Source organism: Pseudopipra pipra, unplaced genomic scaffold, assembly GCF_036250125.1.
Source record: "Pseudopipra pipra isolate bDixPip1 unplaced genomic scaffold, bDixPip1.hap1 HAP1_SCAFFOLD_49, whole genome shotgun sequence".
NCBI classification, from domain to species: domain Eukaryota; kingdom Metazoa; phylum Chordata; class Aves; order Passeriformes; family Pipridae; genus Pseudopipra; species Pseudopipra pipra.
Window position 1 is genome coordinate 216,260 of NW_026990972.1, and position 69,068 is coordinate 285,327.

Here is a 69,068-nt window from a genome sequence, read left to right on the forward strand (position 1 = left end):
ACTGGCCATGCTGGTCAGGGTGGGGAGCAGACCCAACAGGATGGGGATCACTCCTCTCCACCCTCTGCCATAGTCCTGGAAGGCTCAGTAGCCAAGCACAAGACTGGGCAGGACCATGGGCAGTTTCCAGTGGCACAAAGGGCAGGGCAGGGCTCCACTCCATCCAGCCTGTGGGCTGGAGAATTCTTCAGGACACCCTCCTGGAAAGCCCTCCCTGAACTGGGGAGGCACAAGGGGACCTCACTGCAAGTGAGACGAATCACTTGCCAGAGTCCTTTCTCTGTTCCTTCTGCATCCCCTGGGATTGCAGAACTCTCCTTTACCAGTTCACAGGCAGATTTAGTACTTGATCCCTAGGTGACTCCACCCTGGGCAGGATTCTGCTCCAGGCGTCCATTCCCTGCTGACTGGATGGGGCGGGCTGTCCCTGCAGATCCTCAGATCCTCACCTGCCATCAGAGCCCTCAGAGCTGCAGAGCCCCAGGCAGGTGACTTGGAGATCATTTGCCACTGGCCACCAGCACAGAACATCTGAGCCAGCCCTCAGTCCCTCAAGCACCACAGTGAGTCACTTCTCTCACTGCAGGGACTGAATGGGGAAACAAGAAAAGCAATGAGACTTTGCAGAGTCTATTCCTTGGGCAAGAGGCGAGCGACCCCTGCCCACATAATCTTCTCATCCCTATGTATGACCTCGACCATTTTGTTTCAAGGGTAGATGTATCTATCTTGCAATATGTAGCAAAACCAAGGAAGAACTCAGCTCTGATAATAGGGGATATCAAGCTGACTTGCTAAAAAGCACAATGGACCTTACAATTAGCTTGTGCCATGAAGTTACATTGTACCATACTCCAGCTGGTTTCACATCCTAATATGACTCCTTTCTCACGCCTCTATGCTCCATTGATCATCTAATTCAAAAGTACCCCCCTTACAGTCCCATGTGGTTTCCCAGTGTCCCAGGTTTCATTTTATTCCATGAGGCCCTGCAATGTCACAATGGCCGCACAATTCCATCAGATTCCCCAGTGTCACAATGGCCCATTGATTCCATGAAGTTCCAAAATGTCCCAGGGTTTCTTTACTTCCGTGAGGTCCCCTGTGTCACACTGGCCACTTGATTCCATGAGATTCTGCAGTCTCCCAGGTTTCGTTCAGATCCATGAGGCCCTCCAGTGTCAGAATGGCCCTTTGATTCCATGAAGTTCCACACTCTCCCAGAATTCCTCTGCTTCCATGAAGTTCGCAGTGTCTCAATAGGCCCTTGACTCCAAGAGGTTCCTAACTGTCCCATGTTCCTTTGGTTCCATGAGACCCTGAAGTGTCACAACAGCTCATTGATTCCCTGAGTTTCTCTGGTGTCACAATGACCCCCTTGATTCCAACAAAGTCACTGTATCTAAATTGGTTCTTTGCAAACTGTCCTTGCTGTCACCTCCTGGCAGTGGCTTCATGGCCCCTGTCAGAGCCAGCCCTGTCCCTGCACTGACCCAGCTCTGCTGTCCCACAGATGCTGGATCAAGAAGGGAAGGCCCACGGTGCAGGGCAGTGCACTGGGACTCATCCTGGAAGGGACTTCAGGAGGTTTCTGGGCCAAACCAAAGAACAGCCAGTGGAGAAAGGGACACAGGGATGGGCAGTTTGTGTGCTCTGCCATGTCAGGGGCAGATGTAGAGCTACAGAGACAACCAGCCAATGTGGATTCTGTCCATATTTGCCCTTTGCACACAGTGAGTCACACACTGAAGTCACAAGTTCCCTCGATTCACAGAGGGATGAAAAGAGAGAAAATGAATGAATTTCTGTGCTGTGAAGAGCTAAATCTGCACTCATCCCAATATTCTGGGCTTACAGGACCTTTATCAAACACATTCTGCAGCATCTGTTCAATGGGGAAATATCTGTGTGGATGGCCAGGTCCAAGGAGTGGTGGGGAAGAGAGATCCATCGAGGGGTGATCCCAGGGCTCAGCACTGGGCTCAGGGCAGTTCAATCTCTTTCTCAATGATCTGCACAAGAGCATCGAGTGCAGCCTCAGGCAGTTCAAAGGGTGGGGGGGAGTGTTGATGTGCTGGAGGGCAGGAAGGCTCTGCAGAGGGATCTGGACAGGCTGGATCCATGGGCCCAGGCCACTTGGAGGAGGTTCAACAAGGCCAAGTGCCGGGTCCTGCACTGGGCTCACAACCACCCCAAAGCCCTGGCCATGCCCTGCAACTGGTCCCCACAGTCTGTCCTGTGTCCTTAATCCCTCCCTTTCCAATGACTTTGTGGGACAAGGGAGCTCTGTGCTCTGGGTACGGAGGGAGTTCCAAGTGCCACTGGAGTGGGAGCCACAACTCCTCAGGTTTGTGTTCTTTGGGAGGTCTGGAACTGGTGAGACTTAGAAACACAGAAAGTTTCTCTTCATTGCCCACAAACAAAAAGTAAACACGATACTATTTATAAACATAACAACTCTTCCCTCAGTTTTCCTCAGCCACAGTGACCTGGAGAATGCACGTCCTTGATGTCCTGGTCCCACAGCCCAGGTGCTCCTGGCCTCCCTTGCTGCCAGGGCACACGCCTGCCTCCTGCCCAGCTCCCTGCCCACCCACAGCTTCTGACAGGGCTGCTCCCAGCCAGGCAGCACCAGCCTGTGCCATGGCCAGGCTGAGTGCCCTGCAGGGGCACACACTGCCATTTATCCCTCTGGCATTTCAGGAGGTTCCTGCCAAGACGTGCTCTTCTCCTCCCTGAAGCCCTTCCCTGAGCACAGAGGCCTGAGAGACCTTTCGAGGAAAGACTCAGGGAGAGAAGCCATGGAGTCCCTCAGCACCACATCAGTGTCTGCTGGAATTAAAGCCCCCTCCCCACTGCACAGCAGCCCTGCCTTTCCCTCCTCCAGCCTTGGTGTCCAACACAGTCACTGAGGCTCTTTGGGCTCTGGACTTTTCCTGCATTCCCCAGCTGCAGGGGAGCTTTGCCTTTCCCACAGTCCCCCCTGCACAGCCCAGGCCATGCCCAGCAATCCCTTGTCTGTCCCTGGCCTATAGAAAAGTAAACAAGGAACAAATGTAAAAAGAAAAAATTCCAAATAATGTGAAACTAAATAACCATGGATCCATTTAAAACATGTTTAGTCAGTCTAAACAAACTACTCAACCTATTCTCATTATTTCTTATCAGAAATTAACCTTTTTTAAGTTATCCTTTCAACGCTTTACCAGAACCGACCCATAAGCAAATGGCCTTGAACCAAACCTAACAACTTGATGACCTCAGGGTTTGTGCTCCTTAACTTTTGCTTAAAGGTGTTTCTAATACAGGGTTTGTTCGTGAGAGCTTTTATTCAATCTAAAAACACTTCTGTAAATGGAACTCCATTCAATCCAGGGTTATGTGTCTTCTGTTTTTTATTTAAAGGTGTTTGTGTATCTGTAAGCAAAACTAAAACATATCAATCATCATATATTCACATACATACAAATTCTCACAGTGGCCACCACCATCCAAACATGTTTTCACACAAACATACTTCTGAGTTTCATGTCACTGTGTTTTATGAACTAAGAAATTATCATTCTTGTGTCTTGTTCTTAGATGAGTAAGATCTAATTATGCATTTCTGGTTTTATGAAAATATAACTTGTAAAACACAAACACACTTCTGCCTCATGTTTAACCCAAAATTCAAATACATATAAACAGATAAATATATACTACTTCTGTTTCTAAAGCAAAACACACTTCCCCACGCTAATGGGCTTTTGGGCTTCAAAGAGAACCTGTCAGTAATCACTGCAAAAAATTTCAAAAACTCTATTTCTCCATCATGTTTATGCATGTACCTTAAAACAATTTTTACTATTAAGTAAACAACTTCAAAAAAACAGTTAGTAAGACCATCTCCTGAACCTGTCTTTCCTCACTCCCCTCCTTTTTTTTTTCTTTTTTTTCTTTTAGTTGGAGGTGGGGGGTGAGGGGAAGAAGGGTTGTCGTGTTGTCTCTCCGCTGTCAGCGTTCATGCACTGAAATTGAACTGTTAGGTTAGTTACATGAATAAAAAGGCTTTACAAAAAATAAAGAATAGTTCTTAGTTTTGCTGCTCTGCTTTGGCTGCTGTTGACTTTGAGCTTGGTGTCCCGTGCAAGGACAAGTTCCATTCTGCTGTTCCCTAAGCATGAGCTATCTGCCTTTTTATATAATTTGCCTGTGACGTCTACCTGGGCAGGTGTGGCCAGCACCGCCCAGCTAGAGGTTTTCAGTCCTTCTCCCATTATGCAAGTGGTACTTCTTCTGCACCTGTGTGCTGTATCTTGGGAGTCTTTCCTAAATGAGTTTGGGGGCTTACTTCGTCATTTTCTTTTTCACTTTCTCTTTCAAATGCCTTTGGAGGGCTGTGTACTAATAGCGAGGTACTAATTAATTTAAGTTTATATAAGATGCTTGCTTCAGGGATGAAGTTCTTGTTCATCAGTGCTTGTCCTCTCACAATCTGACAGGAAAAGAATAAACCCTCACAAGTGGCTGGGCCAAACACAGACCAAAGCAGCATCATCTAATTAAGCACAAATACATTCCACTGCATGGTCTGTGGTTGGACCATGCCACTGTTGAACAACTCAAACAGGACATTGATGAAAAACAAGGAAAACGACATAAAATGTTCATAATAAATGAGCAACAGTAAAAGTCTAGACAATAATATCTTTGTAATCATAACCATCTTTAGTGAAGAGATTCAAAGGGGTTCCAGTTGTCATTCATTTAGACTACTAAACAATTTTTATAAAAGAACTTCAATTTTTAGAATTTTTGTAATTTGGCTGTATAAGAGGAATTCAGCTTTTATAGTATGAAGTGGTTGCCTGACAGTTACCAATAAAAGGCTGCAGAGAATCGTGTAGGACAAAGCAGGTAGTGCACTATAACCAGGCACCAGGCGCTGCTGAAACGGAGCAAGGGCTTAAAGAGTTAACTCTGAATACTGATCCGGGGACCCTCCTGCTCAGAAGAATGTAATGCTTAGCTAGAATGTAATGCTTAGCTAGAGACAGAAACCAGGGCTTAGGGATTAGATGGTACCAAAAGAATGCTCACACACCTACATAAATAAAGACAGAGTAAGAACACGAATAGATAAGAGGTGAAATAGGGGTTCGAGTCCAAAGTCTTGCAAAATTCACCATGGAGTCAGCGAAAATCAAGAAAGTTGAAGAGTTCAGCCGAGGAAGAAGAGTGAGGCTGAAGAAACAGGAACGACCACCAAACATCACTCCAAAAAGATGACTCCCCCCCAGACTCCGCCTGTTATGAATATTATAACTAGATGATGCAATTATATGAATATGTATGTGAAAATGTTGTAATCCCTTGTAGAAATTGTATATAATCATGTCTTTTCACTGAGAAGGCAGAGTAAGTTTGTCCAGGGTGACCTGGCTTGCTCTCCAACGTTGCCTAAATAAATACCCTGCTGTTTAAAGGCTAAATTCTGTCTCTAAACAGTTCCATTGCGCCTTTTTGGGCATCACTGTCACTGCTTGTGTTAAATGCTCAGAGCCTGTGTGTTATGAAGAACCCAAGAGCATTCACTGGACACATACAGAGCAGGAGCAAGCCAACTGGAAGACTTATTTCTTACGTTCGTGTGGCTTCCATTAACACGACAGTAAATGCTCCATATTTAAGTATAACATAAGAGCATGAAGGAAAGTATCCAGGACATGATCAAAATTCACTTAACTAGGGTATTCGTTAAAGCAAGGCACAAGCTAGACAAAGCATTTAAACAACTTGAATAAACCATCATGCTATAATGTTACCAGTCTAGCACAAAGATTGCAGGCATGATGTAAGCCAGGGCTCATGGGGGGATGGGGGAGAGGTCCAAAAAACATCAGCCCTTCATCTGCAGTCTTGCCAACTAGTTACTTCCTTGCTTTCTAACACAGGGTTCTTCTTCTGTGAGGCTCAGCACCTCACGCATTGTCACACAGAATCTTGTGTGAACTCCTAAACCAAAAGGTCTCTTTCATATGCTGCAGCAGTCAGAGAGGAGAGAGGGATATTCCAAACAAGTCTTGCCACCTGCTGTAAAACTACTGGGACAAAATATATACAAATATAAGCCCTGCAAAACAATCAGTGCAATAAAAAATACCCATTTTCATGAAAGGCAACAGAAATATAATAATTAATAATCATAGCATTGTCTGGTATTTTGACAGTATTATTCAAATTATACTAGCCGTCCACTCTTTTAAAGTCTTTCTAGTTTGGATACTATGAAGTAAGTTTGCTGAAGATATCTCTAAAGCCAGTAGGACATCTTCAAAAGTCACTTGATTTAGAATTTTGAGTTTGTTTTCAAATTTCAGCCACATTTATAATACAAAGTCAATTATATTATGACCTTCTTTACCAGAGTCAAATGTAAGTTTTGATTCCAATTCTGATTCTTGCTTACCAGCAATACAAACAATATATAGAGAAAGAATAAGTTAAAATAGGCTAACGCACGGCCATGGTTGCTGTCTTGATTAACGCAAAAATGAGAAAAGCAATTAGAACAGTTTTCCTAATTTACTGTCCTGCATCATCCTCCCAGCCCCGGCCAAGCTCACTGGGAGCCACAGTTTGGCTCCACTGCTCATGAGAACCACCAGTGACAGATTGAGAATGGATACATTTTGATTTGTGATACAACTAAACAAATAAGGATCACCTGAAGTGATATTAAAAAGGCATTGTTAGTCACAGTAATCACAATATTAGGTGCGGCCACAAAGGCATACAAGTGACAGATGTACATCCTGACTGAGTTATTATACCAGTTAGTAAGAGTTAGTAGACACAATGAATTATCTCTAGGATATTTTCTTCTACGTGACATTTGGGCAGGCCTTGTGCTGCTTAGTATTCACTGGTTTCCTTCCAGGATTTTTAATAGACAGCTTCTGCATTGGCAGAAATGGAATGCATCTCAGGTCTTTCAATGCAAAGCATACATCCCCCACACATGGGATCAAATTAAGGATTTTGTTTTGTTCTCTTTCTCCTTTTCTCTTTTTTCCTCTCTTTTTATTAATATTATTTTTAACTTTTTTTTTCTTTAAATCTCAACTGTAGCATGCATGTGAAGGCTTCTAATTGTACACATGCACTTAGGATTTGGTGTTTGTTGGCCTAAAGCACAAAATGCACTATATAAAGAATTTCCTTTTTTTAAAGTTATCAAAACTAAAGTTATAGATACTGAAATTATTAAATAGGTCTAACAGTTCCACTGCTGTGCGTCCACTCCGCAGAACATTCATTCATTCACCTCCCCACTTCTCTCTCTTCCCTTGCATCAAAGTTCTCCCAAAGTAGGGCTGCTGCTTTGACCTCAAGCAAATACAGCTGTGGCCTTGTAAGAGAACAAGTAAACATTATTAAGGAAAAAAGTGTGAAAAGGAGAGGTGGCTGCAGATGGAGGAATGTGTTTGGACACGAGAAACAGCCGAGAGCTGCCGCAGCTGCTACCAGCTCTCCCCCCCCACCCAGCCTCCAGGGAAGGGGGGGGAGAAACAGCCAAGTGGCACACGCTATCACTGAAGGGTCCAAGAAAAAAACCCAGCTTAACAGATAAGTTATTACGATACCATTAGCAACACTCTGAGTTCACAACGACACATTGGACAGACAACACAATTAACACGAGAGTTAACAGAAATACAGTAAGGTAGGTACACTCCCTCGCCTTCCCCCCTCTCAACAAGAAGTAACGCAGCCCCGCAGGAGTTGTAGCACTTCTCCGGGGCTGCTCTGTTCCTGGTTTTTTCTTGCATTGCTGCCGCCGGGTTGCCCTGTCATCAGCTCCCGGGCGCTCCTGCCTGTAGTGGTTTGAACCAGGTTTTCCCCCTGAAGCTAAGAAAGTGGTAACCCCCAGGGGGTGGTGACACTGGAGATTTGAACCAATCTGCGCTCCTGCGAAACATAAACATACCACAACCAGACCGGAAGAGATGAGCTGTAGTCTGGTTGGAGAAGAAGTGACCATGTTGTAAGACCACGAGGAGAGAGAGCAGGAGCCCCTCTGGGGGGGCTCCAGCCTCCCAGTCCCTTGGCTGGAACTGCAGAGACTTGGAACAGTGTTAGACTGGGCAAAGTGTCTGTAGTTAAGCTGGGAGATGTTTCTCCACCGTGGGCAGTGGCAGGAGTAGCAGCAGATAGCATTGACCGTAGAAAAAGCGGCAGCACAGAGCCAAAAGACAAGAGAGCAGCAAAACAAGCATGCAGCAAGAAAGAGAACTCCTGGAAGGAGAGCTGAGAAAGAGAGCTAGCAGCAGAGAGACAGAGTTTGGGGGTAAGAACTGCAAAACTCCCCTAAACTTTCTTTGAGATCCCTCCAAAATGAAGGGGGTGGACTCTTACTGATTAGAAGTCCTAAATGGAGTAAAGGAGCTAAGAAGCTCGGTTGTCCTGAGAGCTCAGCCAGGATGGTGTGTAGGAGGTTGACCTTGGGGCCCTCCCTTGCTGCAAGCTACAAAGAAGCTCGCAGCCATCTTGAGGCAGGGCACAGAAGCTCTGCAAGGGGCTTGAGTCCCCTGAAGATACCAGACTGTCACGAAGACCCCCTGTGCTTCGTGGTATGACCACAGCGGAACGACCTTTGTCTGGGGTGAACGCAGCCCACGGAAGACCCCTTTTCCTGCGTCAAGGGGTCGAGAGGGGCTTGGAGGCCTCCCTCGTGTGTGTTGGCAGAGATCCAGCTCCAAATGCTGCATGGAAGACACAGAGAACCTGCTGCCTTAGAAGATACTGCTGCTCAGAGACTGGAAGGGATCTGTCCTTCTTCCCTCCTGGACTTTTATTTGGAGGGGAGAAGAGATCTGATCCATTGTAAATACTTATGTCATGGTAGAGATAGTTGAGATCGTGTGTATAATGTATTATAATATTTATTTATTTGTACAATCATTGTAATATATATTCCCTTTCCCCCATTCTGAGTCTCGTGTTTTGTCTGGAAAAAAATCATCCCACATTAGGTTGAGATGTGGGAAGGGGCTTAGGACTAGGGAATTAGATTTCTGAGGCTCTCAAACCATGACACCGCCCTACCCACACGGCCAAAAAGTCTCGTATTAGCGGCGAGGGGGAGGGGGTCTTCTCCCTTCACTGCCTCCAGGGGTGAATTGCTAGATTTTTCTTCATTTTCTAGCTTGAAGAGTGGTGACTTTTTAGAAGCGTCATCTTTTAAGGTTTCAAAGACAGTTCGCCATGGTTTCAGGACACTGGCAGCATGCTTAAGAGAGTCAGTGGCTGCATCAAAAAGCACCTTCCCGGCAGCCTGCCAAATGTCTATAAAAAATGCAGTCTGAGCATCTACCCCATTTCATTTGCACCAACTACGCAAGATGCAGAGCGCTCCTTCTTCATACTTAACACCACGTTTCTCTAGTGTATTAGTTAATACAGTCACAATTGACTTCTCCTCTGTAGTATTTTACGCTCCCATTCTGTTTCCAACAGCTCACCTTCTCTCCAGGTGTCTGTAAATAATTAGGTCCGGACTTTGGCTCTCAGATCCACTGACTATCGCTACGTTGGGCTCCGTCGTCATCGCTCTATCTCCGCGGTCCTCTTTGCAATAAATCACGTTAGGGTTTCACCAATTGACAACAGCCAAGAATGCACTCAGACAGTAAGTTAGCAGGCAAGGTACAACCAATACTTTATTTACAGCAGGCTTAATTTCATAGTTTTTTCTTCTGTCCACGTGCAAATATACCATATCTCATTGGTTATGTGTTCTTGTCCACGCGTCCAAGCTCATCCCCTCGCGTGCTGGCAAATCTCTAAATAACAGCTGTTATTTACTGCAATTCTTTCTCCTTTTCTGCTTGTTCATCCTCAATGTTTACATTCTCTTACAACCTCACAGCTGTAACTGCTCAAATTCAAGGCTTAAGCTGTCTACAGTTCAGTTGTTTTCCCACACAGGATAAGACAGGACAGTGCTCTACACTAAAGCAATTGTTGAAGCCATTCTACTAAAGCTGACACAAAAGCAAGAATTCTTAATGAGAGATGGATGCAACTCCCCCAGGCCAATGTTCATGGGGAGATCTCTGCTCTCAACCTCCAGGACTGACCTTGGGGGGGTCCCCAGCCAAGGCAGGAATCTCCACACACCCCCCAGGAAGGGTTCTGTTGGCAGAAGCTGCCCCTGTGAAAGGGGACTATCCCTTTCTGGTCGAAAGGGATGGACTGACAGTCACTGGACTCCAGGGGTTGCCTCACCATCAGGGGGTTCATTCGGGGTGGAAGCAGCGGCTGAAGCTCTTCCTGCAGTCGGGGCACTCACAGGGCTTCCCTTACCGGTGGGTCCGTTGGTGTTTGTTGAAGTCAGACCTGTCGGTGAAGCTCTTCCCACATTCCTCACACTTGTAGGGCCTCTCACCGGTGTGGATGCGCCGGTGGGTGATGAGGTGAGAGCTGTGCTTGAAGCCCTTCCCACAGTCAGTGCAGCGGAAGGGCCTCTCATCCGTGTGTGTCCGCTCATGCATAAGGAGATCTGAGCTGGTTCTAAACCTCTTCCCACATTCCAAGCACGTGTAGGGCCGTTCCCCGGTGTGGATGCGCTGGTGGGGGAGGAGGTTGGAGCTCCGGCTGAAGCTCTTCCCACATTCCCCACACGTGTAGGGCCGTTCCCCGGTGTGGATGCGCTGGTGGGTGAGGAGGTCGGAGCTTCGGATGAAGGTCTTCCCACATTCCCTACACGAGTACGGTCGTTCTCCAGTGTGGATGTGCTGGTGTCGGATCAGGCTGGAGCTGTCAGTGAAGCTCTTCCCACATTCCCCACACATGTAGGGCCGTTCCCCAGTGTGGATGTGCTGGTGTCGGATCAGGGTGGAGCTGTCACTGAAGCTCTTCCCACATTCCCCACAAGGATAGGGCCGTTCCCCAGTGTGGAGGCACAGGTGGATGCGGAGCTTGGAGCTCTGGCTGAAGCTCTTCCCACATTCCCCACACGTGTAGGGCCGTTCCCCAGTGTGGATACGCTGGTGGGTGAGGAGGTTGGAGCTGTTCCTGAAGCTCTTCCCACATTCACTACATGTGTAGGGCCGTTCCCCAGTGTGGATATGCTGGTGGGTGAGGAGGTGGGAGCTCTGTCTGAAGCTCTTCCCACATTCCAAGCACCTGAAGGGCTTCTCCCTGCTGGGAGGCTGCTCAGGGACTACCAGGTCGGAGCTCCGGCTCAAGCTCTGGCCTCCTTCCCAGCACAGGCTGGGTCTTTCCTCCTCAGAGCACCCCAGGTTGGCTTTGGAGCCCCTCCTCCGGGGGGATCTCCAGCCCTTTTCCTCCCCGCTGCCTTCCTGCACCGTGGAGCTGTTCAAAATGGCCTCTCCCACCAGGTTCTGCTGGGGGGATTTGTCCTCTGTGCTCTCCATCCTCAGCTCGGGGCCTGTGGCAGGAAGGAAGAAGGACAGGGAGGGGATTTGCCTCCAGCCCAGAGGGAAGGCCAAGGACATCCCCCAACTCCACCCTGGCAGGACGGCGGCGGGGTTGTCCTGCAGCTGGGGGCGATGCTCGGCTGCCAGAGGCAGCACAAGACTGGGACAAAGGGGCACTGACTTCCTCCTCACCTGTCTGGGGGGCCCGTGGCATCTTCCTCTTCCTCGCAGCCTCCTCCTCCATCCGCCCAAACTTTGGGAAGGAGAAATCCTGCTGGGGCATAAAACAAGGGCTGAGCTCGTTGGCTTGGGGGTTCCTCCTGCCCAAGTCCACCTCTAGAACTCACTGGGCACTCTGTGTCCATAAAAACCTCTAAAACACCAAGATTCAGCCCAGAAAAATCCAAACCCCTGAGATTCAGGAAAAAAAATCCCTCAGAAACAGCAAGAAGACACCTGTCCTTCCAAACTGCAAAAATTTGAGATTCAGCTAAAAAATACTCCAAAATATGAAGATTAGCTCAAAAAATCTCTCCCAGAAGTTCCCCCTCTCTGGTCTCTCCCCTCTGGGGTCGGAGGGTCTCCCCTGTCTGGGATGCTGGGGGTCCCACTTAGGGATGCTGGGAGTGTTGGGGGTCCCAAGGGTCCCTTCTCCTCTGACTCGCCTTTGGGTGCCACGTTCCCAGACATTCCCCCTCTCCAGGTTCTCCACTCTGTTGTCCCAGGGATCCCAAGGATCCCCACTGTCCAGGCTTCCCTTTCTCCACGCCCTCCATTTTAGGTTCCTGGGGGTCCCGGGGCTCCTCCCTCTCCGTGCTCCCCCCTCCAGGCTGCCGGGGGTCCCCCAGCTCTGGCATCGCCCCGCTCCGCCCTCCACACTCGGCAGCTCCCGGGCTCCACACCCACCCCCAGCTCTCCCGAGGGGGCTCCAAACCCGCTGTGTCCCCCCCGCCAGCACCGGGCTGACAATGGAGCCGGTGGGGACTGACCCAGCAACACCAACCCCCACCACGGGGGGGGACCCGCATCCCCCCGCCCACTGCCGGGGTTCTGCCCCCAACCCACCCTGGCACCCCCAAAAAACACCTCCCGCCCACCCTCAAGAGCCCCCAAGGGCACAGCCCTGCACAAGGGCCGGCTGTGCCCAAGGCAACCAAACAGCCCCACAGGTGGGGGGACACCAGAGGCTGCCCCAGGGCAACAAAAGCAAGGAGTAGAGCAGGCCCCCTGACACATGGGCAGGCTCTGGGTTCAGCCTGATGGAAATTTGGCACCAACAACACGGCCCCGACCACTGGTTCGGCACAGGGGGCCCGAGCTCCCCCCTCTCCAGGTTCTCAGGCTCTTGCAGCTCCCCCCTCTCTCCAGCCTCCCCTGCTCTCCAGGGATCAAGGCACGGGGACACAGAGGGACCACCACGGTAACCCCACTCCCACTCTCCCCCCTCCCCTTAGCCCCCTTCTCCCATCCCTTTCCCATTGGCCCCCCAAACCCCGGCTCCCCCCAGCTCCCTTTGGGGGTGACTCACCACCCCTCACGTTCCATTTGGGGGTCCCACCCGCTCTTTTCGCTTCTCTTGCCACTTTCCCATTGTGGCCGCTCCGCTCACCCGACAGTGGCAGGAAGGGCAGGGACAGGGGCGGAGCAGCAACAGCAACAGCAGGAGAACAATCGCACCCCCATCCCACGGGTGCTCAGGAAGGGGGAACTCATCCCAGATATCCTGGGGGGAGCGCAGGGGGTCAGGACATACTCAGGCTGCCAGCACAGACTTCCCTGCAAAGTCTGCAGTGAGTCAAGTTCTGGAGAGGAGATTGTGCCCCATGGATGGGATTGCAGAGGCTCCCTCAGGTCCCCAGCAGGAATCAGCAACCAGGAATAGACACAAAAGGCCCCTATGAAGATTTCAGGGGCAGTGTCCTGTAGGGAGGGGACAGTGTCACCCCACCAGGGTGGGGCTGGCAAGTGGGAGGCTGCTCCAGGGGTCTGCAAGAGGCCTCGTGCTCTGCTTGGCCCCCCCAGTGGCTGGTACCAACATTCTTGGCTGCCCCCGGCCCTGGGCAGCTCTGCTGCCACAGGCTGTGCCCTCACTGTGTCCCTGCAATGGCCCTGCCTGTCCCTCACCCGTGGCCCTGCCTGTGGCCCTGTCCCTTGGCTCTCTCTCTGCCAGCTCAGTGTGGGGCACACGGGCTGGGGGTCCCTCCCGCGCCCCCCGGGCAGCCGGCGTTGGCTGGGGGGATATGAGGGCTGGGCCTGCTCAGCACAGCCCCGACCTCGTGCCCAGAGCCTCTTTCCTGCCCCAGCCAAGAGCTTCCCAGCCCCCCCAGTGCTCCCCTGCTGCTGCCTCTGCTCCTGGCCCTGCCTTTGCTGCTCCCTTGGCTGCAGCAGTGGCTGCAGGGGGGGAATGGCAGCAGTTTCAGTTCCACAGCAGTTCCTGGGGGGAGCTCAGCCCAGGGGGGACAGGCAGGGACCTGATGGGGATGGACAGGGGCCCAGCAGGGACAGGCAGGGCCTGCAGGGGAAGGCACAGGGACAACTGTCCCCCCACAGTGCCAGGGCTGTCTCTGCTCCTCCTTGCAGGCTCCGTGGCCAGGCACAGTTTGTGTTCCTGGGTGCCCACCATCTCAGCACTTGGAGCCACTCAAATCAGCGCCCGCAGCTCTGCAGCAAAGCCCCAGCTCACCTGGCACACAGGGGATGGAGACAGCACCTGCTCGGGGATGGGCACTCACAGCTTTGTCTCTTCCCCACCACGGGGCTCTCCTTCCTCAGCAGCACCTCTGCCTTGCACTTATTCTCAGGCTCACCTCAGGGACACCTCTGGGCTCACCTCCACCCCACTTCTCAGGTTCACCTCAGGGCCTGGGCTCAAGGACATGAACCTGCAGAGAGGGGAGATGATGTGCAAGCTGAGGGTTGCCTGTTTGGACTGGGCTGTGAGCTTCTTTCTCCTTCTAGAACCATCTCAGAACTTATCCTACTTTTCTAACGCCACACATTTGCAGACTAACTTTGTAGATATATATGGACAGACACCTCTGTCACCCCGTGCATAGAGCCTCAAGCATGTGCTGCCACAGGAATGGGAATCAGAGAATCAGCCAAGTTGGAAAAGACCTCCAAGATCATCAAGTCCAACCCTGAATCCAACCCTGCCATGCTTCCCAGACCATGGCACTGATGCCACATCCACTCTCACCTTCAACACCTCCAGGGACGGTGAGTCCACCCCCTCCCTGCCCAGCCCATTCCAATGGCTGATTACTCTCTCAGGAAAGAATTCCTTCCTAATATCCAACCTAAACCTCCCCTGGCACAGCTCAAGACCCAGCCCTCTTGTCCTGCTGCTGCTTCCTGGCAGAAGAGACCAATTCCACCTGGCTACACCCTCCTGGCAGGGACTTGCAGAGAGTCAGGAGGTCTCCCCTGAGCCTCCTCTTCTCCAGCCTCAACACTCCCAGCTCCCTCAGCCTCTCCTCACACCACTTGTGCTCCACTCCCTTCCCCAGCCTCGCTGCTCTTCTCTGCACCTGCTCCAGCCCCTCCAGGGCCTTCCTCAACTCAGGGGCCCAGAGCTGGACACTCCAGAGCACTCCAGAGCACTCCAGGGGTGGCCTCACCAGCGCTCAGTCCAGGCCAACAATCACTTCCCTGCTCCTGCTGCCACACTCTTCCTCAGCCAGGCCAGGATCCATTGGCCCTCTTGGCCACCTGGGCACACTCTGCCTCCTCTTCAGCTTCCTGTCCATCCACACTCCCAGCTCCCTTTCTGCCTGCCTGCTCTCCAGCCACTCTGGCCCCAGCCCGGGGGGCTGCTGGGGCTTGTTGTGGCCAAAGGGCAGGACCCGGCCCTTGGCCTGCTTGAACCTCATTCCCTTGGAATCAGCCCATGGATCCAGCTTGGCCAGGTCCCTCTGCAGAGCCCTCCTGCCTTCCAGCACATCAACACACCCCCAGCTTGGTGTCAGCTGCAAACTTGCTGATGAAATGCCTGGTTCTGCAGGAGCTGCAGATGCTCAAGGGGCAGCAGGACCAAGTCAGGGGGCTGGGGGGGCCTGGGGGGCTTTGGGGTCCAGGAGGGTCCTGGGGGAGCTGGGGAGGAGCTTTGGGGATTGGGGGTACAAACCAGGACAGACCAGACAGACAGTACAGACCAGTACCTCCTCACTGCTCCCCAGATCTCTCCTGGAGCTGGGCCACGTTGCCGTGGGACACCTGAGCCCCCCAGTGCCCTCCCAGTACAGCCCAGTGCCTCCAATACAGCCCACTGTGTTCCTGTCCCAGGGTGCCGGGTGATCCCTCTTTGGGAGGGGGTTGGAAGGGATTTGAGGGGGGGGCTGGGGGAGATTCGGGGGGGGTCTTGGGGGGATTGGATGGGGATTAGGAGGATTTTGGGTGCATTTAGGGGAGTTAAAAGGGGGTTTGGGGGATCAAAAGGCTCTGTGGGGGGAGGGGATTAAAGGGAAAATGGGGGTTAAGTGACATTTGGGCGGTGTTAAAGGGGCCCAAGGGGGAAGAGGATGAGCTCCACCATGAGCAGCTAAGTCCTAAGAACCCCCCTGGTGTTCCCAAGACCCTCTTGGTGTCCCCAGTTCCCCCCTTGACACCCTGAGACCCCCCTGGTGTCTCCCATGTCCCCAGAGCCTCCCCATGGCCCTAATTTCCCCCTTGATGCCCCCAACTCCACTGTCCCAAAACCCCTCCCCACTGTCCCCACTGTCCCCAAACCCCATCCCTGATGTCCCCAGCCCTCCATCTCACCCCAGGAGCCTCCCTGGACCCTCTGACACCAAAACGCCCCCTTTCCCCATGCTCACAGAAAGGCCAAGGGCATCTGGGGACATGCTGGGGACAGTTGGGGGGCTTTGCAGGGCACTGGGTGATTACTGGGGGATACTGGGACACACTGGGGGGAACCGGGGCACTGGTAGGGACTGGGGAGTTACTGGGGGATTACCAGGACACACGGGGGGACACTGGGAGGTTACTGGGCCATACTGCGGGTTACTGGGTGCTCACTGGAGGATCACCTGGACACACTGGGTAGTCACTGAGGGGGTTAGTGGGCCGTGCTGCGGGTCACTGGGAGGTCACTGGGCTATACTGGGGGCACTGGGATCCCCTGACCCGGATGTGGTACATCTCCCCCCCAGACTTTGGGGGGGCACCCCCAGGACCCCTTCCCTGGGGGCTGGGAGGTCCCCTGAACCCCACTGCTGGGCTTTAGGGAACCTCCGAGCCCCCCTCCCTGTGGGGTCTCTGTGTGCTGAGTGTTGGAGGTCTCTGGGGTCCGGGGGGTATAAGGATCCCCTTTCCCTGGGGTCGGTCCGCCGGGCAGGCAGGGGCTCTGTGGCAGGACGGGTAATGGCGGACCGCGCGGGGCCTCATGGGAGCTGCAGTTCCCTCATGAGTAGCGGTGGCACAATTCCCCCCCACTCACCCGCGGGTTCCAGGCCCCGCGCTCTGACCCTCGGGAACGCCCGAACCCCTCAGCTAAATCCTCCCGAGCCCTCCAGCCTTTCCACCCACAGCCGCGCTCCCCGCAGCCCTCGAGGGGATCCCCAGAGCCCCGCTCTCCCGCAGGCCCCGCCAGCTCTCACACGAACCGCAGGCCTCGCCGCCGCCATCACTTCCCGGCAGCCAACACGGCGCTCTGCGCGCGCAATGCCTTTCCTGACCCTCGCCGCAGCCAATCAGCGCGCGGCCGCGCCCTCCACCCGCCCACCCGCCGCGCCGCGCGGAGCACCATGGGAGTTGCAGTCTTTGCGGGGCGTCATAGCGGCCCTTTGCTTTTGAGCGGACTGAAGTTTCTACCAGAAAGGGCCAGTCCCCTTTCACAGGGGCAGCTTCTGCCAACAGAACCCTTCCTGGGGGGTGTGTGGAAATTCCTGCCTTGGCTGGGGACCCCCCAAGGTCACTCCTGGAGGCTGAGAGCAGAGATCTCCCCATGAGCATTGGTCTGGGGGAGTTCCATCCATCTCTAATTAAGAATTCTTGCTTTTGTGTCAGCTTTAGTAGAATTGCTTCAACAATTGCTGTAGGGTAGAACACTGTCCTATCTTATCCCGTACTACTGGTAGTTTTAGTGTTTCTACTGTGCAGTAAATAATTCTGATGAAGATCCTTTGTCTGATCATTTGTAACCCTAAATAATTCATTTCTATCAATAGATCTGTTTTGCCATCATTAAAACCTGGGGGACAAAAGTGCTTCAGTCACATCTGTAATTCCTCTAAGTTGAAGCTGTTGGCATAACCCAAGGCTGAGATTGGATCCAGCAGCCCCCAGCACCCCACAGTAAGTTGGGAGCTCAGTGGGGTCACCCCCCTTTGCCAACCTCCCTGTGCCCAAAGACCCCCATGGGACCGTCAGACCCTCCAGACCACCCCCCCTTTCCACCCTTCTCCATGTTCCTCCCACTTTTCCATTGCCACTTCAATCCCAAATTTCCCCCCCAAGCAGTTTTGCAGTCCCAACCCCCACATTTTGCCCCCTCTCTTATGGCGCTGAAGGAGAAAATGAGGCTGCACACACAGAGTTCCATTGCGGGACTTGTCCGCCCATCTTTCTGGTGTCCCCCTTTCACTGGGGTTCCTTTGGAAACAGCGCCTGGGCTTTGTCTTTTAGTCCACTGGAATTCCCAGCATGGCCCCAAAGCAGTGCCCTGATCCCACACATTCCCCTCCCCTCATGTGCTGGCTGTGTTCAGCCACCAGAGGAAAACACAGGCTACCATGCAGAGCATTCCAAGTGGGTTTCCACTTTGGCAAACAGCACTCTCTTGATGGAAAACACCAGTCAAGGCCAAAACACTCCTTGTTGATCCTGATTAACTGAGTGCAGCTGTTGGTGTCTTAACTTGTTCCCACAAAAATTCTCAGGGTTCCTTTGGTTCCGGGAGGCCCCACATGCCATAACAGCCCCTTGATTCCATGAACTTCCACAGACTCCAAAGGTTCCTTTAGTTCCATGAGGCCCTGCAGTCCCAAAATGCCCTTTGGATTCTTGGAGATTTCCCATTGTCCCAGGGTCCCTTGTGCTTCAGAAGTAGCTGCAGTGGGACAGTGGCCCCTTGGTTCCGTGAGCTCTGCAGTGTTCCAGGAATCCTTGGGTTCCAGGAGAGCCTGCAGTTTCACAAGGACCACTTGAATCCAGGAGATTCTGCAGGGTCACAATGGCCCCTGGATTCTGTGAGGTTCAGAAATGTCTCAGAGTTCCCTTGGTTCCAGGAGGACACACATGTCACCAGGAACCCTTGGTTCCCAGAGGTTCGACAGTGTCCCAGAATTCCTTTGATTTCATGAGGCCCTGGATTGTCCCAATGGACTCCTGATTCCATCAGCCCCCTCAATGTCACAATGGTCCCTTGGTTCCAGGAGTTTCCACAGCATCCCAGAGTTCCTTTTGTTCCATGGGGACCTGCAGTGTCACAATGGGCCCTGAATTCCAGGAGTTTTCCCAGGGTGACAGTGCTGCCTTGATTCCATGAGACTGCAGTGTCCCAGGGCTCCTTTGGCTCCAGAAGGCCCTGCAGTGTCCCAATTGTCCTTCCTTCCATGAGTTTCCACCATGTCCTTGCTGGAACACACATGACTGTAATGCTGCCCCACCTGCAGAGCTGCCTCCAGCTCTGGGCTCCAGCACAGGAAGGACATGGACCTGTTGGAGCGAGTCCAGAGGGGAGCAGCAAGAGGATCAGAGGGCTGGAGCAGCTCTGCTGTGAGGAAAGGCTGAGAGAATTGGCATTGTTGAGGCTGGAGAAGAGAAGGCTTTGGGCTGACCTAATTGTGGCCTTGCAGTGCCTAAAGGGAGCCAACAAGAAAGATGGAGAGAGACTTTGGACAAGGGCCTGGAGGGACAGGACAAGGGGCAGTGGCTTCACATGGAGTGAGGGAAGGGTTGGAGGAGATAGTAGGAAGGAATTCTTGCCTCTGAGGGTGCTGAGATGTTCTTTAAGGCCCCTCCCAACCCAAAGCATTCCATGATTCTGGGACTGGTGGGTGAGGTGATGTTCGGCGCTGTCTGGGGCACAGGGACACAAAATGAGGGAGTTTTCCATTGTGGGGGAAGGAAAGAGGGGGCAGCAGAACTGACCCCTTGGACACCTGGCAGGCAGGCTTTGGCTGGAAGCTGCTGATGGGGAGCTGAGTGAAGCCCCCACAATCCAGGAGGAAATGGTCAGTGACCTGCTCTGCCAATGAGACCCCCACAAGTGCCTGGGCCCACATGGGATGCACCCAAGAGTCCTGAGGGAGCTGGAGAAAGAGCTGGCCAAGCCACTCTCACTCATTCCCCAGCAGTGCTGCACAACTGCACAAGTCCCAGCTGACTGGCAACAAGCAAATGGGATGCTGTAACAGGGAGGGTTTACTGTATCAGGGAAAACAGGTTGGAGAGATTCTGGAACGTGAAAAACTAAACACCGTTGCTAGTTAACAAAGTAACTATTATGAAAGGTGGCAAACAGGGAAAAGGGGGGAAAAAAACAGGCGCCTGAGGGAAAAGGATTAGGGCAGAGGAAAAAAGTGAACAAAAGACCCTAGAAAGAAGGCTCGACACCCATACTCACCCAGGTGTCACCTATAAGAGAGTCTTACCCACTCTAACCAGTAATAAAGCCTCACTGCAGCAGCTGCGTGTTCCAAAGGGCTGGCAGGCTCCCACTTCAAGCAGGTGTCCCCGCTAAAAGCAACTCGGTCCTTCGTGAAGAGCCAGCCCCCAACAAGGAAAACATGTCTGCTTTTATAAAGTTCATTGAGAACACCTGCCCCGGGGAGGTGTGGCCAGTACTGCCCCGTCAGGGGTTCCCAATCCCACCCCCTTGGTTATGTAAGTGCACCCCTCCTGGCGTGCGTGAGCACTTTGGAAATCCCCTCACGCAGGCGCAGTAAGTCCTGAGGGGTCTTTCCCAATTGAGGCTGAGGGAGAGCCTTCATCATGTCATCGTCACTTTCTCCTCCAAATGCCCTTGACGAGCCATTGACCAATCACAAAAGACCAATTAAAACAGTTTATACAGAAGTTCTCCCTCCAAGGCCAAATTCACTGTTTTATCAGGGAACTTGGCAGGAAGAGCTATAAACTTCTGTAGGTGGCTAAGGTCAAACACAGACCAAAAATATCATCCCAACTCCGTCCCAATACAGATGCCCATGCACAGGAAGGGCCAAAAGGAGGACTCCTGGCCTACCTCATTGACCTCAGGACCAGGGAAGTCCATGCAGCAGATCCTCCTCAGTGCCATCCCATGGCATGGGCAGGACAATCAGGGGATCAGGCCCAGCCAGCGTGGGGTTGGGAAAGGCAGGTCCTGCCTGACCAACTTCATCTCCTTCTCTGACAAAGGACCCCCTCAGTAGCTGAGGGAAAGGCTGGGGATGTGTCTCTCTAGATTCAGGAAAGCCTTTGGCACCATCTCCCCCAGAATCTCCTGCACAAACTGACTGCTCATGGCTTGCACAGGGGAATTGTTTGCTGGGTGACAAACTGGCTGATGGCCCAGGGAGTGGTGGGGAATGGAAGGAAATCCAGGTGAGGCCGATCACTGGTGGGATTCCCAAGGACTCAGGGTTGGGGCTGGTCCTGTTTAACATCATTCTTGATGATCTGGGCCAGGGGATCGCGTGCCCCCTCAGTAAAGTCGTGGACAACACCACATTGGCTGTGAGTGTGGATGTGCTGGAGGGCAGGAAGGCTCTGCAGAGGGATCTGGACAGGCTGGATCAATAAGGCCAAGTGTCAGGGCCTGCCCTTGGCCCCCAACAACCCCCTGGAACGCTCCAGGCTGGGGGCAGAGGGGCTGGAGAGCTGCTCAGCAGGAAGGGACTTGGAGGCGCTGCTTGACAGTGGCTGGATATGAGCCAGAGTGTGCCCAGGGGGGCAAGAAGGCCAAGGGCATCCTGGCCTTTGTGGAGAAGAGTGTGGCCAGCAGGAGCAGAGAACTGATTGCCCCTCTGTGCTGGGCACTGGGGAGGCCCCACCTGGAGTGCTGTGCCCAGTTCTGGCCCCTCAGTGCAAAAAGGCCCTTGAGGGGCTGGAGCGTGTCCAGAGAAGGGAACGGAGCTGGGGAAGGCTCTGGAAAACATGTCTGCTGAGGGATGGCTGAGGGAACTGGGCTTGTTGAGTCTGGAGAGGGAGAGGCTCAGGGGGGACCTCATTGCTCTCTACAATGACCTGAAATGAGGTTTTAGTGGGGTGAGGGTTGGTCTCTTCTGCAAAGCCTTTAGTGACAGGAAGAGAGGAAACATCCTTAAATTGCATCAGGCGAGGCTCCGATTACACATTAAAAAAACCTTTTTCCACTGAGAGAGTGTTCATCCATTGGAACAAGTAGCCCAGGGAGGTGGTGGAGTCTCTGGAAGTGTTCAGGTGGCACCTGGATATGGCATTTTGGGGTGGGGTTTAGGGGTAATTCTGGTGGTGCTGGGTTGACAGTTAGACTAGAAGATCTTGAAGGTCTCTTCCAACCTTGATGATTCTGTGACCTGTCATCCCTGTTTCCAGGTTTGTGCTCTAACAAGACCCTGGGGATGTTTTCTCAGTTGGGTCCCTCAGTGAGACCCATTGGCACTACAAGAAACTTTACGGTTTGAATCTCACTTTGGTTTCTCAAGAGGTTCCTGAAACTTTCCTCAGGGTCTGATGTTCAGGGACTCATCCCCAAAGACCCCAAGGATCATGAAATGCCTGGGGCAGTTGCTGTGCTGCTGAGCTGGGCCAGGCTCCTGGCACACAGGGAGCTCCTGGCAAGCAAGAAGAGCTTCAAAGAGACAGCTCTGCCCAGGAGCAGCTCCTCTGCACAGCCCAGCAGGGTTGAAGGCAGTGCCAGGGCAGCTCAGGGACACCAGCAGGGCACAGACAGAGCTTCAAGGGGCTCAGCACTGGCAGGATGGCTGAGAGATCCCTGCAGGAGGAATCTTGGCAGGGCTGCACACGGTGAGTCTGTGGCTGCAGGGCAGTGCAGGGGCAGCTCCTGGAGGCATCTCCTAAAGCTGGCCCAGCCCCAGCTGATGGGATGGGTTAGGAGGGGGCTGTTTGGGGGCAGTTTGGAAGAGCTGTGAAGCTGGGGGTGCAGCCAGGGGTGCCCAGGATGTGGGGCAGAGCAGGGTCCTGCATCCCAGGGTGCTGTGCTGGGCAGGGACTCTGCTGCCTGCCAGGGGCAGCTCTCAGCAGGCCTGGGGAGCTGCTCCCAGGGCTGGGGCAGAAGGGCTGTGGGCAAGGAGCAGCCTCTGACAGGAGAGGGCAGGGTCCTTGACCTGTTGACAGGATGTTGCAGGTTGTGAGAGCTGCTCAGAGCTCCAGGTTATCACACAACATTTCCCAGGGGAGCTTTCCGGAAGCACAGGAGTTGAGGAGCTACTAAAAGGGAAGGGTCCTGTTCTTTCAGTCTCCCAGTCTGTGTTTTCTGGGTGGGAAATGGGACATCAAAATGTGTATCTCAGTTCAGGAGGAGGAAATTAAACTCTGAATCAGCTTCTCTCAGAGCTGAATAACCCAGGCAGTGTCAGAAATCAACACCCCGTGTCTCACAAGCAGCATCACTGTCCACTTCTCCCGTCTCCTCAGGGTTGCCCTGCCATTGCCATCAGAACCTGCCCAGCCAGAGCTGCCCCTGGGCAGTGCCCTGTGCTGGGAAGGCTCTTCAAGACAGAGCTGAGCCCCCAGGGCTGGGATGGGCTCTGGCAGCACTGCCAGGGCTCAGCCCTGAGCACAAAAAAGCAGCTGCTGGCAGGGACTTGAACAGTGCTGCCCTGCTCTGAGAAAAAACACTTGGTTGTGGGTTTTTTTAAGACTACTTTCTGTGTGAGGTCCTCGTCAAGGCAGCACAAGGGAAATCCAAGGGTAGATGGAAAGCAGACTCTTGGATCCTTCAGCTCTCCTGGGCTTGCAGTAAGCCACACAGAGATGAACTGTCTTCTCTGTATCAACTCGTTTTCACTCATAAAATTGAGGATTTCTGCACTTACAAAGAACAGTCTTGGCACATTTTTCTCCTCTCATCTTTTCTTTACCTTACTATTATCCTGTCTTTCCTTTCTCTCCCTTACACATTCTCCCTAAAGGTTATCTTTATGCCATATTGCTATAGATGAGAGATACAGATGATAACACTCAAAATGGCAACATAATTGTTTACCTTTGAAACAAAATTGTTCTAAAATAAACCCTAAATATATATGTTTTCAAACACTGATTATTTAGTGTCGTTTCACTCTAATTGCCCCAAGGGATTTATCAATGAGAACCTGGGTTATCCCCCCTTTCTGGGGAGGGTCGAAATATTTGCTCAGAAGAGTCTCTTCTTCCTTTTCTGCTTTTTCTGATTCTCAGATTCCTTTTTTAACAGGACCCTATGCCGTGAAACAGCAAATGCCCAACAGCAGCTCCACGCCCCAGTTCCTCCTGCTGGCATTGGCAGACAGGAGGGAGCTGCAGCTCCTGCATTCTGGCTCTTCCTGGCCATCTCCCTGGCTGCCCTCCTGGCCAACGGCCTCATCCTCAGCGCCTTAGCCTGCGACCACCACCTGCACACCCCCATGGGCTTCTTCCTGCTCAACCTCTCCCTCACAGACCTGGGCTGCATCTGCTCCACTGTCCCCAAAGCCACGCACAATTCCCTCTGAGACATCACAACCATCTCCTACACGGGATGTGCTGCACAGCTCTTTTTCTTTTTCTTCTTCATCTCAGCAGAGTATTTCCTCCTCACCATCATGTGCTACGACCGCTACATTGACATCTGCAAACCCCTGCACTACGGGACCCTCCTGGGCAGCAGAGCTTGTGCCCACATGGCAGCAGCTGCCTGGGCCACTGGCTTTCTCTATTCTCTGCTGCATACAACCAATACATTTCCCCTGACCCTGTGCCAGGGCAATGCCCTGGGCCAGTTCTTCTGTGAAATCCCACACATTCTCAAGCTCTCCTGCTCACACTCAGGCTACCTCAGGGAAATTGGGCTCATTGTGGTTAGTGTCTGTTTAGGGTTTTGTTTTCATTGTGTTCCCCTATGTGCAGATCTTCAGGGTTGTGCTGAGGATCCCCTCTCAGCAGGGACAGCACAAAGCCTTTTCCACGTGCCTCCCTCATGTGGTCTCCCCTCACCCTCATGGTCTCCCTCTTCCTCAGCACTGCCATATTTGCCCATCTGAAGCCCCCCTCCATTTCCTCCCCATCCCTGGATCTGGTGGTGTCATTTCTGTACTCGGTGGTGCCTCCAGCACTGAACTCCCTCATCTGAGGAACAAGGAACTAAAAGATTCCATGGCAAAATTAATTATTGGCTTTTTTCAAAAGCAATGAAGTGTCTGCTTTCTTCTGCAGAGCATTCAGAATTTAATTCATTACAATCTCAGACTTTTTTTCTTGTTTTTTTTTGGTTCATTTTCTTATTCCTTTTCTACTGTTATGATGTATTTGACAAATGAATATCATAGCATTGCTACATCAGTATCTACCATTATTTTGTAAGTCAAAGACTTTCCAAAGGCTTGTTCTCTGTTCATTTAAATTAAATAAATACCCTGCCCTGATTTCTGTGTGCCCAAGATTCTTCTGGCCCCTGACTTCAGGGGCAGTGCCTGTGTGTAGACGTGGAGAGAAGAGAACCCCAACCCAGCAGCCCAGCCAGGGACAAGAGCACTTAGTCTTTCCACGTTCCCTCTTTCCAGCTCCACACTGTCCTTCCCAGCCCTGCTGTGGGTGCAAGGCCTGAGTGCTCTGGCACCTTGGGCACAGTCCTGCTCTTTGTCCATGCTGGGATCACAGGCAGGGACAGGCCCTGGGAACTGCTGGCACAGAGTTGGGCCCCACACCAACAGCTCCATCAGCAAAGGGCATCTCCTGAGGGCAGGGCAGGAGGGCTTCAGGCTCTTCCTCCACAGTCACTGTCAGCAATGAGCTCCAGGAATGCCCTGGCAAAACAAATGCCAGTGCCCAGCTGGGAGTGGGAGTGTGCAGGGTGGGGGCACGCAGCAGTGTCCTTGCACAGTCAGAGCTCCTGGCACAGACCTGAGGGACCAGCAGAGCAGGGGCTGGGCTGTGTCTTTGTTCCATGGACAGCCTGGGAAGGTGCCCCAGGGCCACTGTCACAGAGCAGCCCCTGCAACCCCCATTCCCAGCCCTGGCCTCTCCCCCCATCTGCAAGAGGTTGATTGTCCCTCCATGGGGGGACATCAAGTGATCAAGTCAGAAGTCCATGTTTGCTTTTTGATGAGGACACTTCAGCATGTCTGCTCTGTCCATGCCCTACCTTCAGGCCGTCCCTTTCCCTGCTCAGCAGGAAAGCAGCCCGGCTGGGCAGCATTGCCCCTGTGCAGGCAGGAAGGGCTCTGCAGGCAGGAGTGGCATTGCCCTCCAGCAGAGGCACTTCTGCCCTTTCCCAAAGCACAGAGCACAGCTGGGCACTGGGATGCAGCCAGAAGCACCCACAGCTCCATGGGTCACCGTCTGAGCTGCCTGCCCAGCTTCAGTGAGCACCAAAGAGAGAAAGAAATGCTCTCACTCACAGGAGTCCAAACAGGGGAGAGGGGACATGTAGAGCTAAATATTTCAATAGAAAATTGAAAATCAGACCTCATCAATGGATGAGGGATGGGAATGGGGCATGTCCCCAGACTTCAGTAAAAATCTTTTTTCCTCTCTCTCATGTCCTCCTCCATGACTGGGGATGGGAACAGCCTCATCATGGGGCTGCAGGAGGAAAACTTGGAAACCTGCTACAGCACCACTGCCCTGAGTGATCCCTGACTGGGGACAGCACAGTCTCTACTCCCAGCAATGTCATTGCCATTTTCTGCACCTTTGGCATATGCAGACTCTTTCCTGCTATGCCCCCCAATATTGCATATCGACGAAGATTTCTCCCGGACCAAAGGTGCCACACCAGAAAGTTCTTGCTACCCATGGAGTGCCCAGACTGGCCCACCAACTGCACCAGAAAGCCAAAGCTTCTAGGCTTTCTTTCTTGGCAATAAGGGCTCTTGTTTGCTTTTTCCTCCTTTCAGCTCAAACTGCCAGCTTGACTCCCAGGATTGCATACGGACAAAGATTCCTCCCAGACCAAAGGTGCCACCACAGAAAGCTCTTGCTGCCCACCAAGTGTCCAGGTTGGCCCATCAATTGCACCTGAAAGCCAAAGGATCCAGGCTTTCCTTCTGGAGGGAAAGGACTGCGGTTCCCTTTTTTCAGCCCTGCAATGCAATTGCCAGTCCAACTCCCAAAATTCCATAGGGATCAAGATTCCTCCCAGACCAAAGGTGCCACACCAGAAAGCTCTTGCTGCCCGTGGAGTGCCCAGGCTGGCCCACCAACTGCACCAGGAAGCCTAAGGCTGCAGCCTTTCTTTCCCGGGGAGAAGGGCTGTTATTTGCTTTCTTCAGCCCTGCGCTGAAGCTGCCAGCCTGACTTCCAAAATTCTAGACTGTGTGGGTGCTGCTGCTCCTGTGCAGAGCCTGCTGGGGTTGTCTGTGGCTTGGGCAGCAGCCCCACCCGAGGTGCCCCGTGCCTTCCCCGTGGTGGCCCCAGCACCACACGGGCAGGCCACAGATGCTGCTTCCTGGCTGGCACAAGGCTTGTGGTCACTTCCGAGGACCAGCTTCTCAGGGATCCCTACAGCTCCAGGCTCTGCCCATCCGCTCTGCTGGAAGTGTTGAGGCTCCAGCAGAACCCCCCAAGGCCAAGGACCTTTGGGGTACTTTCCCTTCCCCACTGCACATTTGGGTAAGTCTTGTGGAGCACAAGGGCCCTTTTTCCCCTCTTCCCAGATGCCCTGTGGACATTGGGCACCAAAAAACTCCTGAGCCTCTGTGTATGCTAAGAGGAATGTCATATTCTCAAGCTAGGGAAGAAAAACTTGTTGCAGAGACGGGTCTTCACCGCAGGCTCAGGTGGTCCCATCAGACAGGCTTCCCAGGATCAGTTCTCTGCTGACTTCCAGCAGCTGCCCCACAGAGGAGCCTCCCTATTCGGCACATTCTAGAGCTGATCCTCAAACTGCAGTAACCTGGAGAAGACTCAGGTCTCTGGACAGCTCTTAGGATTTTCTCGGTTTGAAGTGCCAGGCTTTTGACAGCAGCGCTGTCATGAGTCATGCCTTCAATAACTGAAAGAGAAAAGAACGGAGCCAAGGTCAGAGACCAGATCTCTGGTGAGTCTAGAAGCCCCTCCTGTCAGGACCATCCCACCCAACTCTTGCTATGGCCAGAATGGAGGAGGGCCCAACGGGATCAACCAGGAGGTGCTGGCCACCAATACCCCTCATGCTCCTGAAATCTCTCTCTGCTCTGCCCAAGCCATTGCTCATCTCTGCAGAGAGCAGAGCCCTCCACAGCCAGGGAAGGATTGCAGCTCCCTGCCCCGGGGTCTGTGCTCCATTCAGCAGCCCCACTGCCCTGACTCACCGTCAATGACAATCTGCAGGTCTACCTTCTGTCCCTTCAGGTACCTCCCAGCGATCCCTGGGAACACAGATGCTGTCACGGCCCCAGCGGTACAGCTCCCCCCCAGCGGCGCTGCCGGCCCGGCCACAACGCCCTCCTGCCCTGGCAGGGCTGAGCCCGGGGCCTTCCCGCCTCGGGACTCCCCAGGGCTGGGCTGGCACAGGGCGGCAGCCACCAGGGCACTCCGGGCTTCACAGCACATCCCTGCGCCACATCCTGCTGCCAGGGCAGGGAGGGACCGAGAGCTTGTGGCTCACCAATGAACCTGAGGGCTGCCTCTCGCACAGGCTCCTGTGGGCTCTCCAGGTATGGTAGGGCCTGGCATAGATATTTGGCCACTCTTCTCTTGTCCTTTTCCAGCTGGAGAGAGCAGTAGGGCACAGAGGGAAGGGTTGGCTGGGGGTCTGCCCCTTGGCCGGCCACTGCCTGCGCCCAGCGCTGGGCTCCAGCAGCACCCTGGCTCGGGGGCAGAGGAGCCTGCAGAGGAGTCCTCACACCCCAGGCAAGGTGGCAGCCTGTGGGGTGCAGGCTGCTGTCCCACAGGTGGCTGCAGCAGTGGGCAGGGCCACAGTGCCAGCCCCACACTCTGGGCATCGGGTGCTGGGGCTGTGAGGTCGTCCTTACCAGGCACTCGCCAAACCTCCAAGACTGCTCTGTCTTCAGCAGCTTCACAAGATCACTCCTCTTCAGAAACCACGCTGCACCAAGCAGCGCTTCCCAAGAGGCCTGCAGAGCAACAGAGAGCAGGACATGGCATCGCACAGGATCCATGTCCCTGGACCAAGGCCAGGAGGAGAGACTGGAGCCTTTGAGGTGCCAGGGCACGAGGCAGACCAGCCCCCTGCCGCGGGGACACCAGACCCTACAAGTTCTCACTTCTGCCACGTGCTGGTTCTCATTATGCCAGTGGAAAAAAAGTGGGAGCAGGCTGTAGACCACATGTGTCTTCAGGGCTTGTTTTCCCTCATCCACTCCCAACTCCATCACCTTTCGGAAGAGCTGAATGGAGAGTAGCTGCACGTGGATGTTGTCCTGATGGAAAGGAAGAGGAAAAGACCTCAGCTCCAGGCCTATCGGGTCACAAGCCTGGAAGTCCACAGGCCACAATTTCCTGGTAGCACCCAGTGCCTGGGGCGGGGGGGCACAGAGCCTTACATTGCCAAAGAGGGGCTGGAGCACCTCAGCCAGCTGCAGGGCAGTGGGGGTGGAGATTAGGATGTCTCTGTCCTGGACTTGATTGATGAATACAGAGAGGGACATCCTGACCAGCTCTCCGTCTGTATCCCACAGTACGTCCATGAGGTTTTGTGTCAGGCTCCGCATGCCATCAGCCTGTGTGGAACACAATGCTGTGCTGTGAAGCCACGAATCATGGAATCCTAGAATATCCCGAGTTGGAAGTGACCCACAAGGATCATTGAGTCCAACTGCTGGCCCTGCACAGGACCATACCCACCAATCCCATCGTGTCCCTGAGAGTGTTGTCCTCGAGCTCTGGCAACCTTGGGACTGTGACCTCTTCCCAATGGGGCCTGTTGCAGTTGTCAGAGCACCCTCTGAGTGGAGAACCTTTCCCTACTCCCCAAGCTAAACCTCCCCTTGGCCCAGCCAAGCCCAAGCGATTGCGCTCCCCAGCCCCAGGCTGCCGGCACAGCTTCAGCCAGTTGCCCCCTCCTCACCATCACAGGATCCTTGCTCAGCACCACGAGGCCTCTCAGCACCAGGCGACGCATCTCTGTGCACTCGCTCCACAGGCGCCTGGAAAAGATCTCCAGGAAGCTGTCACTCCATTCAGTCATGTCCGGGCAGTCCAGGACCTGAAAAGCACGGAGCAGTGACGGGGTCTCCGGCCGGCAGACCCGCACAGGGCTGGGCCCAGGCAGCAGCACGGGGCGCGACACCGTCCCGGGCAGCTGCGGCTGCGAGAGGGCAGAGAGGTGGAGGCAGCTCAGTGAGGCAGCGCTAGCCATCAGGCTCACCTCCACAAGGAATGCCATGGCAGGAAGCTCCCAGCCGGGCTTCTCCCTGATGAGCAGCCCCAGCAGGGAGAGGGCAATCTGGTAATACAAGGGGCTCGAGGCACGGCGCATCTCCCTGCCAGGGGGAAACAGGCACCATCAACCCTGAGCTGGGTGGGCAAAACTCTCCCGGGACAGTCTCACAGAGTCCTGGTCTTTCCCCAGCACCCCGGCAGAGGACGAGGGCACTCTGGCCAGTGGCTCCTCCTGTGCACCCGCCTGTCCCAGCCTTTTCCACTCTGCTCGGCCATCCCTCAGTGACAAGACCCTCTGGCCCATGACCACGGGCACTGTGTGGGGTGCCCCATGCACCGGCAGAAATGACAGGGGCAGTGGGGACAAGGGAGTCTCACCTGGCCAGCAAACCCACTGCATAGTGGTGAGTGTCAGAGTTGAGGAGCGTGTCCCAACCACGCTTCCGTTCCATTGAAACCACCACATCTTCACACTCAAGACGACAAAGCAGGGCCTTCATGGTCAGCACTGCAAAGCTGGGTGCAGAGCAAAGCCCAGGTCATGCTGGGAGCCCTGAGCAGCCCTGAGGGCATGAGAGGGACAGGACTGGGACTGAGCACCTCTTGGGATTTGTGGGAAGGCTGTGTTGCTCCTGGCATTCCCTCCACAAGGTGTCAACTTCCTCTGGCATCTGCTCTGTGCTGATGAAAATCTGGAGGAGCAGATCCACAAGGAGACGGGGGGAATACTCTGTCAATGGCTCTGGGCACTGGAGCATCTGGAGAATCTCCCAAATCACCCTGGTTGCCTGCAAAAGATAAAGCACCCGCACACAGCTCTCAGTGCCCAGATGTCCATGTGAAAGGGCCCAAGTGTGGGAGAGAGAGGCCAGGGAAGATGCAGGGGCAGCCCCCAGCCTGGTGCCCCTGAACCTGCCCCTAAGCCAGGTTTCCAGCCCAGTGCCTGAGGCAGGGAGATGCAATGCTCTGCTCGGGGAGGATGGAGAGCTGCTGGAGAAGCGACCTGTCGGCAAGTAAAGTCCAGTTCCAGAAACTCACAGCCAGGGCAAAGACATCTCTTTTGTCCCCGTCGGAGGTGGACGTGCTGTGCAGTGGCCAGTCCTCCATCACACAGAGCAGCTTTGGCAGCACCTTCTCCACTGTCATTTCCGATGAGGCTATGGTCTTCCACATGATGGCAGCAGCTCTGCAGGGCCAGAGTTCTGTGTCAGGGGAGTGCCAGCCAAAGTGCCTTGAGGAGCAGGGAGGGACCATGGCAGCAGGATCAGGGCTGACATGGCAGGGCTGGGAAACAGAGGGGTCAGAGGGTCCCAGAACTCTCCATCCCTCTGGCAGACCAAGTGGGATGGGATGGACAGGGTGAGGGACTCGAAAGGCTGGTAAGCCCCGAGCCCTGAAGTCAGGGAGGCCATGTACCTGTCACACGATGGGGCACAGTGCAGGAGGGTCACCACAACATCAGCAGGGTGTGCCTCAGTCACCCTCAGAAACTCCGCCAGCAGCTTCTCTTCTGGAGTCGCGTTGGCTGTCAGTCTCTGGTGCATGTTCCTGACGAAGGCTGGCACCTGGAGGAGGCACCTGGAGCTGCCAACTTGCCCAGCTTCCCTGACAAGTGCTTCCCTTCCCACCGCACTGTGCTGGCCTCAAAGGCTGAGAGAGCCCAGGGGAGCTCACTTGAGGGGCCACAACCCCTGGAGTGGCTTGAGTCCTGGACACAGGCTGCTTACTTGCTCTGGACTGGAGACACCATTCTCCTCAAAAATATCTGGAGTGGGAGCATAATTCACACTCTCCGTGGGCATGAGGTCAGTGTCTGCAGTGCCCTCAGTCATTGCAGTGTCAGCCTGCACAGCGAGATCAGGCAGTGCAGCATCAGAATTTGTCGGTTCATCGCTCAACACGATGTCAGAGATTGCAGTGCGATCAATCGATGGGCTGTCAGTGTCTGTCGTATCATCAGTCAAAGCAGGGTCAGACTTTGTTGTGTGAACAGTCGGCGACACGTCACAGTTTCCTGTGCCATCAGTCAGTACGGTGGTGACATCAGGGTCCGCCTTGAGCTCAGTCGGGCTGGGGTCCGGCTGTGTCATGACCTCAGTTGGGCTGGTTGTGGTCCTTTTACGCCGAATGCCCACGAATTTCAGAAAGGTCTGCAGAAGAACGGAGAGCAGGGAAGAGAGGGATGTGCCATGGTGAGCTCTGACAGCGGTGCCAGCCTGAGTGGTGAAAACAGGCCCAGCCCAGGAGGCCATGGCTGCAGGTACCTGTGCTGCCCTGTGGAAGCGGCCACGGGCATGGTCCTGCTCTTGTGTCGGGTCCCGGCCTGGATCTGACAAAGAGTGAGCACGGTCAGAGCTGAGGGGCTGCGGGACAGGCCGGAGAACACAGCCCAGCCCTGCGCTCCACAGGCAGGGCCAGCCCCGGCATTCCCAGTGCATGGAGCTGCCGGGGGAACAGTCCCAGGCCCTCTTTCCCCTTCCCTTTCCCTGGCCATGTCCCCAGCAGGCGGGATGGGATGAGGCACAGCCAGCTGCAGCCACCAGCCCTGTGGCCCAGTCGTGCCACTCACCTTCCTGCAGGGAATGCAACTGCTCCATCTTCTCCGGGTGCTGGGACGGGGCAGCTCCAGGCCCTTCCTTCTTCATCCGAAAGGGCCTGAGCAGGCTCCGGCGTCTTCCTGCCATCCCACGGTCTAGCCTGGAGGGTACCTGCAAAAGAGAGACACCTCGGAAGATCTCCGGGTCACCGAGTCCGGCAGGCTGCCCTCGAGGCCACCTACCGCAGGGATCGGAGACTCCGGAAAATTTCCGGGTCCCCAATCCTGCGGTCTGGCCTCGAGGGCACCTGAAAGAGAGAAAAACCTAAGAAATGGTATGGGTCAGCAAGTCCTGCAGTCTGGCCTCGAGGGCACCTGAAAGACAGAAAAGCCTAGCAAACACTAGGGGTTAGCAAGTCCTGCAGTGCGGCCTCAAGGGCACCTGCCGCATGGACTGGGGACACCTCGCAAAAGCTCCGCGTCACCAAGTCCCACGGTCCAGCCTCGAGGACGCTCGCACCACAGAAAAGCCTCCACAACGCTCCGGGTCAGCAAGGAAAGAGTTGGCTGCGCAGGGGCTCTGCACAGCACAGCTCCATCCTGTCTGTCCCATCACATGCTCCGAGGAGCACTGAGGCGTTACTGCGTCACCAACGGTACTAAGTCATCACTTGTCACAAAGGGCCCTGTGACACCCTGCCCCATGCCATGCTATGGGCGATGCCCACCCTGTCACAAAGGGCCCTGTGACACACTGCCACATGCCCTGGGGACTCCCCCAGCCTGGCCAACCTGCCCCAGGTCGGAAGGAGTCCGTTCTCCAAAGTATCGAAGACAGCTGGACATGAACTTTAGGCACAGCTCAAAAACTAAGCAGAGGGAGCCCCCTCGGCTGCCGACGCAGCCACAGCAGGAAGGGCACAAGCTGGCAGAGGCTGTGACAGACAGATAACATACAAATGCCAAAAATTAGGTTTTGCCATTGTTTCTGCCTGTCAAAAACTTCCTACCAAAACTTCTGTGTCAGTTTTCCATCAGAAGTTCTCACCAGAGTTGTCCCATGGGAGTTTTCCTGCCAAAAGATCCTGGTATTGTTCAGTTATCATATCTCTGCGAACATCTGAACAGGGCTATGTACCGAAACACCACAGACTACCTCCTTGAACACTATAAAAGCTGAAGAGAAATTTGGGAAAACCAGGGGAACGAGGAATGGAAGAGAGAGTTGGCTATAACCACTAACTTGCCCTACACCTCACCCTCACCTTTCCTTCTGCCACCTGGAAGCTGCCTGTCCGAAGCTGGACCCCTGCCGTCTTGGAGTGGACCGGGATCTACTGTGCTTCCTGCATGAGTTTTTTCACCATAACCCTATTTCTGAGAGAGAAGCCTCTGCACAAGCCTGCAGGGCTGGTGTGAGTGGCGGCGTGAGCTGTGGAGAAGCCCACATCCTAGCTGCATTCCAGACCCCCTGCAACTAAAGAGATAACATCACATTGAAAGCGGCAGAGACTACAGAAAAAAAAAGGGGCAAAACTGCTTCTTTCTCTCCCTCTCTTCCCCCCACTCCACAAATCAGCTTGGACGAAAAGGTAGTTTGTTTGGTGGTAATCTTTTCTCTCTGCTTTTTAAAAGTAATCTTAGCATTTTCTAACCTTTTCTTATTTTTTCCTCTTTCTCTTTGCATCTCTTAGCAATTAATAAAAACAGTTTTGGTCTCAACAGATAACTTGTATGAGTTTTAATTTTGCTCAAGGGAACATTCGAATATAAAAACTCTTTCTGCAATATTTAAGCAGATTGTAACATGGGCTCCTTGGGAGAAGTGCCGGCTGGTGGCCCTCCCAAACTGTGTGACACACAGAAGGAACATGGGGGCCAAGGGCACCAATGCTGCTCCCACCCCATTGCCCGGGGCTGCACCAAAATCAGCAGCTCTGGCAAGTCCTCGCCCAAGGAGACCTGCCACCGCCCTAAGTCCTGGCAGGGCTGGTGCCCATCTCCTACCCCAAAGAGTTGTGCCCCTGAGGGACTTCTCTGCCAGAGGGCAGCCAAAGCCAATGGGCACTGATGTTGGCGCTCTTGCAGGGGCTGTTGGGGGTGGCAGCTGGAGCAATTGGTGGCCATGCTCAGCAGTTGTCACAAGGCAGAAGCAGTTCCTCCTTGTTAGAATAATTTTTGTGTGGAAGTGATGACCTGCAGCACCAAACCACTCTCACTTGGTGAGTTTCACAGGAAGATTAGATTGGTCAGAGATCTTGTCAAGTTTCCTTGTGTTATTTGGACTTTTTCTCTTGCATTCTGCAAAATAAAAGCTGCCCGGTCTGATGTTCAAAGCTCCAGTTGCTGTGTGTCCGGCTGCGACTCTCAGCTGATATCCAGGGCATTGGGGAGAAGTGAAGGGCATAGGGAGAACTCTGGGATCCAAACCTGTTCTGTGCCTCTGATTAAGGGTGCCACCCCACTGAAGGAGCAGCCACGACAAGAGTCAGCAGCAGACGTCTTCTGCCAGTTGCTGCTCTCGCATGGACACAGGGCACACGTGTTCCCACGGGTACAGAACACTTGATGCAAGAGCAATGGGGGGCCATTTGTTGGTAGGGAATGGGCTCCAGCAAGCCCAAACCCTGATCCTCTAGCAGCAAAAGTTGAGCTTGTGAACTGGGCCGTTTTTGCAGCAGACACCACAGTGCTGACTTCCCTCCGTCCTTAAACTTGAGCAGTATGAGACCTTCCTTCAGCTTCTGCTGCTTTTTCTTTTGTTCCCAGTTCAGCAACTGGAATCCCAGTTCACAAACAAAGATTCCTCCCAGACCAAAGGTGCCACCACAGAAAGCTCTTGCTGCCCACCAAGTGTCCAGGTTGGCCCATCAATTGCACCTGAAAGCCAAAGGATCCAGGCTTTCCTTCTGGAGGGAAAGGACTGCGGTTCCCTTTTTTCAGCCCTGCAATGCAATTGCCAGTCCAACTCCCAAAATTCCATAGGGATCAAGATTCCTCCCAGACCAAAGGTGCCACACCAGAAAGCTCTTGCTGCCCATGGAGTGCCCAGGCTGGCCCACCAACTGCACCAGGAAGCCTAAGGCTGCAGCCTTTCTTTCCCGGGGAGAAGGGCTGTTATTTGCTTTCTTCAGCCCTGCGCTGAAGCTGCCAGCCTGACTTCCAAAATTCTAGACTGTGTGGGTGCTGCTGCTCCTGTGCAGAGCCTGCTGGGGTTGTCTGTGGCTTGGGCACTTTCCCTTCCCCACTGCACATTTGGGCAAGTCTTGTGGAGCACAAGGGCCCTTTTTCCCCTCTTCCCAGATGCCCTGTGGGCACCGGGCACCAAAAAGACTCCTGAGCCTCTGTGTATGCTAACAGGAATTTCATATTCTCAAGATGGGGTAAGAGGAACTTGTTGCAGAGAGGGGTCTTTCCCGCAGGCTCAGGTGGTCCCATCAGACAGGCTTCCCAGGATCAGTTCTCTGCTGATTTCCGGCAGCTGCCCCACAGAGGAGCCTCCATATTTGGCACATTCTGGAGCTGATCTTCAAACTGCAGTAACCTGGAGAAGACTCAGGTCTCTGGACAGCTCTTAGGATTTTCTCGGTTTGAAGCGCCAGGCTTTGGACAGCAGCGCTGTCGTGAGTCATGCCTTCAATAACTGAAAGAGAAAAGAATGGAGCCAAGCTCAGAGACCAGATCTCTGGCAAGCCAAGAAGCCCCTCCTGCCAGGACAATCCCACCCAACTCTTGCTATGGCCAAAACGGAGGAGCGCCGGCACCTTGGCAGCCAAGCGGCAGCGGCCGTGGCCACCGCACCTACCCAAAGAGAGTCCAAGCTACTCCCCCTTTTTACCCGCACCGCACACAGTGCCTTTTCTTTCCCACTCGGAGCCCCGGGCACAAAACGAAGCACCTCGGGGCGCGTCGCCGGCCTCGGCAAAGCCGCAGAAGCCGATCTAGCCGCCCGACTCCCAGAGCGGGTCTGCCGCTAAGCGTGGAGAACAGGTGTACCCGCTGCGCAGGGACACCAGGTCTACCCGCCGCGTCGAGACACCAGGTCTACCCGCTGGGTCGGGACACCAGGTCTACCTGCTTTGTGCGCGGACACCGCCTCTACCCGCTGGGATCGGATCGTACAGCAGCTCCACCCGCCGGCACCCGGCGGCCGCGGCCTTACCGCCTACCTAAAGAGAGTCCGAGCTACTCCCCCTTTTTACCCGCGCTGCACCCAGTGCCTTTTCTTTCCCACTCGGAGCCCCGGGCACAAAGGCAAGCTTCTCGGGGCGCGCCGCCGGCCTCGGTTAAGCCGGCAGAAGCCGATCGAGCCGCCCGACTCACAGAGCCGGTCTAGCCGGTAGGCCTGGAGAACAGGTCTACCCGCTGTGCTGGCACACCAGGTCTACCCGCGGAGTCGGGACACCAGGTCTACCCGCTGCTTGACGAAGCCACGTCTACCCGCTGGGATCGGATCGGACAGCAGCTCGACCGGCCGGCACCTGGGCGGCCGCGGCCACGCCGCCTACCTAAAGAGAGTCCGAGCTACTCCCGCTTTTTACCCGCACCGCACCCAGTGCCTTTTCTTTCCCACTCGGAGCCCCGGGCACAAAGGCAAGCTTCTCAGGGCGCGCCGCCGGCCTCGGCTAAGCCGGCAGAAGCCAGTGTTGCCGGTGGGCTCGGAGAACAGGTCTACCCGCTGCGCTGGGACACCAGGTCTACCCGCTGAGTCGGGACACCAGGTCTACCCGCTGGGATCGGATCGGACAGCAGCTCGACCGGCCGGCACCTGGGCGGCCGCGGCCACGCCGCCTACCTAAAGAGAGTCCGAGCTACTCCCGCTTTTTACCCGCACCGCACCCAGTGCCTTTTCTTTCCCACTCGGAGCCCCGGGCACAAAGGCAAGCGTCTCGGGGCGCGCCGCCGGCCTCGGTTAAGCCGGCAGAAGCCAGTGTTGCCGGTGGGCTCGGAGAACAGGTCTACCCGCTGCGCTGGGACACCAGGTCTACCCGCTGAGTCGGGACACCAGGTCTACCCGCTGGGATCGGATCGGACAGCAGCTCGACCGGCCGGCACCTGGGCGGCCGCGGCCACGCCGCCTACCTAAAGAGAGTCCGAGCTACTCCCGCTTTTTACCCGAACCGCACACAGTGCCTTTTCTTTCCCACTCGGAGCCCCGGGCACAAAGGCAAGCGTCTCGGGGCGCGCCGCCGGCCTCGGCTAAGCCTGCAGAAGCCGGCAGAAGCCGGTGGGCTCGGAGAACAGGCCTACCCGCTGCGCTGAGACACCAGGTCTACCCGCTGAGTCGGGACACCAGGTCTACCCACTGGGATCGGATCGGACAGCAGCTCGACCGGCCGGCACCTGGGCGGCCGCGGCCACGCCGCCTACCCCTAAAGAGAGTCCGAGCTACTCCCGCTTTTTACCCGAACCGCACCCAGTGCCTTTTCTTTCCCACTCGGAGCCCCGGGCACAAAGGCAAGCTTCTCGGGGCGCGCCGCCGGCCTCGGTTAAGCCGGCAGAAGCCGATCGAGCCGCCCGACTCACAGAGCCGGTCTAGCCGGTAGGCCTGGAGAACAGGTCTACCCGCTGTGCTGGCACACCAGGTCTACCCGCGGAGTCGGGACACCAGGTCTACCCGCTGCTTGACGAAGCCACGTCTACCCGCTGGGATCGGATAGGACAGCAGCTCGACCGGCCGGCACCTGGGCGGCCGCGGCCACGCCGCCTACCCCTAAAGAGAGTCCGAGCTACTCCCGCTTTTTACCCGCACCGCACCCAGTGCCTTTTCTTTCCCACTCGGAGCCCCGGGCACAAAGGCAAGCTTCTCAGGGCGCGCCGCCGGCCTCGGCTAAGCCGGCAGAAGCCAGTGTTGCCGGTGGGCTCGGAGAACAGGTCTACCCGCTGCGCTGGGACACCAGGTCTACCCGCTGAGTCGGGACACCAGGTCTACCCGCTGGGATCGGATCGGACAGCAGCTCGACCGGCCGGCACCTGGGCGGCCGCGGCCACGCCGCCTACCTAAAGAGAGTCCGAGCTACTCCCGCTTTTTACCCGCACCGCACCCAGTGCCTTTTCTTTCCCACTCGGAGCCCCGGGCACAAAGGCAAGCGTCTCGGGGCGCGCCGCCGGCCTCGGTTAAGCCGGCAGAAGCCAGTGTTGCCGGTGGGCTCGGAGAACAGGTCTACCCGCTGCGCTGGGACACCAGGTCTACCCGCTGAGTCGGGACACCAGGTCTACCCGCTGGGATCGGATCGGACAGCAGCTCGACCGGCCGGCACCTGGGCGGCCGCGGCCACGCCGCCTACCTAAAGAGAGTCCGAGCTACTCCCGCTTTTTACCCGCACCGCACCCAGTGCCTTTTCTTTCCCACTCGGAGCCCCGGGCACAAAGGCAAGCTTCTCGGGGCGCGCCGCCGGCCTCGGTTAAGCCGGCAGAAGCCGATCGAGCCGCCCGACTCACAGAGCCGGTCTAGCCGGTAGGCCTGGAGAACAGGTCTACCCGCTGTGCTGGCACACCAGGTCTACCCGCGGAGTCGGGACACCAGGTCTACCCGCTGCTTGACGAAGCCACGTCTACCCGCTGGGATCGGATAGGACAGCAGCTCGACCGGCCGGCACCTGGGCGGCCGCGGCCACGCCGCCTACCTAAAGAGAGTCCGAGCTACTCCCGCTTTTTACCCGAACCGCACACAGTGCCTTTTCTTTCCCACTCGGAGCCCCGGGCACAAAGGCAAGCGTCTCGGGGCGCACCGCCGGCCTCGGCTAAGCCTGCAGAAGCCGGCAGAAGCCGGTGGGCTCGGAGAACAGGTCTACCCGCTGCGCTGGGACACCAGGTCTACCCGCTGAGTCGGGACACCAGGTCTACCCGCTGGGATCGGATCGGACAGCAGCTCGACCGGCCGGCACCTGGGCGGCCGCGGCCACGCCGCCTACCTAAAGAGAGTCCGAGCTACTCCCGCTTTTTACCCGCACCGCACCCAGTGCCTTTTCTTTCCCACTCGGAGCCCCGGGCACAAAGGCAAGCGTCTCGGGGCGCGCCGCCGGCCTCGGTTAAGCCGGCAGAAGCCAGTGTTGCCGGTGGGCTCGGAGAACAGGTCTACCCGCTGCGCTGGGACACCAGGTCTACCCGCTGAGTCGGGACACCAGGTCTACCCGCTGGGATCGGATCGGACAGCAGCTCGACCGGCCGGCACCTGGGCGGCCGCGGCCACGCCGCCTACCTAAAGAGAGTCCGAGCTACTCCCGCTTTTTACCCGCACCGCACCCAGTGCCTTTTCTTTCCCACTCGGAGCCCCGGGCACAAAGGCAAGCGTCTCGGGGCGCGCCGCCGGCCTCGGTTAAGCCGGCAGAAGCCAGTGTTGCCGGTGGGCTCGGAGAACAGGTCTACCCGCTGCGCTGGGACACCAGGTCTACCCGCTGAGTCGGGACACCAGGTCTACCCGCTGGGATCGGATCGGACAGCAGCTCGACCGGCCGGCACCTGGGCGGCCGCGGCCACGCCGCCTACCTAAAGAGAGTCCGAGCTACTCCCGCTTTTTACCCGAACCGCACACAGTGCCTTTTCTTTCCCACTCGGAGCCCCGGGCACAAAGGCAAGCGTCTCGGGGCGCACCGCCGGCCTCGGCTAAGCCTGCAGAAGCCGGCAGAAGCCGGTGGGCTCGGAGAACAGGCCTACCCGCTGCGCTGAGACACCAGGTCTACCCGCTGAGTCGGGACACCAGGTCTACCCACTGGGATCGGATCGGACAGCAGCTCGACCGGCCGGCACCTGGGCGGCCGCGGCCACGCCGCCTACCCCTAAAGAGAGTCCGAGCTACTCCCGCTTTTTACCCGAACCGCACCCAGTGCCTTTTCTTTCCCACTCGGAGCCCCGGGCACAAAGGCAAGCTTCTCGGGGCGCGCCGCCGGCCTCGGTTAAGCCGGCAGAAGCCGATCGAGCCGCCCGACTCACAGAGCCGGTCTAGCCGGTAGGCCTGGAGAACAGGTCTACCCGCTGTGCTGGCACACCAGGTCTACCCGCGGAGTCGGGACACCAGGTCTACCCGCTGCTTGACGAAGCCACGTCTACCCGCTGGGATCGGATAGGACAGCAGCTCGACCGGCCGGCACCTGGGCGGCCGCGGCCACGCCGCCTACCCCTAAAGAGAGTCCGAGCTACTCCCGCTTTTTACCCGCACCGCACCCAGTGCCTTTTCTTTCCCACTCGGAGCCCCGGGCACAAAGGCAAGCTTCTCAGGGCGCGCCGCCGGCCTCGGCTAAGCCGGCAGAAGCCAGTGTTGCCGGTGGGCTCGGAGAACAGGTCTACCCGCTGCGCTGGGACACCAGGTCTACCCGCTGAGTCGGGACACCAGGTCTACCCGCTGGGATCGGATCGGACAGCAGCTCGACCGGCCGGCACCTGGGCGGCCGCGGCCACGCCGCCTACCTAAAGAGAGTCCGAGCTACTCCCGCTTTTTACCCGCACCGCACCCAGTGCCTTTTCTTTCCCACTCGGAGCCCCGGGCACAAAGGCAAGCTTCTCGGGGCGCGCCGCCGGCCTCGGTTAAGCCTGCAGAAGCCGATCGAGCCGCACGACTCACAGAGCCGGTCTAGCCGGTAGGCCTGGAGAACAGGTCTACCCGCTGTGCTGGCACACCAGGTCTACCCGCGGAGTCGGGACACCAGGTCTACCCGCTGCTTGACGAAGCCACGTCTACCCGCTGGGATCGGATAGGACAGCAGCTCGACCGGCCGGCACCTGGGCGGCCGCGGCCACGCCGCCTACCTAAAGAGAGTCCGAGCTACTCCCGCTTTTTACCCGAACCGCACACAGTGCCTTTTCTTTCCCACTCGGAGCCCCGGGCACAAAGGCAAGCGTCTCGGGGCGCACCGCCGGCCTCGGCTAAGCCTGCAGAAGCCGGCAGAAGCCGGTGGGCTCGGAGAACAGGTCTACCCGCTGCGCTGGGACACCAGGTCTACCCGCTGAGTCGGGACACCAGGTCTACCCGCTGGGATCGGATCGGACAGCAGCTCGACCGGCCGGCACCTGGGCGGCCGCGGCCACGCCGCCTACCTAAAGAGAGTCCGAGCTACTCCCGCTTTTTACCCGCACCGCACCCAGTGCCTTTTCTTTCCCACTCGGAGCCCCGGGCACAAAGGCAAGCGTCTCGGGGCGCGCCGCCGGCCTCGGTTAAGCCGGCAGAAGCCAGTGTTGCCGGTGGGCTCGGAGAACAGGTCTACCCGCTGCGCTGGGACACCAGGTCTACCCGCTGAGTCGGGACACCAGGTCTACCCGCTGGGATCGGATCGGACAGCAGCTCGACCGGCCGGCACCTGGGCGGCCGCGGCCACGCCGCCTACCTAAAGAGAGTCCGAGCTACTCCCGCTTTTTACCCGAACCGCACACAGTGCCTTTTCTTTCCCACTCGGAGCCCCGGGCACAAAGGCAAGCGTCTCGGGGCGCACCGCCGGCCTCGGCTAAGCCTGCAGAAGCCGGCAGAAGCCGGTGGGCTCGGAGAACAGGCCTACCCGCTGCGCTGAGACACCAGGTCTACCCGCTGAGTCGGGACACCAGGTCTACCCGCTGGGATCGGATCGGACAGCAGCTCGACCGGCCGGCACCTGGGCGGCCGCGGCCACGCCGCCTACCTAAAGAGAGTCCGAGCTACTCCCGCTTTTTACCCGCACCGCACCCAGTGCCTTTTCTTTCCCACTCGGAGCCCCGGGCACAAAGGCAAGCTTCTCGGGGCGCGCCGCCGGCCTCGGTTAAGCCGGCAGAAGCCGATCGAGCCGCCCGACTCACAGAGCCGGTCTAGCCGGTAGGCCTGGAGAACAGGTCTACCCGCTGTGCTGGCACACCAGGTCTACCCGCGGAGTCGGGACACCAGGTCTACCCGCTGCTTGACGAAGCCACGTCTACCCGCTGGGATCGGATAGGACAGCAGCTCGACCGGCCGGCACCTGGGCGGCCGCGGCCACGCCGCCTACCTAAAGAGAGTCCGAGCTACTCCCGCTTTTTACCCGAACCGCACACAGTGCCTTTTCTTTCCCACTCGGAGCCCCGGGCACAAAGGCAAGCGTCTCGGGGCGCACCGCCGGCCTCGGCTAAGCCTGCAGAAGCCGGCAGAAGCCGGTGGGCTCGGAGAACAGGTCTACCCGCTGCGCTGGGACACCAGGTCTACCCGCTGAGTCGGGACACCAGGTCTACCCGCTGGGATCGGATCGGACAGCAGCTCGACCGGCCGGCACCTGGGCGGCCGCGGCCACGCCGCCTACCTAAAGAGAGTCCGAGCTACTCCCGCTTTTTACCCGCACCGCACCCAGTGCCTTTTCTTTCCCACTCGGAGCCCCGGGCACAAAGGCAAGCGTCTCGGGGCGCGCCGCCGGCCTCGGTTAAGCCGGCAGAAGCCAGTGTTGCCGGTGGGCTCGGAGAACAGGTCTACCCGCTGCGCTGGGACACCAGGTCTACCCGCTGAGTCGGGACACCAGGTCTACCCGCTGGGATCGGATCGGACAGCAGCTCGACCGGCCGGCACCTGGGCGGCCGCGGCCACGCCGCCTACCTAAAGAGAGTCCGAGCTACTCCCGCTTTTTACCCGCACCGCACCCAGTGCCTTTTCTTTCCCACTCGGAGCCCCGGGCACAAAGGCAAGCGTCTCGGGGCGCGCCGCCGGCCTCGGTTAAGCCGGCAGAAGCCAGTGTTGCCGGTGGGCTCGGAGAACAGGTCTACCCGCTGCGCTGGGACACCAGGTCTACCCGCTGAGTCGGGACACCAGGTCTACCCGCTGGGATCGGATCGGACAGCAGCTCGACCGGCCGGCACCTGGGCGGCCGCGGCCACGCCGCCTACCTAAAGAGAGTCCGAGCTACTCCCGCTTTTTACCCGAACCGCACACAGTGCCTTTTCTTTCCCACTCGGAGCCCCGGGCACAAAGGCAAGCGTCTCGGGGCGCACCGCCGGCCTCGGCTAAGCCTGCAGAAGCCGGCAGAAGCCGGTGGGCTCGGAGAACAGGCCTACCCGCTGCGCTGAGACACCAGGTCTACCCGCTGAGTCGGGACACCAGGTCTACCCACTGGGATCGGATCGGACAGCAGCTCGACCGGCCGGCACCTGGGCGGCCGCGGCCACGCCGCCTACCCCTAAAGAGAGTCCGAGCTACTCCCGCTTTTTACCCGAACCGCACCCAGTGCCTTTTCTTTCCCACTCGGAGCCCCGGGCACAAAGGCAAGCTTCTCGGGGCGCGCCGCCGGCCTCGGTTAAGCCGGCAGAAGCCGATCGAGCCGCCCGACTCACAGAGCCGGTCTAGCCGGTAGGCCTGGAGAACAGGTCTACCCGCTGTGCTGGCACACCAGGTCTACCCGCGGAGTCGGGACACCAGGTCTACCCGCTGCTTGACGAAGCCACGTCTACCCGCTGGGATCGGATAGGACAGCAGCTCGACCGGCCGGCACCTGGGCGGCCGCGGCCACGCCGCCTACCCCTAAAGAGAGTCCGAGCTACTCCCGCTTTTTACCCGCACCGCACCCAGTGCCTTTTCTTTCCCACTCGGAGCCCCGGGCACAAAGGCAAGCTTCTCAGGGCGCGCCGCCGGCCTCGGCTAAGCCGGCAGAAGCCAGTGTTGCCGGTGGGCTCGGAGAACAGGTCTACCCGCTGCGCTGGGACACCAGGTCTACCCGCTGAGTCGGGACACCAGGTCTACCCGCTGGGATCGGATCGGACAGCAGCTCGACCGGCCGGCACCTGGGCGGCCGCGGCCACGCCGCCTACCTAAAGAGAGTCCGAGCTACTCCCGCTTTTTACCCGCACCGCACCCAGTGCCTTTTCTTTCCCACTCGGAGCCCCGGGCACAAAGGCAAGCTTCTCGGGGCGCGCCGCCGGCCTCGGTTAAGCCTGCAGAAGCCGATCGAGCCGCACGACTCACAGAGCCGGTCTAGCCGGTAGGCCTGGAGAACAGGTCTACCCGCTGTGCTGGCACACCAGGTCTACCCGCGGAGTCGGGACACCAGGTCTACCCGCTGCTTGACGAAGCCACGTCTACCCGCTGGGATCGGATAGGACAGCAGCTCGACCGGCCGGCACCTGGGCGGCCGCGGCCACGCCGCCTACCTAAAGAGAGTCCGAGCTACTCCCGCTTTTTACCCGAACCGCACACAGTGCCTTTTCTTTCCCACTCGGAGCCCCGGGCACAAAGGCAAGCGTCTCGGGGCGCACCGCCGGCCTCGGCTAAGCCTGCAGAAGCCGGCAGAAGCCGGTGGGCTCGGAGAACAGGTCTACCCGCTGCGCTGGGACACCAGGTCTACCCGCTGAGTCGGGACACCAGGTCTACCCGCTGGGATCGGATCGGACAGCAGCTCGACCGGCCGGCACCTGGGCGGCCGCGGCCACGCCGCCTACCTAAAGAGAGTCCGAGCTACTCCCGCTTTTTACCCGCACCGCACCCAGTGCCTTTTCTTTCCCACTCGGAGCCCCGGGCACAAAGGCAAGCGTCTCGGGGCGCGCCGCCGGCCTCGGTTAAGCCGGCAGAAGCCAGTGTTGCCGGTGGGCTCGGAGAACAGGTCTACCCGCTGCGCTGGGACACCAGGTCTACCCGCTGAGTCGGGACACCAGGTCTACCCGCTGGGATCGGATCGGACAGCAGCTCGACCGGCCGGCACCTGGGCGGCCGCGGCCACGCCGCCTACCTAAAGAGAGTCCGAGCTACTCCCGCTTTTTACCCGAACCGCACACAGTGCCTTTTCTTTCCCACTCGGAGCCCCGGGCACAAAGGCAAGCGTCTCGGGGCGCACCGCCGGCCTCGGCTAAGCCTGCAGAAGCCGGCAGAAGCCGGTGGGCTCGGAGAACAGGCCTACCCGCTGCGCTGAGACACCAGGTCTACCCGCTGAGTCGGGACACCAGGTCTACCCACTGGGATCGGATCGGACAGCAGCTCGACCGGCCGGCACCTGGGCGGCCGCGGCCACGCCGCCTACCCCTAAAGAGAGTCCGAGCTACTCCCGCTTTTTACCCGAACCGCACCCAGTGCCTTTTCTTTCCCACTCGGAGCCCCGGGCACAAAGGCAAGCTTCTCGGGGCGCGCCGCCGGCCTCGGTTAAGCCTGCAGAAGCCGATCGAGCCGCCCGACTCACAGAGCCGGTCTAGCCGGTAGGCCTGGAGAACAGGTCTACCCGCTGTGCTGGCACACCAGGTCTACCCGCGGAGTCGGGACACCAGGTCTACCCGCTGCTTGACGAAGCCACGTCTACCCGCTGGGATCGGATAGGACAGCAGCTCGACCGGCCGGCACCTGGGCGGCCGCGGCCACGCCGCCTACCCCTAAAGAGAGTCCGAGCTACTCCCGCTTTTTACCCGCACCGCACCCAGTGCCTTTTCTTTCCCACTCGGAGCCCCGGGCACAAAGGCAAGCTTCTCAGGGCGCGCCGCCGGCCTCGGCTAAGCCGGCAGAAGCCAGTGTTGCCGGTGGGCTCGGAGAACAGGTCTACCCGCTGCGCTGGGACACCAGGTCTACCCGCTGAGTCGGGACACCAGGTCTACCCGCTGGGATCGGATCGGACAGCAGCTCGACCGGCCGGCACCTGGGCGGCCGCGGCCACGCCGCCTACCTAAAGAGAGTCCGAGCTACTCCCGCTTTTTACCCGCACCGCACCCAGTGCCTTTTCTTTCCCACTCGGAGCCCCGGGCACAAAGGCAAGCTTCTCGGGGCGCGCCGCCGGCCTCGGTTAAGCCTGCAGAAGCCGATCGAGCCGCCCGACTCACAGAGCCGGTCTAGCCGGTAGGCCTGGAGAACAGGTCTACCCGCTGTGCTGGCACACCAGGTCTACCCGCGGAGTCGGGACACCAGGTCTACCCGCTGCTTGACGAAGCCACGTCTACCCGCTGGGATCGGATAGGACAGCAGCTCGACCGGCCGGCACCTGGGCGGCCGCGGCCACGCCGCCTACCTAAAGAGAGTCCGAGCTACTCCCGCTTTTTACCCGAACCGCACACAGTGCCTTTTCTTTCCCACTCGGAGCCCCGGGCACAAAGGCAAGCGTCTCGGGGCGCACCGCCGGCCTCGGCTAAGCCTGCAGAAGCCGGCAGAAGCCGGTGGGCTCGGAGAACAGGTCTACCCGCTGCGCTGGGACACCAGGTCTACCCGCTGAGTCGGGACACCAGGTCTACCCGCTGGGATCGGATCGGACAGCAGCTCGACCGGCCGGCACCTGGGCGGCCGCGGCCACGCCGCCTACCTAAAGAGAGTCCGAGCTACTCCCGCTTTTTACCCGCACCGCACCCAGTGCCTTTTCTTTCCCACTCGGAGCCCCGGGCACAAAGGCAAGCGTCTCGGGGCGCGCCGCCGGCCTCGGTTAAGCCGGCAGAAGCCAGTGTTGCCGGTGGGCTCGGAGAACAGGTCTACCCGCTGCGCTGGGACACCAGGTCTACCCGCTGAGTCGGGACACCAGGTCTACCCGCTGGGATCGGATCGGACAGCAGCTCGACCGGCCGGCACCTGGGCGGCCGCGGCCACGCCGCCTACCTAAAGAGAGTCCGAGCTACTCCCGCTTTTTACCCGCACCGCACCCAGTGCCTTTTCTTTCCCACTCGGAGCCCCGGGCACAAAGGCAAGCGTCTCGGGGCGCGCCGCCGGCCTCGGTTAAGCCGGCAGAAGCCAGTGTTGCCGGTGGGCTCGGAGAACAGGTCTACCCGCTGCGCTGGGACACCAGGTCTACCCGCTGAGTCGGGACACCAGGTCTACCCGCTGGGATCGGATCGGACAGCAGCTCGACCGGCCGGCACCTGGGCGGCCGCGGCCACGCCGCCTACCTAAAGAGAGTCCGAGCTACTCCCGCTTTTTACCCGAACCGCACACAGTGCCTTTTCTTTCCCACTCGGAGCCCCGGGCACAAAGGCAAGCGTCTCGGGGCGCACCGCCGGCCTCGGCTAAGCCTGCAGAAGCCGGCAGAAGCCGGTGGGCTCGGAGAACAGGCCTACCCGCTGCGCTGAGACACCAGGTCTACCCGCTGAGTCGGGACACCAGGTCTACCCGCTGGGATCGGATCGGACAGCAGCTCGACCGGCCGGCACCTGGGCGGCCGCGGCCACGCCGCCTACCCCTAAAGAGAGTCCGAGCTACTCCCGCTTTTTACCCGAACCGCACCCAGTGCCTTTTCTTTCCCACTCGGAGCCCCGGGCACAAAGGCAAGCTTCTCGGGGCGCGCCGCCGGCCTCGGTTAAGCCGGCAGAAGCCGATCGAGCCGCCCGACTCACAGAGCGGGTCTAGCCGGTAGGCCTGGAGAACAGGTCTACCCGCTGTGCTGGCACACCAGGTCTACCCGCGGAGTCGGGACACCAGGTCTACCCGCTGCTTGACGAAGCCACGTCTACCCGCTGGGATCGGATAGGACAGCAGCTCGACCGGCCGGCACCTGGGCGGCCGCGGCCACGCCGCCTACCCCTAAAGAGAGTCCGAGCTACTCCCGCTTTTTACCCGAACCGCACCCAGTGCCTTTTCTTTCCCACTCGGAGCCCCGGGCACAAAGGCAAGCGTCTCGGGGCGCACCGCCGGCCTCGGCTAAGCCTGCAGAAGCCGGCAGAAGCCGGTGGGCTCGGAGAACAGGCCTACCCGCTGCGCTGAGACACCAGGTCTACCCGCTGAGTCGGGACACCAGGTCTACCCGCTGCGATCGGATCGGACAGCAGCTCGACCGGCCGGCACCTGGGCGGCCGCGGCCACGCCGTCTACCCCTAAAGAGAGTCCGAGCTACTCCCGCTTTTTACCCGCACCGCACCCAGTGCCTTTTCTTTCCCACTCGGAGCCCCGGGCACAAAGGCAAGCTTCTCAGGGCGCGCCGCCGGCCTCGGCTAAGCCGGCAGAAGCCAGTGTTGCCGGTGGGCTCGGAGAACAGGTCTACCCGCTGCGCTGGGACACCAGGTCTACCCGCGGAGTCGGGACACCAGGTCTACCCGCTGGGATCGGATCGGACAGCAGCTCGACCGGCCGGCACCTGGGCGGCCGCGGCCACGCCGCCTACCTAAAGAGAGTCCGAGCTACTCCCGCTTTTTACCCGCACCGCACCCAGTGCCTTTTCTTTCCCACTCGGAGCCCCGGGCACAAAGGCAAGCGTCTCGGGGCGCGCCGCCGGCCTCGGTTAAGCCGGCAGAAGCCAGTGTTGCCGGTGGGCTCGGAGAACAGGTCTACCCGCTGCGCTGGGACACCAGGTCTACCCGCTGAGTCGGGACACCAGGTCTACCCGCTGGGATCGGATCGGACAGCAGCTCGACCGGCCGGCACCTGGGCGGCCGCGGCCACGCCGCCTACCTAAAGAGAGTCCGAGCTACTCCCGCTTTTTACCCGAACCGCACACAGTGCCTTTTCTTTCCCACTCGGAGCCCCGGGCACAAAGGCAAGCGTCTCGGGGCGCACCGCCGGCCTCGGCTAAGCCTGCAGAAGCCGGCAGAAGCCGGTGGGCTCGGAGAACAGGCCTACCCGCTGCGCTGAGACACCAGGTCTACCCGCTGAGTCGGGACACCAGGTCTACCCACTGGGATCGGATCGGACAGCAGCTCGACCGGCCGGCACCTGGGCGGCCGCGGCCACGCCGCCTACCCCTAAAGAGAGTCCGAGCTACTCCCGCTTTTTACCCGAACCGCACCCAGTGCCTTTTCTTTCCCACTCGGAGCCCCGGGCACAAAGGCAAGCTTCTCGGGGCGCGCCGCCGGCCTCGGTTAAGCCGGCAGAAGCCGATCGAGCCGCCCGACTCACAGAGCCGGTCTAGCCGGTAGGCCTGGAGAACAGGTCTACCCGCTGTGCTGGCACACCAGGTCTACCCGCGGAGTCGGGACACCAGGTCTACCCGCTGCTTGACGAAGCCACGTCTACCCGCTGGGATCGGATAGGACAGCAGCTCGACCGGCCGGCACCTGGGCGGCCGCGGCCACGCCGCCTACCTAAAGAGAGTCCGAGCTACTCCCGCTTTTTACCCGAACCGCACCCAGTGCCTTTTCTTTCCCACTCGGAGCCCCGGGCACAAAGGCAAGCGTCTCGGGGCGCACCGCCGGCCTCGGCTAAGCCTGCAGAAACCGGCAGAAGCCGGTGGGCTCGGAGAACAGGTCTACCCGCTGCGCTGGGACACCAGGTCTACCCGCTGAGTCGGGACACCAGGTCTACCCGCTGGGATCGGAGCGGACAGCAGCTCGACCGGCCGGCACCTGGGCGGCCGCGGCCACGCCGCCTACCTAAAGAGAGTCCGAGCTACTCCCGCTTTTTACCCGAACCGCACACAGTGCCTTTTCTTTCCCACTCGGAGCCCCGGGCACAAAGGCAAGCGTCTCGGGGCGCACCGCCGGCCTCGGCTAAGCCTGCAAAAGCCGGCAGAAGCCGGTGGGCTCGGAGAACAGGCCTACCCGCTGCGCTGAGACACCAGGTCTACCCGCTGAGTCGGGACACCAGGTCTACCCACTGGGATCGGATCGGACAGCAGCTCGACCGGCCGGCACCTGGGCGGCCGCGGCCACGCCGCCTACCCCTAAAGAGAGTCCGAGCTACTCCCGCTTTTTACCCGCACCGCACCCAGTGCCTTTTCTTTCCCACTCGGAGCCCCGGGCACAAAGGCAAGCTTCTCGGGGCGCGCCGCCGGCCTCGGCTAAGCCGGCAGAAGCCAGTGTTGCCGGTGGGCTCGGAGAACAGGTCTACCCGCTGCGCTGGGACACCAGGTCTACCCGCTGAGTCGGGACACCAGGTCTACCCGCTGGGATCGGATCGGACAGCAGCTCGACCGGCCGGCACCTGGGCGGCCGCGGCCACGCCGCCTACCTAAAGAGAGTCCGAGCTACTCCCGCTTTTTACCCGCACCGCACCCAGTGCCTTTTCTTTCCCACTCGGAGCCCCGGGCACAAAGGCAAGCGTCTCGGGGCGCGCCGCCGGCCTCGGTTAAGCCGGCAGAAGCCAGTGTTGCCGGTGGGCTCGGAGAACAGGTCTACCCGCTGCGCTGGGACACCAGGTCTACCCGCTGAGTCGGGACACCAGGTCTACCCGCTGGGATCGGATCGGACAGCAGCTCGACCGGCCGGCACCTGGGCGGCCGCGGCCACGCCGCCTACCTAAAGAGAGTCCGAGCTACTCCCGCTTTTTACCCGAACCGCACACAGTGCCTTTTCTTTCCCACTCGGAGCCCCGGGCACAAAGGCAAGCGTCTCGGGGCGCACCGCCGGCCTCGGCTAAGCCTGCAGAAGCCGGCAGAAGCCGGTGGGCTCGGAGAACAGGCCTACCCGCTGCGCTGAGACACCAGGTCTACCCGCTGAGTCGGGACACCAGGTCTACCCACTGGGATCGGATCGGACAGCAGCTCGACCGGCCGGCACCTGGGCGGCCGCGGCCACGCCGCCTACCCCTAAAGAGAGTCCGAGCTACTCCCGCTTTTTACCCGAACCGCACCCAGTGCCTTTTCTTTCCCACTCGGAGCCCCGGGCACAAAGGCAAGCTTCTCGGGGCGCGCCGCCGGCCTCGGTTAAGCCGGCAGAAGCCGATCGAGCCGCCCGACTCACAGAGCCGGTCTAGCCGGTAGGCCTGGAGAACAGGTCTACCCGCTGTGCTGGCACACCAGGTCTACCCGCGGAGTCGGGACACCAGGTCTACCCGCTGCTTGACGAAGCCACGTCTACCCGCTGGGATCGGATAGGACAGCAGCTCGACCGGCCGGCACCTGGGCGGCCGCGGCCACGCCGCCTACCTAAAGAGAGTCCGAGCTACTCCCGCTTTTTACCCGAACCGCACCCAGTGCCTTTTCTTTCCCACTCGGAGCCCCGGGCACAAAGGCAAGCGTCTCGGGGCGCACCGCCGGCCTCGGCTAAGCCTGCAGAAACCGGCAGAAGCCGGTGGGCTCGGAGAACAGGTCTACCCGCTGCGCTGGGACACCAGGTCTACCCGCTGAGTCGGGACACCAGGTCTACCCGCTGGGATCGGAGCGGACAGCAGCTCGACCGGCCGGCACCTGGGCGGCCGCGGCCACGCCGCCTACCTAAAGAGAGTCCGAGCTACTCCCGCTTTTTACCCAAACCGCACCCAGTGCCTTTTCTTTCCCACTCGGAGCCCCGGGCACAAAGGCAAGCGTCTCGGGGCGCGCCGCCGGCCTCGGTTAAGCCGGCAGAAGCCAGTGTTGCCGGTGGGCTCGGAGAACAGGTCTACCCGCTGCGCTGGGACACCAGGTCTACCCGCTGAGTCGGGACACCAGGTCTACCCGCTGGGATCGGATCGGACAGCAGCTCGACCGGCCGGCACCTGGGCGGCCGCGGCCACGCCGCCTACCTAAAGAGAGTCCGAGCTACTCCCGCTTTTTACCCGAACCGCACACAGTGCCTTTTCTTTCCCACTCGGAGCCCCGGGCACAAAGGCAAGCGTCTCGGGGCGCACCGCCCGGCCTCGGCTAAGCCTGCAGAAACCGGCAGAAGCCGGTGGGCTCGGAGAACAGGTCTACCCGCTGCGCTGGGACACCAGGTCTACCCGCTGAGTCGGGACACCAGGTCTACCCGCTGGGATCGGAGCGGACAGCAGCTCGACCGGCCGGCACCTGGGCGGCCGCGGCCACGCCGCCTACCTAAAGAGAGTCCGAGCTACTCCCGCTTTTTACCCGAACCGCACACAGTGCCTTTTCTTTCCCACTCGGAGCCCCGGGCACAAAGGCAAGCGTCTCGGGGCGCACCGCCGGCCTCGGCTAAGCCTGCAAAAGCCGGCAGAAGCCGGTGGGCTCGGAGAACAGGCCTACCCGCTGCGCTGAGACACCAGGTCTACCCGCTGAGTCGGGACACCAGGTCTACCCACTGGGATCGGATCGGACAGCAGCTCGACCGGCCGGCACCTGGGCGGCCGCGGCCACGCCGCCTACCCCTAAAGAGAGTCCGAGCTACTCCCGCTTTTTACCCGCACCGCACCCAGTGCCTTTTCTTTCCCACTCGGAGCCCCGGGCACAAAGGCAAGCTTCTCGGGGCGCGCCGCCGGCCTCGGCTAAGCCGGCAGAAGCCAGTGTTGCCGGTGGGCTCGGAGAACAGGTCTACCCGCTGCGCTGGGACACCAGGTCTACCCGCTGAGTCGGGACACCAGGTCTACCCGCTGGGATCGGATCGGACAGCAGCTCGACCGGCCGGCACCTGGGCGGCCGCGGCCACGCCGCCTACCTAAAGAGAGTCCGAGCTACTCCCGCTTTTTACCCGCACCGCACCCAGTGCCTTTTCTTTCCCACTCGGAGCCCCGGGCACAAAGGCAAGCGTCTCGGGGCGCGCCGCCGGCCTCGGTTAAGCCGGCAGAAGCCAGTGTTGCCGGTGGGCTCGGAGAACAGGTCTACCCGCTGCGCTGGGACACCAGGTCTACCCGCTGAGTCGGGACACCAGGTCTACCCGCTGGGATCGGATCGGACAGCAGCTCGACCGGCCGGCACCTGGGCGGCCGCGGCCACGCCGCCTACCTAAAGAGAGTCCGAGCTACTCCCGCTTTTTACCCGAACCGCACCCAGTGCCTTTTCTTTCCCACTCGGAGCCCCGGGCACAAAGGCAAGCGTCTCGGGGCGCACCGCCGGCCTCGGCTAAGCCTGCAGAAGCCGGCAGAAGCCGGTGGGCTCGGAGAACAGGCCTACCCGCTGCGCTGAGACACCAGGTCTACCCGCTGAGTCGGGACACCAGGTCTACCCACTGGGATCGGATCGGACAGCAGCTCGACCGGCCGGCACCTGGGCGGCCGCGGCCACGCCGCCTACCCCTAAAGAGAGTCCGAGCTACTCCCGCTTTTTACCCGAACCGCACCCAGTGCCTTTTCTTTCCCACTCGGAGCCCCGGGCACAAAGGCAAGCTTCTCGGGGCGCGCCGCCGGCCTCGGTTAAGCCGGCAGAAGCCGATCGAGCCGCCCGACTCACAGAGCCGGTCTAGCCGGTAGGCCTGGAGAACAGGTCTACCCGCTGTGCTGGCACACCAGGTCTACCCGCGGAGTCGGGACACCAGGTCTACCCGCTGCTTGACGAAGCCACGTCTACCCGCTGGGATCGGATAGGACAGCAGCTCGACCGGCCGGCACCTGGGCGGCCGCGGCCACGCCGCCTACCCCTAAAGAGAGTCCGAGCTACTCCCGCTTTTTACCCGAACCGCACCCAGTGCCTTTTCTTTCCCACTCGGAGCCCCGGGCACAAAGGCAAGCGTCTCGGGGCGCACCGCCGGCCTCGGCTAAGCCTGCAGAAGCCGGCAGAAGCCGGTGGGCTCGGAGAACAGGCCTACCCGCTGCGCTGAGACACCAGGTCTACCCGCTGAGTCGGGACACCAGGTCTACCCGCTGCGATCGGATCGGACAGCAGCTCGACCGGCCGGCACCTGGGCGGCCGCGGCCACGCCGCCTACCCCTAAAGAGAGTCCGAGCTACTCCCGCTTTTTACCCGCACCGCACCCAGTGCCTTTTCTTTCCCACTCGGAGCCCCGGGCACAAAGGCAAGCTTCTCAGGGCGCGCCGCCGGCCTCGGCTAAGCCGGCAGAAGCCAGTGTTGCCGGTGGGCTCGGAGAACAGGTCTACCCGCTGCGCTGGGACACCAGGTCTACCCGCGGAGTCGGGACACCAGGTCTACCCGCTGGGATCGGATCGGACAGCAGCTCGACCGGCCGGCACCTGGGCGGCCGCGGCCACGCCGCCTACCTAAAGAGAGTCCGAGCTACTCCCGCTTTTTACCCGCACCGCACCCAGTGCCTTTTCTTTCCCACTCGGAGCCCCGGGCACAAAGGCAAGCGTCTCGGGGCGCGCCGCCGGCCTCGGTTAAGCCGGCAGAAGCCAGTGTTGCCGGTGGGCTCGGAGAACAGGTCTACCCGCTGCGCTGGGACACCAGGTCTACCCGCTGAGTCGGGACACCAGGTCTACCCGCTGGGATCGGATCGGACAGCAGCTCGACCGGCCGGCACCTGGGCGGCCGCGGCCACGCCGCCTACCTAAAGAGAGTCCGAGCTACTCCCGCTTTTTACCCGAACCGCACACAGTGCCTTTTCTTTCCCACTCGGAGCCCCGGGCACAAAGGCAAGCGTCTCGGGGCGCACCGCCGGCCTCGGCTAAGCCTGCAGAAGCCGGCAGAAGCCGGTGGGCTCGGAGAACAGGCCTACCCGCTGCGCTGAGACACCAGGTCTACCCGCTGAGTCGGGACACCAGGTCTACCCACTGGGATCGGATCGGACAGCAGCTCGACCGGCCGGCACCTGGGCGGCCGCGGCCACGCCGCCTACCCCTAAAGAGAGTCCGAGCTACTCCCGCTTTTTACCCGAACCGCACCCAGTGCCTTTTCTTTCCCACTCGGAGCCCCGGGCACAAAGGCAAGCTTCTCGGGGCGCGCCGCCGGCCTCGGTTAAGCCGGCAGAAGCCGATCGAGCCGCCCGACTCACAGAGCCGGTCTAGCCGGTAGGCCTGGAGAACAGGTCTACCCGCTGTGCTGGCACACCAGGTCTACCCGCGGAGTCGGGACACCAGGTCTACCCGCTGCTTGACGAAGCCACGTCTACCCGCTGGGATCGGATAGGACAGCAGCTCGACCGGCCGGCACCTGGGCGGCCGCGGCCACGCCGCCTACCTAAAGAGAGTCCGAGCTACTCCCGCTTTTTACCCGAACCGCACCCAGTGCCTTTTCTTTCCCACTCGGAGCCCCGGGCACAAAGGCAAGCGTCTCGGGGCGCACCGCCGGCCTCGGCTAAGCCTGCAGAAACCGGCAGAAGCCGGTGGGCTCGGAGAACAGGTCTACCCGCTGCGCTGGGACACCAGGTCTACCCGCTGAGTCGGGACACCAGGTCTACCCGCTGGGATCGGAGCGGACAGCAGCTCGACCGGCCGGCACCTGGGCGGCCGCGGCCACGCCGCCTACCTAAAGAGAGTCCGAGCTACTCCCGCTTTTTACCCGAACCGCACACAGTGCCTTTTCTTTCCCACTCGGAGCCCCGGGCACAAAGGCAAGCGTCTCGGGGCGCACCGCCGGCCTCGGCTAAGCCTGCAAAAGCCGGCAGAAGCCGGTGGGCTCGGAGAACAGGCCTACCCGCTGCGCTGAGACACCAGGTCTACCCGCTGAGTCGGGACACCAGGTCTACCCACTGGGATCGGATCGGACAGCAGCTCGACCGGCCGGCACCTGGGCGGCCGCGGCCACGCCGCCTACCCCTAAAGAGAGTCCGAGCTACTCCCGCTTTTTACCCGCACCGCACCCAGTGCCTTTTCTTTCCCACTCGGAGCCCCGGGCACAAAGGCAAGCTTCTCGGGGCGCGCCGCCGGCCTCGGCTAAGCCGGCAGAAGCCAGTGTTGCCGGTGGGCTCGGAGAACAGGTCTACCCGCTGCGCTGGGACACCAGGTCTACCCGCTGAGTCGGGACACCAGGTCTACCCGCTGGGATCGGATCGGACAGCAGCTCGACCGGCCGGCACCTGGGCGGCCGCGGCCACGCCGCCTACCTAAAGAGAGTCCGAGCTACTCCCGCTTTTTACCCGCACCGCACCCAGTGCCTTTTCTTTCCCACTCGGAGCCCCGGGCACAAAGGCAAGCGTCTCGGGGCGCGCCGCCGGCCTCGGTTAAGCCGGCAGAAGCCAGTGTTGCCGGTGGGCTCGGAGAACAGGTCTACCCGCTGCGCTGGGACACCAGGTCTACCCGCTGAGTCGGGACACCAGGTCTACCCGCTGGGATCGGATCGGACAGCAGCTCGACCGGCCGGCACCTGGGCGGCCGCGGCCACGCCGCCTACCTAAAGAGAGTCCGAGCTACTCCCGCTTTTTACCCGAACCGCACCCAGTGCCTTTTCTTTCCCACTCGGAGCCCCGGGCACAAAGGCAAGCGTCTCGGGGCGCACCGCCGGCCTCGGCTAAGCCTGCAGAAGCCGGCAGAAGCCGGTGGGCTCGGAGAACAGGCCTACCCGCTGCGCTGAGACACCAGGTCTACCCGCTGAGTCGGGACACCAGGTCTACCCACTGGGATCGGATCGGACAGCAGCTCGACCGGCCGGCACCTGGGCGGCCGCGGCCACGCCGCCTACCCCTAAAGAGAGTCCGAGCTACTCCCGCTTTTTACCCGAACCGCACCCAGTGCCTTTTCTTTCCCACTCGGAGCCCCGGGCACAAAGGCAAGCTTCTCGGGGCGCGCCGCCGGCCTCGGTTAAGCCGGCAGAAGCCGATCGAGCCGCCCGACTCACAGAGCCGGTCTAGCCGGTAGGCCTGGAGAACAGGTCTACCCGCTGTGCTGGCACACCAGGTCTACCCGCGGAGTCGGGACACCAGGTCTACCCGCTGCTTGACGAAGCCACGTCTACCCGCTGGGATCGGATAGGACAGCAGCTCGACCGGCCGGCACCTGGGCGGCCGCGGCCACGCCGCCTACCCCTAAAGAGAGTCCGAGCTACTCCCGCTTTTTACCCGAACCGCACCCAGTGCCTTTTCTTTCCCACTCGGAGCCCCGGGCACAAAGGCAAGCGTCTCGGGGCGCACCGCCGGCCTCGGCTAAGCCTGCAGAAGCCGGCAGAAGCCGGTGGGCTCGGAGAACAGGCCTACCCGCTGCGCTGAGACACCAGGTCTACCCGCTGAGTCGGGACACCAGGTCTACCCGCTGCGATCGGATCGGACAGCAGCTCGACCGGCCGGCACCTGGGCGGCCGCGGCCACGCCGCCTACCCCTAAAGAGAGTCCGAGCTACTCCCGCTTTTTACCCGCACCGCACCCAGTGCCTTTTCTTTCCCACTCGGAGCCCCGGGCACAAAGGCAAGCTTCTCAGGGCGCGCCGCCGGCCTCGGCTAAGCCGGCAGAAGCCAGTGTTGCCGGTGGGCTCGGAGAACAGGTCTACCCGCTGCGCTGGGACACCAGGTCTACCCGCGGAGTCGGGACACCAGGTCTACCCGCTGGGATCGGATCGGACAGCAGCTCGACCGGCCGGCACCTGGGCGGCCGCGGCCACGCCGCCTACCTAAAGAGAGTCCGAGCTACTCCCGCTTTTTACCCGCACCGCACCCAGTGCCTTTTCTTTCCCACTCGGAGCCCCGGGCACAAAGGCAAGCGTCTCGGGGCGCGCCGCCGGCCTCGGTTAAGCCGGCAGAAGCCAGTGTTGCCGGTGGGCTCGGAGAACAGGTCTACCCGCTGCGCTGGGACACCAGGTCTACCCGCTGAGTCGGGACACCAGGTCTACCCGCTGGGATCGGATCGGACAGCAGCTCGACCGGCCGGCACCTGGGCGGCCGCGGCCACGCCGCCTACCTAAAGAGAGTCCGAGCTACTCCCGCTTTTTACCCGCACCGCACCCAGTGCCTTTTCTTTCCCACTCGGAGCCCCGGGCACAAAGGCAAGCGTCTCGGGGCGCGCCGCCGGCCTCGGTTAAGCCGGCAGAAGCCAGTGTTGCCGGTGGGCTCGGAGAACAGGTCTACCCGCTGCGCTGGGACACCAGGTCTACCCGCTGAGTCGGGACACCAGGTCTACCCGCTGGGATCGGATCGGACAGCAGCTCGACCGGCCGGCACCTGGGCGGCCGCGGCCACGCCGCCTACCTAAAGAGAGTCCGAGCTACTCCCGCTTTTTACCCGAACCGCACACAGTGCCTTTTCTTTCCCACTCGGAGCCCCGGGCACAAAGGCAAGCGTCTCGGGGCGCACCGCCGGCCTCGGCTAAGCCTGCAGAAGCCGGCAGAAGCCGGTGGGCTCGGAGAACAGGCCTACCCGCTGCGCTGAGACACCAGGTCTACCCGCTGAGTCGGGACACCAGGTCTACCCACTGGGATCGGATCGGACAGCAGCTCGACCGGCCGGCACCTGGGCGGCCGCGGCCACGCCGCCTACCCCTAAAGAGAGTCCGAGCTACTCCCGCTTTTTACCCGAACCGCACCCAGTGCCTTTTCTTTCCCACTCGGAGCCCCGGGCACAAAGGCAAGCTTCTCGGGGCGCGCCGCCGGCCTCGGTTAAGCCGGCAGAAGCCGATCGAGCCGCCCGACTCACAGAGCCGGTCTAGCCGGTAGGCCTGGAGAACAGGTCTACCCGCTGTGCTGGCACACCAGGTCTACCCGCGGAGTCGGGACACCAGGTCTACCCGCTGCTTGACGAAGCCACGTCTACCCGCTGGGATCGGATAGGACAGCAGCTCGACCGGCCGGCACCTGGGCGGCCGCGGCCACGCCGCCTACCTAAAGAGAGTCCGAGCTACTCCCGCTTTTTACCCGAACCGCACCCAGTGCCTTTTCTTTCCCACTCGGAGCCCCGGGCACAAAGGCAAGCGTCTCGGGGCGCACCGCCGGCCTCGGCTAAGCCTGCAGAAACCGGCAGAAGCCGGTGGGCTCGGAGAACAGGTCTACCCGCTGCGCTGGGACACCAGGTCTACCCGCTGAGTCGGGACACCAGGTCTACCCGCTGGGATCGGAGCGGACAGCAGCTCGACCGGCCGGCACCTGGGCGGCCGCGGCCACGCCGCCTACCTAAAGAGAGTCCGAGCTACTCCCGCTTTTTACCCGAACCGCACACAGTGCCTTTTCTTTCCCACTCGGAGCCCCGGGCACAAAGGCAAGCGTCTCGGGGCGCACCGCCGGCCTCGGCTAAGCCTGCAAAAGCCGGCAGAAGCCGGTGGGCTCGGAGAACAGGCCTACCCGCTGCGCTGAGACACCAGGTCTACCCGCTGAGTCGGGACACCAGGTCTACCCACTGGGATCGGATCGGACAGCAGCTCGACCGGCCGGCACCTGGGCGGCCGCGGCCACGCCGCCTACCCCTAAAGAGAGTCCGAGCTACTCCCGCTTTTTACCCGCACCGCACCCAGTGCCTTTTCTTTCCCACTCGGAGCCCCGGGCACAAAGGCAAGCTTCTCGGGGCGCGCCGCCGGCCTCGGCTAAGCCGGCAGAAGCCAGTGTTGCCGGTGGGCTCGGAGAACAGGTCTACCCGCTGCGCTGGGACACCAGGTCTACCCGCTGAGTCGGGACACCAGGTCTACCCGCTGGGATCGGATCGGACAGCAGCTCGACCGGCCGGCACCTGGGCGGCCGCGGCCACGCCGCCTACCTAAAGAGAGTCCGAGCTACTCCCGCTTTTTACCCGCACCGCACCCAGTGCCTTTTCTTTCCCACTCGGAGCCCCGGGCACAAAGGCAAGCGTCTCGGGGCGCGCCGCCGGCCTCGGTTAAGCCGGCAGAAGCCAGTGTTGCCGGTGGGCTCGGAGAACAGGTCTACCCGCTGCGCTGGGACACCAGGTCTACCCGCTGAGTCGGGACACCAGGTCTACCCGCTGGGATCGGATCGGACAGCAGCTCGACCGGCCGGCACCTGGGCGGCCGCGGCCACGCCGCCTACCTAAAGAGAGTCCGAGCTACTCCCGCTTTTTACCCGAACCGCACACAGTGCCTTTTCTTTCCCACTCGGAGCCCCGGGCACAAAGGCAAGCGTCTCGGGGCGCACCGCCGGCCTCGGCTAAGCCTGCAGAAGCCGGCAGAAGCCGGTGGGCTCGGAGAACAGGCCTACCCGCTGCGCTGAGACACCAGGTCTACCCGCTGAGTCGGGACACCAGGTCTACCCACTGGGATCGGATCGGACAGCAGCTCGACCGGCCGGCACCTGGGCGGCCGCGGCCACGCCGCCTACCCCTAAAGAGAGTCCGAGCTACTCCCGCTTTTTACCCGAACCGCACCCAGTGCCTTTTCTTTCCCACTCGGAGCCCCGGGCACAAAGGCAAGCTTCTCGGGGCGCGCCGCCGGCCTCGGTTAAGCCGGCAGAAGCCGATCGAGCCGCCCGACTCACAGAGCCGGTCTAGCCGGTAGGCCTGGAGAACAGGTCTACCCGCTGTGCTGGCACACCAGGTCTACCCGCGGAGTCGGGACACCAGGTCTACCCGCTGCTTGACGAAGCCACGTCTACCCGCTGGGATCGGATAGGACAGCAGCTCGACCGGCCGGCACCTGGGCGGCCGCGGCCACGCCGCCTACCTAAAGAGAGTCCGAGCTACTCCCGCTTTTTACCCGAACCGCACCCAGTGCCTTTTCTTTCCCACTCGGAGCCCCGGGCACAAAGGCAAGCGTCTCGGGGCGCACCGCCGGCCTCGGCTAAGCCTGCAGAAACCGGCAGAAGCCGGTGGGCTCGGAGAACAGGTCTACCCGCTGCGCTGGGACACCAGGTCTACCCGCTGAGTCGGGACACCAGGTCTACCCGCTGGGATCGGAGCGGACAGCAGCTCGACCGGCCGGCACCTGGGCGGCCGCGGCCACGCCGCCTACCTAAAGAGAGTCCGAGCTACTCCCGCTTTTTACCCGAACCGCACCCAGTGCCTTTTCTTTCCCACTCGGAGCCCCGGGCACAAAGGCAAGCGTCTCGGGGCGCACCGCCGGCCTCGGCTAAGCCTGCAGAAACCGGCAGAAGCCGGTGGGCTCGGAGAACAGGTCTACCCGCTGCGCTGGGACACCAGGTCTACCCGCTGAGTCGGGACACCAGGTCTACCCGCTGGGATCGGAGCGGACAGCAGCTCGACCGGCCGGCACCTGGGCGGCCGCGGCCACGCCGCCTACCTAAAGAGAGTCCGAGCTACTCCCGCTTTTTACCCGAACCGCACACAGTGCCTTTTCTTTCCCACTCGGAGCCCCGGGCACAAAGGCAAGCGTCTCGGGGCGCACCGCCGGCCTCGGCTAAGCCTGCAAAAGCCGGCAGAAGCCGGTGGGCTCGGAGAACAGGCCTACCCGCTGCGCTGAGACACCAGGTCTACCCGCTGAGTCGGGACACCAGGTCTACCCACTGGGATCGGATCGGACAGCAGCTCGACCGGCCGGCACCTGGGCGGCCGCGGCCACGCCGCCTACCCCTAAAGAGAGTCCGAGCTACTCCCGCTTTTTACCCGCACCGCACCCAGTGCCTTTTCTTTCCCACTCGGAGCCCCGGGCACAAAGGCAAGCTTCTCGGGGCGCGCCGCCGGCCTCGGCTAAGCCGGCAGAAGCCAGTGTTGCCGGTGGGCTCGGAGAACAGGTCTACCCGCTGCGCTGGGACACCAGGTCTACCCGCTGAGTCGGGACACCAGGTCTACCCGCTGGGATCGGATCGGACAGCAGCTCGACCGGCCGGCACCTGGGCGGCCGCGGCCACGCCGCCTACCTAAAGAGAGTCCGAGCTACTCCCGCTTTTTACCCGCACCGCACCCAGTGCCTTTTCTTTCCCACTCGGAGCCCCGGGCACAAAGGCAAGCGTCTCGGGGCGCGCCGCCGGCCTCGGTTAAGCCGGCAGAAGCCAGTGTTGCCGGTGGGCTCGGAGAACAGGTCTACCCGCTGCGCTGGGACACCAGGTCTACCCGCTGAGTCGGGACACCAGGTCTACCCGCTGGGATCGGATCGGACAGCAGCTCGACCGGCCGGCACCTGGGCGGCCGCGGCCACGCCGCCTACCTAAAGAGAGTCCGAGCTACTCCCGCTTTTTACCCGAACCGCACACAGTGCCTTTTCTTTCCCACTCGGAGCCCCGGGCACAAAGGCAAGCGTCTCGGGGCGCACCGCCGGCCTCGGCTAAGCCTGCAGAAGCCGGCAGAAGCCGGTGGGCTCGGAGAACAGGCCTACCCGCTGCGCTGAGACACCAGGTCTACCCGCTGAGTCGGGACACCAGGTCTACCCACTGGGATCGGATCGGACAGCAGCTCGACCGGCCGGCACCTGGGCGGCCGCGGCCACGCCGCCTACCCCTAAAGAGAGTCCGAGCTACTCCCGCTTTTTACCCGAACCGCACCCAGTGCCTTTTCTTTCCCACTCGGAGCCCCGGGCACAAAGGCAAGCTTCTCGGGGCGCGCCGCCGGCCTCGGTTAAGCCGGCAGAAGCCGATCGAGCCGCCCGACTCACAGAGCCGGTCTAGCCGGTAGGCCTGGAGAACAGGTCTACCCGCTGTGCTGGCACACCAGGTCTACCCGCGGAGTCGGGACACCAGGTCTACCCGCTGCTTGACGAAGCCACGTCTACCCGCTGGGATCGGATAGGACAGCAGCTCGACCGGCCGGCACCTGGGCGGCCGCGGCCACGCCGCCTACCTAAAGAGAGTCCGAGCTACTCCCGCTTTTTACCCGAACCGCACCCAGTGCCTTTTCTTTCCCACTCGGAGCCCCGGGCACAAAGGCAAGCGTCTCGGGGCGCACCGCCGGCCTCGGCTAAGCCTGCAGAAACCGGCAGAAGCCGGTGGGCTCGGAGAACAGGTCTACCCGCTGCGCTGGGACACCAGGTCTACCCGCTGAGTCGGGACACCAGGTCTACCCGCTGGGATCGGAGCGGACAGCAGCTCGACCGGCCGGCACCTGGGCGGCCGCGGCCACGCCGCCTACCTAAAGAGAGTCCGAGCTACTCCCGCTTTTTACCCAAACCGCACCCAGTGCCTTTTCTTTCCCACTCGGAGCCCCGGGCACAAAGGCAAGCGTCTCGGGGCGCGCCGCCGGCCTCGGTTAAGCCGGCAGAAGCCAGTGTTGCCGGTGGGCTCGGAGAACAGGTCTACCCGCTGCGCTGGGACACCAGGTCTACCCGCTGAGTCGGGACACCAGGTCTACCCGCTGGGATCGGATCGGACAGCAGCTCGACCGGCCGGCACCTGGGCGGCCGCGGCCACGCCGCCTACCTAAAGAGAGTCCGAGCTACTCCCGCTTTTTACCCGAACCGCACACAGTGCCTTTTCTTTCCCACTCGGAGCCCCGGGCACAAAGGCAAGCGTCTCGGGGCGCACCGCCGGCCTCGGCTAAGCCTGCAAAAGCCGGCAGAAGCCGGTGGGCTCGGAGAACAGGCCTACCCGCTGCGCTGAGACACCAGGTCTACCCGCTGAGTCGGGACACCAGGTCTACCCACTGGGATCGGATCGGACAGCAGCTCGACCGGCCGGCACCTGGGCGGCCGCGGCCACGCCGCCTACCCCTAAAGAGAGTCCGAGCTACTCCCGCTTTTTACCCGCACCGCACCCAGTGCCTTTTCTTTCCCACTCGGAGCCCCGGGCACAAAGGCAAGCTTCTCGGGGCGCGCCGCCGGCCTCGGCTAAGCCGGCAGAAGCCAGTGTTGCCGGTGGGCTCGGAGAACAGGTCTACCCGCTGCGCTGGGACACCAGGTCTACCCGCTGAGTCGGGACACCAGGTCTACCCGCTGGGATCGGATCGGACAGCAGCTCGACCGGCCGGCACCTGGGCGGCCGCGGCCACGCCGCCTACCCCTAAAGAGAGTCCGAGCTACTCCCGCTTTTTACCCGAACCGCACCCAGTGCCTTTTCTTTCCCACTCGGAGCCCCGGGCACAAAGGCAAGCGTCTCGGGGCGCACCGCCGGCCTCGGCTAAGCCTGCAGAAGCCGGCAGAAGCCGGTGGGCTCGGAGAACAGGCCTACCCGCTGCGCTGAGACACCAGGTCTACCCGCTGAGTCGGGACACCAGGTCTACCCGCTGCGATCGGATCGGACAGCAGCTCGACCGGCCGGCACCTGGGCGGCCGCGGCCACGCCGCCTACCCCTAAAGAGAGTCCGAGCTACTCCCGCTTTTTACCCGCACCGCACCCAGTGCCTTTTCTTTCCCACTCGGAGCCCCGGGCACAAAGGCAAGCTTCTCAGGGCGCGCCGCCGGCCTCGGCTAAGCCGGCAGAAGCCAGTGTTGCCGGTGGGCTCGGAGAACAGGTCTACCCGCTGCGCTGGGACACCAGGTCTACCCGCGGAGTCGGGACACCAGGTCTACCCGCTGGGATCGGATCGGACAGCAGCTCGACCGGCCGGCACCTGGGCGGCCGCGGCCACGCCGCCTACCTAAAGAGAGTCCGAGCTACTCCCGCTTTTTACCCGCACCGCACCCAGTGCCTTTTCTTTCCCACTCGGAGCCCCGGGCACAAAGGCAAGCGTCTCGGGGCGCGCCGCCGGCCTCGGTTAAGCCGGCAGAAGCCAGTGTTGCCGGTGGGCTCGGAGAACAGGTCTACCCGCTGCGCTGGGACACCAGGTCTACCCGCTGAGTCGGGACACCAGGTCTACCCGCTGGGATCGGATCGGACAGCAGCTCGACCGGCCGGCACCTGGGCGGCCGCGGCCACGCCGCCTACCTAAAGAGAGTCCGAGCTACTCCCGCTTTTTACCCGCACCGCACACAGTGCCTTTTCTTTCCCACTCGGAGCCCCGGGCACAAAGGCAAGCGTCTCGGGGCGCACCGCCGGCCTCGGCTAAGCCTGCAGAAGCCGGCAGAAGCCGGTGGGCTCGGAGAACAGGCCTACCCGCTGCGCTGAGACACCAGGTCTACCCGCTGAGTCGGGACACCAGGTCTACCCACTGGGATCGGATCGGACAGCAGCTCGACCGGCCGGCACCTGGGCGGCCGCGGCCACGCCGCCTACCCCTAAAGAGAGTCCGAGCTACTCCCGCTTTTTACCCGAACCGCACCCAGTGCCTTTTCATTCCCACTCGGAGCCCCGGGCACAAAGGCAAGCTTCTCGGGGCGCGCCGCCGGCCTCGGTTAAGCCGGCAGAAGCCGATCGAGCCGCCCGACTCACAGAGCGGGTCTAGCCGGTAGGCCTGGAGAACAGGTCTACCCGCTGTGCTGGCACACCAGGTCTACCCGCGGAGTCGGGACACCAGGTCTACCCGCTGCTTGACGAAGCCACGTCTACCCGCTGGGATCGGATAGGACAGCAGCTCGACCGGCCGGCACCTGGGCGGCCGCGGCCACGCCGCCTACCTAAAGAGAGTCCGAGCTACTCCCGCTTTTTACCCGAACCGCACCCAGTGCCTTTTCTTTCCCACTCGGAGCCCCGGGCACAAAGGCAAGCGTCTCGGGGCGCACCGCCGGCCTCGGCTAAGCCTGCAGAAACCGGCAGAAGCCGGTGGGCTCGGAGAACAGGTCTACCCGCTGCGCTGGGACACCAGGTCTACCCGCTGAGTCGGGACACCAGGTCTACCCGCTGGGATCGGATCGGACAGCAGCTCGACCGGCCGGCACCTGGGCGGCCGCGGCCACGCCGCCTACCTAAAGAGAGTCGAGCTACTCCCGCTTTTTACCCGAACCGCACACAGTGCCTTTTCTTTCCCACTCGGAGCCCCGGGCACAAAGGCAAGCGTCTCGGGGCGCACCGCCGGCCTCGGCTAAGCCTGCAAAAGCCGGCAGAAGCCGGTGGGCTCGGAGAACAGGCCTACCCGCTGCGCTGAGACACCAGGTCTACCCGCTGAGTCGGGACACCAGGTCTACCCACTGGGATCGGATCGGACAGCAGCTCGACCGGCCGGCACCTGGGCGGCCGCGGCCACGCCGCCTACCCCTAAAGAGAGTCCGAGCTACTCCCGCTTTTTACCCGCACCGCACCCAGTGCCTTTTCTTTCCCACTCGGAGCCCCGGGCACAAAGGCAAGCTTCTCGGGGCGCGCCGCCGGCCTCGGCTAAGCCGGCAGAAGCCAGTGTTGCCGGTGGGCTCGGAGAACAGGTCTACCCGCTGCGCTGGGACACCAGGTCTACCCGCTGAGTCGGGACACCAGGTCTACCCGCTGGGATCGGATCGGACAGCAGCTCGACCGGCCGGCACCTGGGCGCCGCGGCCACGCCGCCTACCTAAAGAGAGTCCGAGCTACTCCCGCTTTTTACCCGCACCGCACCCAGTGCCTTTTCTTTCCCACTCGGAGCCCCGGGCACAAAGGCAAGCGTCTCGGGGCGCGCCGCCGGCCTCGGTTAAGCCGGCAGAAGCCAGTGTTGCCGGTGGGCTCGGAGAACAGGTCTACCCGCTGCGCTGGGACACCAGGTCTACCCGCTGAGTCGGGACACCAGGTCTACCCGCTGGGATCGGATCGGACAGCAGCTCGACCGGCCGGCACCTGGGCGGCCGCGGCCACGCCGCCTACCTAAAGAGAGTCCGAGCTACTCCCGCTTTTTACCCGAACCACACACAGTGCCTTTTCTTTCCCACTCGGAGCCCCGGGCACAAAGGCAAGCGTCTCGGGCGCACCGCCGGCCTCGGCTAAGCCTGCAGAAGCCGGCAGAAGCCGGTGGGCTCGGAGAACAGGCCTACCCGCTGCGCTGAGACACCAGGTCTACCCGCTGAGTCGGGACACCAGGTCTACCCACTGGGATCGGATCGGACAGCAGCTCGACCGGCCAGCACCTGGGCGGCCGCGGCCACGCCGCCTACCCCTAAAGAGAGTCCGAGCTACTCCGCTTTTTACCCGAACCGCACCCAGTGCCTTTTCTTTCCCACTCGGAGCCCCGGGCACAAAGGCAAGCTTCTCGGGGCGCGCCGCCGGCCTCGGTTAAGCCGGCAGAAGCCGATCGAGCCGCCCTACTCACAGAGCCGGTCTAGCCGGTAGGCCTGGAGAACAGGTCTACCCGCTGTGCTGGCACACCAGGTCTACCCGCGGAGTCGGGACACCAGGTCTACCCGCTGCTTGACGAAGCCACGTCTACCCGCTGGGATCGGATAGGACAGCAGCTCGACCGGCCGGCACCTGGGCGGCCGCGGCCACGCCGCCTACCTAAAGAGAGTCCGAGCTACTCCCGCTTTTTACCCGAACCGCACCCAGTGCCTTTTCTTTCCCACTCGAGCCCCGGCACAAAGGCAAGCGTCTCGGGGCGCACCGCCGGCCTCGGCTAAGCCTGCAGAAACCGGCAGAAGCCGGTGGGCTCGGAGAACAGGTCTACCCGCTGCGCTGGGACACCAGGTCTACCCGCTGAGTCGGGACACCAGGTCTACCCGCTGGGATCGGAGCGGACAGCAGCTCGACCGGCCGGCACCTGGGCGGCCGCGGCCACGCCGCCTACCTAAAGAGAGTCCGAGCTACACCCGCTTTTTACCCAAACCGCACCCAGTGCCTTTTCTTTCCCACTCGGAGCCCCGGGCACAAAGGCAAGCGTCTCGGGGCGCGCCGCCGGCCTCGGTTAAGCCGGCAGAAGCCAGTGTTGCCGGTGGGCTCGGAGAACAGGTCTACCCGCTGCGCTGGGACACCAGGTCTACCCGCTGAGTCGGGACACCAGGTCTACCCGCTGGGATCGGATCGGACAGCAGCTCGACCGGCCGGCACCTGGGCGGCCGCGGCCACGCCGCCTACCTAAAGAGAGTCCGAGCTACTCCCGCTTTTTACCCGAACCGCACACAGTGCCTTTTCTTTCCCACTCGGAGCCCCGGGCACAAAGGCAAGCGTCTCGGGGCGCACCGCCGGCCTCGGCTAAGCCTGCAAAAGCCGGCAGAAGCCGGTGGGCTCGGAGAACAGGCCTACCCGCTGCGCTGAGACACCAGGTCTACCCGCTGAGTCGGGACACCAGGTCTACCCACTGGGATCGGATCGGACAGCAGCTCGACCGGCCGGCACCTGGGCGGCCGCGGCCACGCCGCCTACCCCTAAAGAGAGTCCGAGCTACTCCCGCTTTTTACCCGCACCGCACCCAGTGCCTTTTCTTTCCCACTCGGAGCCCCGGGCACAAAGGCAAGCTTCTCGGGGCGCGCCGCCGGCCTCGGCTAAGCCGGCAGAAGCCAGTGTTGCCGGTGGGCTCGGAGAACAGGTCTACCCGCTGCGCTGGGACACCAGGTCTACCCGCTGAGTCGGGACACCAGGTCTACCCGCTGGGATCGGATCGGACAGCAGCTCGACCGGCCGGCACCTGGGCGGCCGCGGCCACGCCGCCTACCCCTAAAGAGAGTCCGAGCTACTCCCGCTTTTTACCCGAACCGCACCCAGTGCCTTTTCTTTCCCACTCGGAGCCCCGGGCACAAAGGCAAGCGTCTCGGGGCGCACCGCCGGCCTCGGCTAAGCCTGCAGAAGCCGGCAGAAGCCGGTGGGCTCGGAGAACAGGCCTACCCGCTGCGCTGAGACACCAGGTCTACCCGCTGAGTCGGGACACCAGGTCTACCCGCTGCGATCGGATCGGACAGCAGCTCGACCGGCCGGCACCTGGGCGGCCGCGGCCACGCCGCCTACCCCTAAAGAGAGTCCGAGCTACTCCCGCTTTTTACCCGCACCGCACCCAGTGCCTTTTCTTTCCCACTCGGAGCCCCGGGCACAAAGGCAAGCTTCTCAGGGCGCGCCGCCGGCCTCGGCTAAGCCGGCAGAAGCCAGTGTTGCCGGTGGGCTCGGAGAACAGGTCTACCCGCTGCGCTGGGACACCAGGTCTACCCGCGGAGTCGGGACACCAGGTCTACCCGCTGGGATCGGATCGGACAGCAGCTCGACCGGCCGGCACCTGGGCGGCCGCGGCCACGCCGCCTACCTAAAGAGAGTCCGAGCTACTCCCGCTTTTTACCCGCACCGCACCCAGTGCCTTTTCTTTCCCACTCGGAGCCCCGGGCACAAAGGCAAGCGTCTCGGGGCGCGCCGCCGGCCTCGGTTAAGCCGGCAGAAGCCAGTGTTGCCGGTGGGCTCGGAGAACAGGTCTACCCGCTGCGCTGGGACACCAGGTCTACCCGCTGAGTCGGGACACCAGGTCTACCCGCTGGGATCGGATCGGACAGCAGCTCGACCGGCCGGCACCTGGGCGGCCGCGGCCACGCCGCCTACCTAAAGAGAGTCCGAGCTACTCCCGCTTTTTACCCGCACCGCACACAGTGCCTTTTCTTTCCCACTCGGAGCCCCGGGCACAAAGGCAAGCGTCTCGGGGCGCACCGCCGGCCTCGGCTAAGCCTGCAGAAGCCGGCAGAAGCCGGTGGGCTCGGAGAACAGGCCTACCCGCTGCGCTGAGACACCAGGTCTACCCGCTGAGTCGGGACACCAGGTCTACCCACTGGGATCGGATCGGACAGCAGCTCGACCGGCCGGCACCTGGGCGGCCGCGGCCACGCCGCCTACCCCTAAAGAGAGTCCG

General features: G+C 60.2%; 2 protein-coding genes across 3 annotated transcripts; both read right to left on the bottom strand.

Moving 5' to 3' along the window:
- Window positions 1–6,859: 6,859 nt before the first annotated feature.
- Window positions 6,860–14,996, bottom strand: LOC135408468 (zinc finger protein 239-like). Of its 2 annotated transcripts, XM_064643623.1 has the most exons (3): window positions 14,110–14,996; window positions 11,619–11,697; window positions 6,860–11,437 (listed from the first exon to the last, which is right to left on the bottom strand). In XM_064643623.1, exons 2-3 carry the CDS (start codon window positions 11,668–11,670, stop codon window positions 10,347–10,349), a joined length of 1,143 nt encoding a protein of 380 aa, XP_064499693.1. In that variant the 5' UTR covers window positions 11,671–11,697; window positions 14,110–14,996; the 3' UTR covers window positions 6,860–10,346. The 2 variants fall into 2 exon arrangements, with proteins under 2 accessions (XP_064499693.1, XP_064499692.1); XM_064643622.1 differs by lacking the exon at window positions 14,110–14,996 and having other exon boundaries at window positions 11,619–12,460.
- A 12,239-nt stretch (window positions 14,997–27,235) lies between these two features.
- LOC135408478 (maestro heat-like repeat-containing protein family member 6) lies at window positions 27,236–33,031 on the bottom strand. The gene is made up of 15 exons (XM_064643634.1): window positions 32,428–33,031; window positions 32,123–32,187; window positions 31,586–32,008; window positions 31,275–31,423; window positions 30,897–31,044; window positions 30,459–30,646; window positions 30,237–30,374; window positions 29,845–29,959; window positions 29,545–29,682; window positions 29,021–29,197; window positions 28,742–28,897; window positions 28,490–28,591; window positions 28,123–28,225; window positions 27,827–27,883; window positions 27,236–27,528 (listed from the first exon to the last, which is right to left on the bottom strand). The coding sequence occupies exons 1-15, from the start codon at window positions 32,540–32,542 to the stop codon at window positions 27,323–27,325; spliced, it is 2,280 nt and encodes a 759-aa protein (XP_064499704.1). The 5' UTR covers window positions 32,543–33,031; the 3' UTR covers window positions 27,236–27,322.
- Window positions 33,032–69,068: the final 36,037 nt, after the last annotated feature.

Coding starts and splice junctions, on each gene's coding strand:
- LOC135408468 (XM_064643622.1), bottom strand. CDS start 11,709: ATGCCCCAGCAGGATTTCTCCTTCCCAAAGTTTGGGCGGATGGAGGAG. Junction 11,438..11,618: donor GCCACGGGCCCCCCAGACAG/GTGAGGAGGAAG, acceptor TTCCTGCCACAG/GCCCCGAGCTGAGGATGGAG.
- LOC135408478 (XM_064643634.1), bottom strand. CDS start 32,542: ATGGCAGGAAGACGCCGGAGCCTGCTCAGGCCCTTTCGGATGAAGAAG. Junction 30,375..30,458: donor CTTCCCACAAATCCCAAGAG/GTGCTCAGTCCC, acceptor CTCTGCACCCAG/CTTTGCAGTGCTGACCATGA. Junction 28,226..28,489: donor GGAGGTTTGGCGAGTGCCTG/GTAAGGACGACC, acceptor TGCTCTCTCCAG/CTGGAAAAGGACAAGAGAAG.